The 72,089-nt window shown below is 44.7% G+C and overlaps 1 protein-coding gene across 2 annotated transcripts; it reads left to right on the top strand.

Moving 5' to 3' along the window:
* Positions 1-44,607: 44,607 nt before the first annotated feature.
* On the top strand, positions 44,608-52,095 carry TAC1 (tachykinin precursor 1). 2 transcript variants are annotated; one of them, XM_090046967.1, is made up of 5 exons: positions 44,616-44,982; positions 45,292-45,388; positions 46,336-46,359; positions 47,953-48,006; positions 51,461-52,095. In XM_090046967.1, exons 1-5 carry the CDS (start codon positions 44,860-44,862, stop codon positions 51,508-51,510), a joined length of 348 nt encoding a protein of 115 aa, XP_089903093.1. In that variant the 5' UTR covers positions 44,616-44,859; the 3' UTR covers positions 51,511-52,095. The 2 variants fall into 2 exon arrangements, with proteins under 2 accessions (XP_089903094.1, XP_089903093.1); XM_090046968.1 differs by lacking the exon at positions 47,953-48,006 and having other exon boundaries at positions 44,608-44,982.
* Positions 52,096-72,089: the final 19,994 nt, after the last annotated feature.

Raw genomic sequence — 72,089 nt, 5'->3', positions numbered from 1 at the left:
GCACCCTGGAAATAATTATTCAGACCTACAAGGGAGCGAATAAGTTACAACTGCCCAAGAGCCATGCTAATGAGCATATTTTTTTTTCACTGTTGATTTTCTAGGACTACACATTTTATCTCCCTATGCTTTTCAAAAGTAAAATGCACATCCACCATGCATAAATAAGAGCATGTGAGAATTTATGGGAAAGGAAAAGCTGAATAACTGCAGGAGATAGATCTTCGTATTGGTGTTGCTTAATTTCCATAAAATTATTCTTTCAAGGCAATGTTCTTTCCCACCCTGAAGAATGAGTCTGTAACATAACAGCCATCAGATTTTCCCATTGTCCTTGAATTTCCCAAGGATGACAGAAGGTGAGATGGTGCCCAAGCCCAGAAAAATCAATCGAAGCTGTCGACAGTTTAATTTGCACTGTCTTCATTAGAAGAGAGGAGACTAAACAGACTTGCATTCATTTTATTGTAAGCAGGAAAGATGTGGGCATGTACCTGAATAGCTCAGCTTTCAATCAAGTGATTTTTAAGATAGCAAAAAGTAGCAGTAAATAGGGGGAATTAAGCAATCTGCTGAAAGTTAAAAAGACCGAGTACTGAAATTTTAAATGAGAAGCAAGGAGGAGAAAAGCAATTAAGATATCATGTAGAGATAAACAGGAAAGAAGGTACAAGATAAACCATCCACCAAGTAAATCTCTATATATTAATGAGATACTTCATAACTAAGTTTTACAGGCCACTTTTTCCTACATCATCTGTAATGTGCTCACAGTGAAAGAAGTAATGTGATTGAAAAACATTACCAGCCTGGCTGCTTTTTCTCTGAGCAGAAAAGAGAGTTATGTTGTCTAGTAGTTATTTAGTTTTCTGCTTTCATAGACTGTGGCATGCATTTGAGTAGCCATGGTCCCTGTTCCCAAACATGTATGCACACATGAAACTCGTGGCTAGTCTCTTAGTAAGACAGACATGTCCGCAGTATTTTTATGTCATTCTAGATTGGCACAGTAGGCTGAAAAAGGAACTCAGAACTAACTCTGGGAATTTTGCCAGAATTTCTTCAATGGAATTAGAATCCACATAGTCAAACAGAAAATACTGACCTATGGAAAATCCAGAATGACACAAAATATTTATTTTAAGTGGGTATAAGAAAGCCTAATTTTTTTTAATTGAACCTGGGTTGTGAATGCCACTCACGTAATAGTGACATCTTGAATTTTTCCTTTAACTGTTTATAAGTTTAGAGTCTTAATTGCCATCTCAGTAGTTGCTCATCTAAAGATGTTACCTATAACCATTTTACTTATAATTAAGCTAATTCTTTAAATGCTTATTATATGAGAATTAATCATCAAACCAAAGGACTTTATAGAAACCTATCCGCAAAATCAAATGCATTCTTGGCTTTCAGACTGAAGAACATAAGAGCTTTAGTAAAAGTGAATTGAGTAGTTATATCCTGAAATGTTAAGAATATCCACGTTGTTACCCATTTGGTTCTGTGTTTCATGGATCCTTTTCACTACAAGTGATTCCCTTGACAGAGTATTCTACAGCATAGCGCAACAAGCTTTTGAATAAGACGGGGGAAAAAAACCTGTTCCTAATATACCCTATTTTCTCCTACTCTGTGGGCACACCTACATAAGACACTAACAGGACAGTAGCCTAATAATACCACACAGTAGCATGTCACAGCACAAACAGGCCTAATACGCTACTGCACAGTATTATCAGGCTACAGTGCAGTAGCATCACTTAAAAGGCATTGACCAGCCTACTGTGTAGCAATTCTGATTACATGACATTTATTCAGTAGTTGATTACACAAATACTATATTAATTGTGCAGTAACCACTGCACATTAATGAATGTGTAGAAGTGCCCAGTATTTCTTTCCACACTGGACCCTAGTTATAGAATATCTTCCTCAGCTCCAGTCCTTCGGCCATCTCTATTCCTTTACAAGTGAAATGGACCAGAACTTTAGACCTGCCAGCAGAATCTATACTGCTGACTAAATTTTACAAAGGCAAAAATATTGCCACCATAAAATGCTGAAATCTTAGATAAACAAATTAGGAGAGCATATCTGAGAACATAGTCCTAAAGGCATATGCATCATTTATTACTATGGTACTATAAATATTATAAAGGAATAGTAAAAATCTCACTGTGAAGGCTTTGTATATCTTATTATTAATCTAATAGAGCTAGCTTATATCTAGTTGTGCATTCTTTCTAAACTGGACTGATAGTTTTTTATGTCTGCAATTTCCTCTGTTGAGTAGCTGTCTCAGATGGTAAAGAATTAAATTGGAAGCATATTTTCTAAATAATGTAAGAAGAAAAAAATCTCTCCCCTGAAAATTGAACCAAAAAAAACCACACTGAAGCACAAGAGCAAGACACACAGCTTAGAGTAATAAGTGCTGCACTAAAGTATACCTCTACTCTCCATTTGTTTTATTTTGTCTGTGATTCCTTTATTTTAAAATACTCCAAGATTATGGGCAGTTTCTGCTTTGAGTATATAATGTATGAATCTTTCAGCCAACTGAATGAGGGACGGGAGTGACAAGGATGCTTTATACCAATTTCTCCAGGTCTTTTTCATGGCTGGTAAACCATTTTATGACTACTTTGGATGTTTTCTTCTCTAAATAGGTGATATTTTCAATGACCACAAAGCAGTCTGGATTAACATCTCAAGGAACCAACATCCTGTGTTTTATGTACAGAACAGACATAACACAACCGTCTACCTTGGATTTACTTTAAAAGCTGTGAAAATTAAATTTATTCTCATTGCTCATTCACTCCATTAGGCTCTGTATTGAGACAAATAACAAGGCTTTTGCTTATTGGTGCAAAAAAAATGTTCCAGTGCTTTACTACCCTTCTAATGAGAGTTTTGCCTACTATCTAACCTACACTTCCATTGCTGCAGCTTGAGACCATTTCTCTTTGTTCTGTCATCTGCCACCAGTGAGAACAGCCTAACTCCAGCCTCTTTGGAACCTCCCTTCAGGCAGTTGAAGGCTGTTATTAAATCCCCTCTCAATCTTTTCTCCAGTCTAAATAAGCCCAGTCTCTTCGGAAGTCATATTCCCCAGCCTCCTAATGATTTTTGTTGCCATCCACTGGATTCTCTCCAATTTGTCCACATTCTTTCTGTAGTGGGGGGCCCAAAACTGGACATGCTTCCAGATGAGGCCTCACAAGTCCTGAATAGAGGGGAATAATCACTTCCCTCGATCTACTGGCAACACTCCTGCAAATGCAGCCCAGTATGCTGCTGTTAGTCTTCTTGGCAGCAAGGGCACACTGTTGGCTCATATTCAGCTTATTGTCCACTGTGGGCACATTTACACATGCATTTGATCTGGGAGCAGTTTAATCTCTCATAAACTACTCAAGAGTACATGTTCCCAGGTAGGTGTCTATACATGCAGCGAAGCAGGAGCAGATTTGCTGATGGGAGCCGAATAGTGGGGAATAATCACTTCCCTAGATCTGCTGGATTATTGAATGTGATTGTCAAGCTCCTAGCTGTTTCTAGCAGCAAATCTGCTCCTACTTCCTAGAGCCCTGCAACAGGCTCCTGCTTCCATTCTACATGATTTGGGCCACATTTCCAAACCTCCTGTAGCAGCTCTGCCCATACCTGAAGTGGCAGGATACCACCATGCAGCAGCCCCTTCCTGCAGACACCCAGCTGGCCATTGCCTTGCTCAAGCTGGCCACCTTTTTGGTGTGGACAAGGCCATTGCTGGGGAGGCCTTCCTACAGGTGTGCAGTGCCCTCCAGGACATTCTGGGGCACATGGTACTCTGTATGCACAATCCCCTGGTAGTGGTGGCAGGGTTCCACACCTTGGGATTCCCCCAGTGCACCTTCACCAACACGAGTGACTATTGCTGTACTATAAGAGGCTTTATATTTCAGTAAGCACAGCTGTCGTAAAAAACAATAGCCATGTGTGGATGACCTTGCTAATACTTTAGTTTGAGAACAGTGTTTGCTTTAGCATTTGTTATAGTATTTGACCACAGCATCATTGTCAAAAGACTGTTTTGGTTTTGTGATCAGTATTGCATTTTAAGTTGTTTGGATGACCATAAATCCTTTGGCAATCATGCTGTGGTCAGTGCAGTTATCAGTTCTTAGAGTTAAAACTGTTCAACTCCACATTTTAAGACTTGGCTTTTGGTTGCTTATACTTTACCAATCTTGAACTATTTAAGCTAAAATTGTCCATGGAGGTTCACTGGCTTGGGCTGATTTTCTTCTCTTTTCTTTTCTTTTAACGTTTCAGCAAAAATTGTTCCTATGTTTATAAAAACACCTTACAGAAAAACATGTTGCCTTCCCATATTAAAATTATTTTAGTCATGTTGCAGATCTAGGATTTAAAAATTGTAGTGAGGAGGAATGAGGGCAACCTTATGGTAGTAATGTATACTTTACTAGGCCTGTGGGGAAAAAGGTTGGCTAAGTTATGAGTTTTTTTGGAAAATTACATTTCATTCCACTCCTGATCAGGAGATCCTTTTTAGAATTTAGGAGTTAAAGTCATGAAAGTCTCTATCTGCACTGTGCAAGGCTTCAGAGGTCCTGTCCCCACCCCAGCCCACAATTGCTGTTTTTGCTGCTAGCAATCAAAGTGGCACCAGGAACTGGACATGAGAGTAAAGAGACTATTTTTCCCTTTGTTCTCAATCTTCCACTTGTGAGGACAAAGGCAGCCAACTCCTTATTCAGAGTGGACTCTGGGAAAAGTAGCTTGCAAGTAAAAGTAGGCTGGAATTGAGAGCCAGAAAGTGAGAAGCAGAGGTAAGGAAAAGGATTGAGAGACAGTGAAAGGGAGGACTGAGACTGGACAAGTATCCAAAATCTGTGGGAAGGATTCTGAGAGTGGTTCTGCAAAGACATTATGACTGGGAGCCAGTAAAGAGTGGGAATAAAGAGAAGGCTAAGACTGGTCAAGGAACCAGGAGGGGGTGCTTGGGAAAAGAATCCCAAGGACTTTCGGTTGGTGAGTGCACTCAGATTGGAAGACAGAGATTGAGGGAGGGCGCTACATAGGGAAGACTGGGCCTGGATGGCCAAGTTATCTCAGTGGAAAGTTTTGACCTTAATTTTTCAGTACCTCAGATCCCCATCTGTAAAATGAAGACTTTCACAGATCTTTCATATGTATGAACACAAATGCTATCGTGCTGAGTACCATAGAAAGTGAATGGTTCTGTATTTACAGCAAATTTTGATTGGTGTGTGTGCCTGTCTCCGTTTGATTAGCTGCTCCCATACAGCTATAACATGTGCACCTGGTTTGGGGCATTATAGGACCTCGTACCTTGTACTAGATGGAAGAGCCCCTCAGTCACTTCAGGGAAAACCCCAAAACTCACCTGCCATGACTTCGGATGGAACTTCAGTGGTGAGGACTCCCGTTGAGGGGACTTCCAGAGTTGTCGTGTCTCCCAGTGGATGTACGAGGGGCTCCACCTCCACTACACCCTGTCCATATGCCAGCCCTCAGGACGAGCCTCAAGATCTTCGTGCAGCTTGCTCTCCGGTGATGTCAATTCCAGATCTTCAAGCTCCTTATGCTTTCATTAACCCCATGGGCAGGGTATGGGCAACCCATAGTAAGCCCTTTCAATATCTCTGGGGTACCAGGATTTGGGCTCTCTCTCCTCCCTCCTCCAGGTCTTCTACCCTGTAGAGCAGGCCCCTCCTTACCTCATAGCACAGGGTCCAGGGTGGTCTCAGGGCTGCTCCAGCTGCTCCCTCATGTTCTTTGAGCTGGGATCTCCATAGGTTCTTGAACAAGGGGTCCTGGCATTGTTCTGGGCAGAAATCTCCTTCTTCTATCATCTGATCAATATTCAGGCTTTCTTCTGGGTCTCCAAAGCAAAGGGTCTGGGGCCTCTGTTCGCCTCCCCCTAGCACGTCTGCCATTAGCTGGTGAATGACCTCTTTCAGGTGTGGCCAATCCAGACCCAACAGCATAGGACAGGGTAACATTTTGGCTAGCACCACTGGGATTTCTTCCATTCGCCCTAGCACCGAAAGTTCCACCTTCATGGGTATGTGTAGACCACACCATGCATGCATATCATGGAGACTGGAGTTCCCGTGCTACCTAAATGCAGGGGCAGCAAATTGCTATGCACCATTGATTCTGAACAGCCCGTATCCACACCTGCCGTTATGATCGTGTCACCTATATGAACGTCCACCACGGGCTTGCTCTTCTGGCCTGGACCTCAGTGATGTCCAAAGCTGCAATCCATTTTCTTGTTGTGTGTCTCAGCCACGGGACTGGGGCTGTGGGGCAGCCTAGGGTAAAACCAGGATATATGGCCTTTCTCACCACATTGGTAACAGACCACTTCCCAGTAGCCCCCTGTGTGTCCCTCCCTCCGTGTGGCCTCTCCCCATCTAGGAGGTGCAGTGATGATTTGTCAAAGGACAAGAGTAGAGCCACCAGCTCAGTCCTTCTTGGGCACCTCCTGTTCCCCTTCAGCTGCTGTGTAATCTTCAGCTAAGTGAAGCGCTTCCTCCATTGTCTTTGGTTGGTGACTCATCTCTGGGAGCTACCTATGAGGTCTGTCAGAAATTGTTCCAAGATGATCATATCCACTATCTCTTGAGTGGTGTGTGCTTCTGGCCATAACCATTACTCAGCTAGTTCCCTGAGGGCCTGTGCCAGCAGTCGAGGCCATCCCCCCTTGGGTCCCTTCTTGGCCCGGAATTTGTGCTGGTATGTCTCCGGCAAAATCTCCAGCCGATATAAAATCACTGCCCTCACCTTCTTATAGTCCTGTGCCTCCACCCTACTGAGCGTGCGGTGGGCACCCTGGGCTGGCCCGATAAGGAGAGGCTCCAACTTGGCCACCCAGCTTCCTGAGTCCCATTTTACGGCCGTCGCAGCCCACTCAAATACCTCAAGGTAGGCTTCTACATCATCTTCAACTGACATCCAAGGCAGTCCCGGCCCATCCCCTTCTCTTACCAGAGATATCTATTGCGCTTCGATCTTTTCACAGAGATCTTGTTGGCATGCAAACAGCTGGATCCTTGCTTCCGCCTCTTGGGTCCGCATCCTCACCATCTCTTCCAGCTGAGCCTGCTGGCCCTGGATGAGTCCTAACGTGAGGTTCTGCACTTGCTGCCAGTCCGTGGGCGCCTGTGTATCCATGGCTTCCGTCATGTCCTCCACGTTCCCGGCCAATGAACCAGTTTGTTAGAGTGTCCGTGCACAGTACCGCCTAATCCCTTGGTTCTCTCCTATCATGACTTAGATCTTATTTAAAAAATAGGGAGGGAAGAGATGTTACCATGATTAGTACCCGCGGAAGGACCAAGCTTGGTGTAATTTACAATCCAGGTGCTTTATTACTCTGTGTTTTACAGGAAACCTGGTGGGAGGCAGCAGCTTGTCAGAATTGTTCCTGGGATCACCCCCATGCTCCAAAGAGGATCCCCGCCAACTCAGTTGAAACAGTAAGTGTGGAGGAGCGGCTCGACTCCCCACAGCTAATTACCTTGCTAGTGGCCTGTTATGGGCGACGCCCAGTCTCTCTTGCTGCACTCTGTGCCAGTGTGCAGACCCAGGCATTTGTCCATGGTCCAGTCCACAGATCTCTGTCCCAACTTCCCTCTCCTCTTGAGTTCAGGGTGCTGAGCCCTGTCTCTTCAGGGGCTGGGTGGGGGACCTCCAGCCACTTTGAATCCCGAATTGCTTCACCGCATCCCTGTGCGAGGCCGTGGCTTCTCCCTGTGCAGCGGCTCCATTTTCCCCAGACTCACCGCCGCTGCCATGTGCTCCTGGAAGGTAGCGAATATGGGCTGCTGGTCCTGGATGCCAGAGTCCCTTGGCCTGCATTGGCCGTGCATCATGGATGTTTTTCAGATCCTTCTTAGTGAGGGTCCTTAGCAGCTCCTCTCTTCCCTGGCAGTGCCCAAAGGTGTTCTTCCCCAGACATCCTCCTCTTCATATCCCTAGGTGCCAAGTCCCATTGGCTCCTGGAGAGTGTGGGGCATCTCCTCACCCCACTGGGCCATAATCATTTCCAACTGCAAGATCTCTCAGGTAACAGGGTTTCAGTTGGGGACCCTGTTACAATCTGCTTTTCTCATAGGTGGCCCAGCTGGTGGACCTCATAGTCATACTTTTATAGTTGGTAGAGTCGAAAGGGACCTGAGCAGATCATCAAGTCTGACCCCTTGCCATGGCTGGCAGGAAAGAGTACTGGGGTTAAATGACCCCAGCAAGGTGTTCATCTAGCCTCCTCTTAAAGACCCCCAGGGTAGGAGCCAGCACCACTTCTCTTGGAAGTTGGTTCCAGATCCTAGCCGCCCTGACAGTGAAGTAGCACCTCCTGATGCCAGCTTGTGACCATTATTTCTAGTCAGTCCTGGTAGTGCTCGGGGGAACAGGGACCCCCCCCAACGCCTGCTGGTCCCCTCTGATTAGTTTGTACACAGCCAGTAGATCCCCCCTCAGCCTTCTCTTGTGGAGGCTGAACAGCTTCAGGTCTCATAGCCTCTCCTTGTAGGGCCTGCCCTGCTGCCCCCTGATCATGCAAGTAGCCCTCCTCTGGACCCTCTCCATGGTGTCCACATCCCTCCTGAAGTGCAGCGCCCAGAACTGGATGCAGTACTCCAACTGTGGCCTGCCAGTGTTGCATAGAGGGGGAGGATCACCTCCTTGGACCTGCTTGAGATGCATCTGTGGATGCATGACAAGGTACAGTTGGCCTTCCTGACCTCATCCCCACACTGTCAGCCCATGTTCATTTTGGTATTAATAATAACTCCAAGATCCTTTTTTCCTCTGCACTGATGAGAAGGGAGTTCCCCAGCCTGTAGGTATGGTGCTGGCTCTTCCTCCCTAGGTGCAGTACCTTGCACTTGTCAGTGTTGAAACCCATTCTGTTCTCATCTACCCACCCCTGTAACCTGTCCAGATCCAATTACAGCCTGTCCCTCCCTTCTAGCACGCCCACTTCTCTCCACATTTTAGTGTCATCTATGAATTTGAACAAGGTGCTTTTCACCCCCTCGTCCAATTTGCTGATGAAGATGTTGAACAGTGCGGGCCCGAGGACCGAGCCCTGCGGAACCCCACTGCCCACATCCCTCCAAGCTGAATAGGACCTGTCCACCACCACTCTTTGGGTGCAACCCTGCAGCCAGTTAGTGACCCAATTGACTGTGTAGGTGTCGACGCCAGAGTCCCCTAGTTTTTTAACGAGAATGGGATGAGAGACAGTGTCAAAGGCCTTCCTAAAGTCCAGAATACTATGTCCACTACTGCACCTGCATCCAAGGATTTTGTTACCTGGTCATAGAAGGCCACCAGGTTGGTCTGACAGGACCTGCCTCTAATGAACCCATGTTGGTTTCCCCTAAGCATAATCTTCCTTGCTGGCCCCTTGTGGACATGCACCAGGATAACTCTCTCAAAAAGCTTACCCAGGATCGAGGTAAAACTAACTGGCCTACAGTTTCCTGGGTCCTCCTTCCTCCCTTTTTTTGACAATAAGAACCACATTGGTGCCCTTTTCCAGTCCTCTGACACCACACCAGAGCACCATGAGTGCTCATAAAGCCGTGCCAGGGGTCCCGCAATGACCTCTGCTAATTCCCTCAGCACTCTGATGTGGAGATCGTCCAGACCAGCTGATTTAAATATATCCTTCAGAAGTTCCCCAACTAGATCCTCACTGAGCCTAGGCCTGGGTTCACCTCCCCTGGGGCCTACAGGAGTCCCAGTGGGGGGCTGATCTGGTCCCTGCTCATGAAAACGGAGGCAAAGAAATTGTTAAATAGGTTAGCTTTGTCATCTGGTGTGATGACCAGATTTTCTAGCATGTCTTGCAGGGGCCCCACAATACCCGGTACTTTCTTTTTACCCCCTATGTATTTAAAAACAGATTTCTTGTTGTCCACATGCCCGACCCTGATAGTTACCTCGAATGGTCCCTGCCACTGAGTCAGTAGCTTACTTGTGGATGTGGAAAGAAGCACCAACACCCTCTGTCCAGTTTTGAATTCTCTTTCCTTGGCATGACTGTCATATCTTTCCTTTTGGCGAAATTGTGCCTCCTGTACATTGTGTTTGGCCCGGTCCTGGGCCACTTGGACCCTCTGTTGGAACCCTTGCTGATAAGCTGTCAGTTCTTGTAAATTTCCCGAATCTGGTTCCCAATCTTCCCTTAGGGCTTGGAGGAGACCCCTCGAGTGAATATTTCATCAAATCCTGGGGAGTGTCTCAGATAGGGAACAATATTAGCGGGAGAAGCAAGTCCCACTTTTGCAGATCCTCTTGTATGTACTGAAGTAACATCCGCTTTATAGTCCTGTTAAGATGCTCTACAAGACCATTGGTTTGAGGGTGGTATACTGAGGTGCGGAGGTGTTTTGTTCGGAGAGTACGGCATACCACACATAGTACTTTGGACTTAAAATTCTGTCCTTGATCCATTAGTATGTCCCTTGGTATCCCCATCCTGGCTATCCATTTAACAAGTTCCTCCACTATTTGTGGGGTGGTCACTGCCCAAAGTGGCACCGCCTCAGGGTAATGGGTGGCATAGTCCACAAAGGACCAAGCTTGGTGTAATTTACAATTCAGGTGCTTTATTACTCTGTGTTTTACAGGAAACCCGGCAGGAGGCAGCAGCTTGTCAGAATTGTTCCTGGGATTGCCCCCATGCTCCGAAGAGGATCGCTGCCAACTTGTAGTCCACAAATACCAAGATATATTGGTGCCCTGCACTGCTGCAGGAAAGGAGTCCCACCATGTCCATAGCTATCCTTGAAAAAGGGACGTCAATGAAACGGTAAGTGAGGAGGAGCAGTTCGACTCCCCACAGCTAATTACCTTCTTAGTGGAGTTGTCGCATCTCCCGGCAGATGTACTTGGGGCTCTACCTCCCTTACACCCTGTCTGTAAGCAAGCCCTTGAGATGAGCCTCAAGATCTTTGTGCAGCTTGCCCTCCAGTGATGTCCGTTCTGGATTTTCACACTCCTTACATTTTCATTAGTCCAACCTTCTTATCATCTTAACCCAGGGTTTCTGGATGTCCCGCCTTGCACCAGCCAGGATCTTCCATGGCTCTTCACTGAGTCGCCTTGGGTCTCGTGCTTCCATGCTGCTTGGTGCGTGACATCTTGTCTGATCCTGTCAGTGCTGACACCAGCCTTCACATCAGGTCTTCCTGCTTCTGCTGTTGCTGGATGCATTCAGCATGGGGGATCCTCACCATTCCTCTCGCTCCCAGCATCCCTGCTCACTCCCTCTCAGAGCCAGCTTTTGAATCCACCAGGTGGCATCTCCCACTGACATTACCCAGCTCCAGCTGCAGATAAGCATGGCTAATGAACCACGTGGGTCTTTCTTTTGTCTCCCTGGATCATAGGCATCCTAAAAGGGGTAATTTTTCTTCTTTTATGGAGTTTTTCTTTTGGGGTAGTGTTCCCCTTGTCTCAGGTTCTCCGGCGGGTGGGGCTCCTTGCTTCCTCATGCTTGTACCCCCATGACAGTGTGCAATAGTTAAGGTTTGGGGCCACAAATTGAACAAAGATGACAAATGATATAATCAATAGCTGCTTAAAGAAGGAGATAGAGGTGGTATTTAACATTGAATGCTATCCATCCTATGCACTGAAGTAGATAGGCTGATCCTTGGCAACACACTAAGTGATCATCTAATTTAAAACTATATCGTGATTCACATATGCAAGGAGCCCAGTTAAATTGAACAGACAGCTTAAATTCTGACACTTCCTAACTTACATTTGACTTTGCACCCCCTACTTTTTAATGTAGTTCTGGTGGATATTATTGTCATTCCTTTATGTTACAGCATTTATAAGAGGAGTAAATTCCATGTACAGCAAATGATAAAAGAATAAAGTTCAAACACTGCATGTATATGGGAGTACTGTTGGCCTCTGTCCCGGGGGCTGAGGTAATAAGGGATACTTACCTGAAGCCCAGGACAGGAGAGATGCAGAGCCGGAGGGAGAACCAGCTCAGCTCATTAACCGCATCTTCTTACAGCTGTGGCCAGCAGCTGACGGCAGCGTAAGATGCCAGCCGGGGGATTTAAAAATGGTGGCCACCACTCTGGAGGTGGTGGATAGCCTGGGGATCAAGCGATGTTTAAGGCCAGCAACGGCGCAGGATCCCCGAGATGGGCAATGCCGAGCCAGCGTGCCAGAGGGTGCAGTGACCCAGAAGGGAAGCCCGATGACGGGGACGCCGGCGGGTCAACCCAGAAGCGACGGATCGGGTAAGCGACTGAAGATCGGGATGACCCAGGAGGATTCAGAGGACCCCGAAGTAAGTTCTGAGATGGTGGGTGCTGGCTATGCCGAAGAGGGGCGAAGGACCGAGGGCCACCTGGCTGGAGGGAGATCGGGGTGGGATCGCTGCCAAGACCAGCGGACGTTGGTTAAAGGAACACGAGCGGGGCAGCTAGAGAGCAACTAAGGGGAATCCCTTCCCCCCCCATTCAGGCTAATAGGGATCTGGTGGAGGGTCAGCGAGGTAGTTAGGATGTCAGTAACTCCAAGTGGGGAGTGTCGCACATGGTGAAGGGCTTGTGGCATGGGGTCTATAGAGGGTGCGACTGAGGCACCGGTGCAGGCTACTGTGAAGTGGTCGACATTAAGGTAGGAGTATCCTACAGATTGGGGGATCGAGGATGAAAGCCATGTTAGAAGCCTGCAGAAGCAGCATGGAGCAGGCATGGGGAAGTGGAGCCCATAGGTGGCATGAGGCCGGGGTGTAGGGGTGGCGGAGCCCTGTGTGCAACCGGTGGGCCAAGCCCAGGCCACCGAGGGACCCATGAATTAGCCCCACCCCACTGGGGAAACAACAAGTCATGGCAGGAGAGAGCGGGGTTGGCAACGTGGGAGAACGAACATGCACAGTAACAAACAGGTCCGGACGGGGAGTAGCCACCAACCAGGAGGGCAGAGCTCCCAGGAGTGACACAAGAAGGCCCGTTGGGGACAGCATCATAGATGGTAAAGTGCTAAGTCCCTTGGCGGCCAAATCTCCAAGTTCAAATTGAATTGGGAGACCCATTAATCTCCCCGACTCAAATCAGAACCCTCTGAATCGATTCAGAGAGATTCAATGATTAGGATATAGAAACAGCTTTAAATGTTATTTCTACAAACCTCAAGGTACCAGGTGGCTCATGAACGCTGAGGTGGTGGGGCAAATGGAGTGTTCCACAGGAGCATGGGAGGGTCCCCAGCGCACTTGGCAGTGGACCCAGAGGTGGACCAGAAGCACTTCCAGTCCACTTCTGGGTCCACTGCAAAAGTGCACAGTGGTCCCCCCCATCTCCTCCCTGGCTCAGTGACTGGTGCCTCCTGGGTCTGGGGGGGGCGCACCTGGGGTCCCCTTTTGGCTGATTGGGGCTGTTCCCCATGCTCCTCTGGACTAGAAGTGCTTCTGGGTTTGCCGCTGAGCACATGGGGGGGTGGGCACACTCCTCTGGGATGCTCCGTCCGCCCCAGCATTGCAGTGTTCATGAGCCATGCCTGGTACCGCAAGGTATTTAGAAAAAAACATTTAAAGCTGTGTCTAGGGCTGAATCATTGATTCTCCAAGTCAGCATCAAATCCTCAGATTCAGATTTGGCTGAATCGAATCATTGTCCCATATTCAGGCAGACTCGAAATCTGAATCAAATACGGCCCATTTGGCACATCCCTAGTATCTTCTGTCAGGTTTTTGGGGGTGAGGACAGGATGGGAGATCAAAATAATCAAAAGAGAGCAATTTTTACTTTTTTGTGTGTGGCTGCTGTTTTTTTCCTAAGGATTGATAAATAAAACAAGTTAATAAGATTGGATATTTAGCTTTTAGCTTGTAGGTTTTATATAATAAAATTTAATCTAACCTTTGGGTGTAGGTTCAGGGTGTTTTCAATATATCTGAATAAAATGAAAATGCATACATATATATGATATAATCCTATTTAGGAGAGTTATCTGAAAAAAATTAAAGTAGAAGCTTTTCATATGCATTACATATTTTGGGGGGTGGAGGGGTTGGTGGAGAAAAGAGCAGGGAGTGATCAGTGTATGGGGAGAATGCGTATTTAAATATGAAAGAAAGACCTACAGGAAGAGATGGATTTTGTGGAGAGGTCTGCACTGAGAATGGAGGTTGTATGGCATAAAAGATCAGAAGGGAAAAGAAGAGTGTTATTGTTACAGCCCTGTTACTTCAAATGTCTGATAAGCTCCTTAAGTATATATAACGAGTACTATATACTACTAGTAATTATTGTATACTGTATGCTATGACACAGTAGTAGTCACCTTGTCAAGAGTCAAGAAATCGGAATTCTAAGATAGTCTGGATAAGGATGATCCTGTCTTAGACAAGGAATTGGACTAGATAACTTAAGGAGGTCCCTTCCAGCCCTAATTCTCTATGGTTCTGTGTGTCATTTCTCTCATTTCTATTCATTACTCTCCCTTAAATCTTTTCCTTAGAAAAAAGTTGGATGCAGTTAATTCTATATTCCCAATAGATAAATCTACCTGTATTAGATTGAATCAATTTGTAATTTTTTTGGATTTGTTCAGGTCTTCTTGCCCTTTATCATATCCTCATTTGAATCCTAATATTGTTCATATTTTTCTGTAATAAATGATCATAAAATTGCACTGTTCAGAATCTGAAGGCCTAATTCTCGGTGTTCCATCTTTTCTTTGGGTTTTCTTTTTTGGTTTGGTTTTTGTTCATGTATCAAAAAGGGTCTAACAAAGAAGTAATGACTTTGACTGATGGGCTCCAAATTCATTTAATCAGAGATAATTTATTTTATTCTTGGCTTATCATGTATCAGTACCTACCAGATCCAACAATTTTATACTAACTTCAAAAAAGCAGAGTTTACTTGACTTGTCTTCTGACTGCATAAAGAAGAGTAATTTTAATATGACTGTTCAGCCCAGAATTTCTTAATTAGGCAAAAAAACTTCAATAATTAAACCATGCCTGTACTACTTACATTTTTTTTTAAAAACCCCTCTGGTCCCCTTTGTCTCATTCCATCTTTTCTACAAAAGAAAGACTGCTAAGTAATATGCTGTTTCATTGATGCCAATGGGAAGTCTGTCTTTAACTTGAACAAAATGAGCTATATAACATTGGGTTTTATTTTTAGCAACCCAATAATTACACATCGCCTTAAAAGAAATATTTAGGCCTTCTGGTTTTTTTTGTTTGTTTGTTTGTTTTTAATGTGTCAGTTGCCTTTAAATTTTATTTGTTGCTGCTGGAGCTTCCATCTTGTATTGTTTTCCCAGTGCACAATATAAGTATTCTCAGTCATCCACTTTCTCTCTGCCATGCTTAGTCTGTAGTAACCACCTCCATCCTTTAGCTTCCAGTACTACAGTTATGCTGAATACTCACAAATCCATGTCTCCACACTTGCTGTTTTACTTTGAGATATATTTCCCTGATTAAAACCATACTCTGCAGATGTTAACGTGTTTTACACAGTTTCATTTTTAAGAGTTAAGAAAATACTCTTGGATTTGTTTTCCCTTTATTAGTATTGGACTAATATAGCCATTACAATATAATCTCAATTAATCATTATTTTTATGCAACTCATTCCTGTGGTGCTGGAATTACGTATATGAGAGTAATAAGTAGAATGTATTTTATTTTTCAAATTTTTATAGCCTTATCCAAATGCATGAGAGGTTTTTGCTGTTACAGCCAAAAATAATAACCAACTGGAAAGTGCACTTTCTGTTTGCACTGAGAAATCTTTATCTTAGTTTAACTAGGCTAATTTAATTAAGGGAAGGCCTGACCTAGATAATTCTTGAATCATCTATCTAGATTACTAAAACTTTGTAAGCCAGAGAATATTAATAGCAAACAATCAATACTTTTGTTCATACACAAATGCCCTTCACAAAGAATAATACCCATCCCCAAATATTCCCATAATCAGAAGCCAACTGCCACAGATGCTTGCAACTAGGAAATTAAACAGAGCACAAACATAATCAAACAAATAGCAACTCAGAATGGACTCTAATGGTTTCAAGCACAGTTCTTGTAGCATTCGAGAAGTTCTACTAATTGCTGAAGACTAAGACCTAAATCCTATTTTACCTTCCTGCACTTAATGGCCATGTAACTGCCATTTTTGACACTTATAAACAATTTCGAGTCTATTTGCATTTTGTAGCAGAGCACTAGAGTGCTCGCTACTGGTGATGGTAATAAGGGCCCAGCTGCCAATCTTCAGGGCAGCACAGGTGAGGGTTGCCAGGGCAACCAATTTGGTCAGCTGGCCAGAATGGGGCAGGGCCTGGCCTTTATAAGCAGTCAGGCTGAGGCCAGAAGGCAGTTCCCCTCTGGCAGCCTGAGCAGTGGGAGCTCTGCTGCAGAACAGAGGAGAGCAGGGCAGAGCAGCCTGACTGCCCAAGCATCTGCATGATGGTACAGGGTGGAGAGAACCCTGACAGGGATGTATGAAGGAGAGCCAGGGTGGCGCACAGTTTACGTTATAGCCAGGAGGCTTATTTTGCATTGCAGCCGGTTGGCTCATGGCTTTGTATTTTCTATTCGGTTGTGTGTGTAACACCGGAGGACTGGGAGAGGCTGTAGGGGTTGGAGGAGGCCTCAGGCGAGCTCCACAGTAGTGGTGGAGTTTCCTGGCACCAAAGAGGATGCTGCGTTTTGGGGGGTCGCATAGACCCTGGCCCCAGTGTGGGCGATGTCAGGATGAGCCCAGTGGGGCGTAGACAGAAGCCCGAGTAGGGCATAAGACCCATGAGGAAGGGGTCTGGGACCAGGTAAGGCTGAGGCCGCCTGAGCCCTGAGCACGAGAAGCATGAGCAAGGCCCCAGTGTGGGCGAGCGTGAGGCACGGGCCCCGGTTGGGGGGGGGCGAGAGAGTGAGATAGACCCTGGTGTGGACGGGAGTGCGAGTAGAGCCCTAGGGAGGGGCAAGCAAGCGAGAAGCCCAGTGAGGGTACAACATTCAGGGGGGGACTGCCCCATTCCCACAAAAGGGGTCTTAAGGGCCAAGTAAGGCTGAGGTTGCCTGAGTCCAATTGTGAGAAGCCCGAGTAGGATGTAAGACCCATGAGGAGGGTCAGGGGGCCAGGCACGGCTACGGCCACCTGAGCCCCGACCACGGGAAGCGCGGGAGATGAAGCCCAGTACGGGCATCGCGATCATGGAAGACGAAGCCCAGTGCGGGCAATGTGAGCACAGGGAATACAAGACAGGCCCCTGTGGGGGTGAACGCGTGGGGAGCGTGGGACGGGCCCAATAGGGGCGAGTGCTCTGAGGTGAGCACACTGAGACACCCGGTGAGGGCAAGTATAGAAACCGGGAGCTCAGTGAGGGCAAGCGTATGAATAGATGCCCGGTGAGGGCAAGTACAGGAATTAGGAGCCCGGTGAGGGCGAGCATACGACTAGAGCCCGGTGAGGGCAAGGACAAGATTAGAGATGCCTGGTGAGGGCAAGCGTACAACTAGAGCCCAGTGAGGGCAAGTACAAGATTAGAGACACCCGGTAAGGGCAAGCACAGGTGTAAGGAGCCCGGTGAGGGTGAACATACGAGTAGAGGCCTCGGACAGGGCCACTAAGGAAAGAGCATAGACGAGATAACGTCCGGAACAACTGAGAGGCTTGGGGCGTGGTATTGGGGTGGAAGCAGCCAGGCGATGCCCATAGGGTTGGGGCACCAGAATCCATTTTTGTATAGAGCAGGGACTGGAAGGGTAAGAGCACCGGGTCCAAGGGGTCAGGTTAAGGCAGCCTCCCATTAATACTATAGAACTGTCAAAGTCGTGGTGGGCGAGAACGAGGGTGCTAAATGGACAACTTGACATGGTAGGGGCGCCGGGAGAGATCATGGCCACTCCGGGTCCCCGCCCCGTAACACACTTATATAGCTATAGTTATCCTGTCCTTCCCTTCTGAGTATGTTCAGAAGGCTGCACTGGCTGCATACACTCTGGGTGGAACAGAATTGCCTGGGCATATGCATTACCATGTGTAAGCCCCAACATGTTGGTTGCTGAAAACCAGTAATCTACTCAGGGTACTTCTCAGGGAGCAGAAGACCAAGGTTCAAGGACTCTGTCACCTAGAGCAACTTCTGAACAGTTGGGCAAGGCATATCATGAAAACTGACAAGAGAAGGCATGCGAGGCACACTTTGAAAGCTGAGGGGGAGGGTATCAGACCTTGCGGTAGACCAAGGCAACAATGGGAAGACAACAAAAATCCATCTGGAAGGGACAGGCAAAGATGCAACAAAATGGAAGGAAAGGTGCAAAATAAGCAGAGATGGAAGGTGGTTATAGGCTCTTGAAGCCTGTGAGACCAGAGAGAGAGAGAGAGAGAATTAAGAGAAAAACAGACCAGGGATATTGTATGGGTCAAAAGATCCATAATTAACAATAGAGCTCCATATCTGGAATATTCTCTTATGAACATGTAAATCTTTCATTCCTTGGGTAGAATTTTTTTTGGTTTATATATCAAAGGCTAGTCTTCTAACTAACTTATAAGATAAAATTAATATGATTTTTTACTTCATTCTGATGCTTTGGGTGATTGAATTGCTTAGAAATTATGAATTAAGATAAGCTAATTATAAAATGGAGTGGTTTTGCATACATAATTTTAACATTTCAATGCTGAACCAAGTTAACAAAGACAAGAAACCTCAGTAGCAAATGTAAATATGAAGCAAATCATTCACTAAGAGGAAGAATGTGACTGTTTTGGGAGAGGAAGATCCTTGTGACCTCAATTCTAAATAATTATAAAGTGAAACTGACAATCATCCTTACAAAGGCAAATTTATTCTGCTGTACATCAATATATAGCACATCACGATGACATGATGATAATGTGTATGTTCTCATTTTTTCAACTACTTTTTAATTACTTGGATCTGATAAAATTATTTCCTGACGTCTTTATGTACTCTTTTGTTATGTAGATACTCACTACGCTTATTTTTATTGTAACGCGTCTTCCCAAGAGTTTCTTAGTATTCCAGTGAGAATGAAATGGTCTTTGAAGCACTCTTCTTCACTGTCTCCCAGCTGCAGAAACTGTCCATTGTTCTTGTCTCTCATAGTCATTACTGCCAAGTCCCTCCTGATCCTGGCTGCAAAATGCTCCTACCTACGTTGTCTTGAAAGAATTCCCTTGCAACATGATTTTGTTCTTCTTTACCCTTCACCTTTTTTCAATATGTTGAACAACAAATTAAGTTAGTTGCCACAGAATAATGGCAATGACATCTTCTTGCAAATTGGGCATGACTGATATTGAGAAACAAGCTATGTAATTCCCCGCTGTGTTTGAACAGACAGCTTTGACTCAGTCTCGCATACTGAGTTAGGTTTCTTTTTGGTGTTTGGGAACTTTACAGGGGCTTGTTTATTTGGGAGGTGGAGGGAGGTGTGTGGTTTTTTACAAAGGTGGAATATTTCAGATGGAAAATAAACTTACATTTATTCCTGATTGTGCTTGTCATACCTTGATGGTTCCCCCTTATCACATCACATATGGCAATACACAATGAGATAATATGGCATGATGTATAACATTTTTAAAAAATTCTTATTTTTGGATCAGTTACCCACTCTCAAATCCAATGAAACCTTCTTTCAATGAGAATATTCACAGCCTGGAGTAAACACTATATGAATTAATGATGACATATTTCAGCAATGTGACAGTTATCAGGATGAATCTAAAACATTCCCACAGAGTAATCTAGTATATGTGTGTTTGACATTTGCTGAGCTCAAAGCATTTAGATAACTTTTCTATCATTTTAAGAATATTTCAACAGTATCTGGATTTTGCTTCAAGTGCGCAAAAATACGTTTAGTAAGGGTATCTTGATGTGTCCCAGATCCAAGTCAACATACAAGGGAAATTTTCAACTTAAAAACAGATACTCTGAAACTGATATAAAATAGGAATGGAAAATGTTTATAAAAATGGAGTATCTACTTCCAATAAGTGTTGTAGCAGAAGGTTTGTAAATGAATAGAATTGCCAGGTCCCTATACTCATTCCCCTTTTCTGGTTTTGATTCTGAACTCCTCTCTCCATCCTGAAGCCTCTAATGTAAACCTCAGATTTTACATATTCTGATTTTATAAGATGGTCACATACCAGTGTGATCAGTGCAAATAGACATTCTTAGTTAGCCTCTTTCTAAACTCAAATATATGTTCTTTTTTAAATGGCTGGTATGGCAAATAAATATGATTAAGATGCCTACTGAATGCACAGAGTATTATTCCATGTGAAATATTGGGTAATACAAGACAAGTGGTAAATATAAATCTACCCCTACAGGCAAAATTCCCATTAATTTCCTTGTTTATCAGAGTATGGGATTAATCCAGCTAAGAAGTCATAGTGTATGAATTGTTACCTTATGCCCCAAAACATAAGAACAGTTCTGACTGAGTGGTGGATACAAAATGTTATCACACTGAGAAAGAAGAGGGGAATGGAAGAGTAGCATTGATATTGCTGATAATATCGGCACCCTATGAAAATATGGAAAATGCTTCTAGTCTGTGCATTTATAAAAATATTCACTCTTTTTAAAGAGGTTTGCATTTGCTTTTTATATTACCTTGGGGTTAGGTTTTAAAAATGTTAATTGGTTCCTTGAAATATTTCCATGCAGAGTCAATAAGGCAGTAGTGGGGGGGTTTCCACAAGTCAATAATGCCAACTGTAAAATTATTCATTATGACTTTTTTTTTCCAAAAAGGAGAAAAACCTGATGGGAGCCTGTCAGGATTAATTCAAAAAGGTTGTCATAGCTGCAGTGGAAAGAGAAAAGCTTTTTATTCTTATCTACTTTAAGTTGAACTGAAGTAAGTGAGAAGCATAAGGCTGAAAAGTGCTCCTTTTACAAAAATGTTGTTAGTCAAACTTAAGGATGTGTTGGCACTAAAAAAGGATAATGGGAAATATACACAATCCTCAGCAAAGTGTAGAAGGGAAAGATTCTACAGTGCTAATTCCACAAAATGATTTTTAATTAAAGTTTAGCTAATTACTAGCTATTTTAAAGGATGAATTAGGTAGCGCTGCTAGCCTTCTTCTGAAACGTCATTGAAGGCAGTGGCAGTTACATGCTTGGAATTAAAGAGGATGGAACCATGCAGAACAGCTTGCAAATTTTACACTAAAGGGGCAGACTCTGCTATTTACTCATTCCAATAGTTTCTGTCACCAATACAGAGTGTGTGCTATGTCTGTAACTAGTATTCAGTCCCTCTGTGACTGCCTCCATTTTTATTTTTTTATTTATTTTTTTTTTTTGCAAAGAGCCTTGCACCTCCATGATGCCAAAATTAGGTCTCTTGCTTCCACTATGTTTCCCACTGTGGCTCTTCTAAAGAGTCCAAAATAACTTGAATTCCTGTTAGAGCAGTGAACCTCAAACAATATCTTGAGGCAGTCCGGGGTACTGTGAGATCCTTTTAAGGGTGTTGTGGGGTGTGCAGAAACTTCTACATGATTCACAAGATAAACCCACAGATTTCAATTAGGAATTTATAGTATCAAATACATTCTGAGCTGTTGTGGTCTTTTTGAGTTCTTTACAGTAGAAGAGTTTCTCTGTTATTCTTCCATAGTCAAAAAAAAAAATGAGTGAAAGGAAGAACTGGCATTTTTTAGCCTAAAAGAGGTTGAGAATCACAATGTTAGACATTTGCCCTTCTTGGCAGCCAGAAAACCAGCAGATGTTTTTCAGTGACACAAAACAGCTTCTCCAAAGCACACCAGTATTTGTTAGTCAACTTAAACACAGCATGTTAGGATCATTAGGCTAGAATGGAAAAGCAAAGCTTATAATCATGCCCAAATTGGCAGTATGACTTGCATTTTTATCCCACTGCAGCCAGGATCCCATCTCTCTCTCTTCCTCTCTACTGAAAGTACAGTTCTTTTCCTGTTCTGACACATCCGTTCTTTATTTCAAATTTTATTCTTAAAGCTTTTACACAGTTGAATAGCTAGGGGTGGGTGCCTGGGACACTAGCCCTGGGCACCCACTTAGAAGGGATCCAAGAATGGCAGCTGCTGTTGCTGCTGGCATGGCCACCACAGCCAGTGCCTGCCCCTGCCCCTGCCCCTGCCACTACTGTCACCCAGTGTTCAGAATCTAATTACTTCACCTCTGCTTTTACATGTTCTGCCCACCTTGGCTACCAGTCATTAAATGTTTAATGTGCTTTTATTAGCCTTCCATGACATCTTTAAAGTGACTCCATTCATATAGACTATCCTTGATAATTCCTTTATCCTAACCCAAACATGCCTTGAGCATGCATGACTACTTCTTATACATGGGCCAGAACAGACACTAGCACCTTCTGTCCACGTGGGTAGAGCACCACATGTATTTTTCATAAAAATAATAGAGATTCTCCATCTTTTGCACAAGATGCAAAAGATGTAGGCCTCTGTTGCATCATAAGAATTTAAGCACATGCTTAAGAGCATACAATCTCAGGACAATTTTCAGGACTGCATACTTAATTTTAAGTGTGTTTTTAAATCCCATTAACTTCAATGGGACTGGTGCATATGCTTAAATGTGTATGGGATAGGAATATTTTCCAGAATCACTACCCTACTCCTTTCTCACTGAAATCATTTCTGCCCATAAAAATGAGAAGCAAGAATATTTCTAAGGTAGAAGTAATAATGATAATCATGGAAAGGTTATAATCTAGCCATCAGCTAATTAGTCTATTGCAATAGTAAAATGATTGACTTCTATTTGCTTTATCTATCTGTTTGGTTGGGGTTTTTTGTCTTTAATCTGGGCATAATTCTTCATTTTGTTACCCATAAGAGATTTGGATATATTTTCAAAAAAGTAATGTAATCGGATCACAGACTATCAAAAATTAACCTTTTCTTCTAGACATTAGTGTTTAAAAATATAGAGCACAACTATTGCTTTCAGTAAGTACATGCTTTCATGTTTCAACTTTCTCATGCTCAACATTATTACCTAGGGAAAAGTATAAAAAGTGGAGGAAACAAGTAATATTTAATGAAATACTCCAGAACACAGGAAAAACAGAATATATAATGTGTCCTAAGGTAATCAACGTAAGATCTATGAGTAATACTTACCTCTTTGATATGACAAGATATATCTGACATACTTCTCAGTTGCCGTAAAAAATTTGGTATAAGTTACACAAATCATGAAAAATCGTAATATTCCATTTTAGTACTTCTATGTATTAAACATTAGAATATTAATGAGGAAAAATAGGAACACTTAATAAGTATAAAATGTCTTTCTTCTATGATGGAAAAAGAAATTGCTACCATTTTGGTCACATGTGTGGTATGTTTGTTAAGACACTCCCTTAAGGAAGGTATCTTGGGTCTGATATACATTTGTAATTAACCTGAAATACTAAATAATAGTATAATTAGATGAGAAATTGTACCTTTTATGTTTCATGTAGATATTGCAACAAACTCAAGAGATGTGTGAGATTAAGGTGCAATTTTATCCTCAACCCAAAGAAATTTATACCCTTATAAAGCATGCCTGAACTAGCAAACTATGGGCTATTCTGAGATGGGGTACTCTCCCTGATGCCTGCTAAAATTGGTTTCCACTTTGCAGAGGAGAATTGAGGATTCTTTGAGCCAAAGAAAGAGTCATTCTCTTTGTGGTCTCTCCCTTTGTAGCCTAACTATTCTGGGATTCATATAGGGGAAGGAAGTCCTGGGTTCCAGACACTGCTCCAAGGATTCTTTCAATGCTTTATTCAATAACTTTTTCATATGAAATGCATAAACAGACCTAGGAAGAGAGACTATGATCCTGGACTTCCCCCTGCTCAGATGACTTAGACCACTATGATCCCTCTCTCTTTCTGGCCCAGTGAATTCTTTGCTGAACAGTGGCACAGCTTCAACAAGAAGTGCTCTACACACCCAGAACAGCCTATAGCTTTGCGAGTCAGGCTGGGAAGTGAGGGATGGGAGGTTTCAGTACCTTTGAACTGAGAAGGAATTGAACCTGGGTGTCTCTCTGTGTGGATGAGTGATCTAATCACTAGTCTCTTATTTTAAAAAGTGAGCACCACCATCCACCACAGTCATCTTAAAAGAGATGAATGATCCCATCTCAGTTCTTTGAAAGAGGGGCTGTTGGTGCTTGTACTCAGAGGAGGATTCCAGCTTGGGGTGCCTGAGTGGAAAAAAAACATTTTCCTATAGCTCTGATTCAAACTTCTAAGCTTGGAGAAGAACAAGTCTTTGGCATTTCAAGCCAGCTATGCTTAGGTCATTCTTTGCTAGTTACACCAGTTGCTTCCAAGCCCATTCTGAGGGACATAACTTTCCCTATGTGCTGTATATGGAGCCTATCTATCAAACACAAGGTTCTGGATTCCACTCCACATGTACGTCACTTAGTAGTTAGATATTACAGCCCCCACCCTCTAGGTACCCATGTCCTATTTAGTGTACATCAATAGTTTTCAGCTTTTCATCTGAAATTATTACTTTTTTTTGTGAATGTCACCAAAATAATTCTGGAATTCATTGTTAACATATTCTCTGGAGGCCAAAGATAGCTCTTCAGTAGGCATATCTACACATGCACATTTGCTGCACAGTAACCTAAGTTACTGCACAGTAACTTAAAATTACCATGCAACATCTACACATGCACTCCCCTACTATACAGTAACTATGGCAGTGCATCATACCGGTAGCAAATTTATGCCCGATTAGTTACTGTACAGTAATGCACATGTAGACATGTTACTGTGCAGTAACGTGGGAGCTTGGTTGGGTCTGCCAGAGCCCAGCCACAGGGCTCCTGCCTTGCCCCTTCTTATGCTGTTGGACTGGGCTGTTCTCTGGAAGCCCCTAGCTGCAGGGTATAAAAGCCTGCAGTCATTTTCTGCCTCGGGCACACACTACAGGGAGTTGGCAAGAGCTGATCTCTTCCACGAGGCCAGCAGGCCCCCCCGAACAGCGCATTGGCTGTGTTTGCCTGGTCTGTTCCCCTCCCAAGCTGCTGCCTGGTCACAAGTGAGTGATGCAAAGGGCTGCAGTTTGCTACACCCTTTGCCCAGCCCTGTGATCCTCCCCAGGCTGCTGACCCTGTTAGCCACCAGGGCCAGCACTTATTCTCCACTGCTGCTCACACCCCACCTCTCTATTTTCAGGACTGTGGTGAAGCACCTTGACTATGTGGGTGCAATTTCCTCACCATGCCTCTGTTGGGGGTGCCACTGGCAGCTCTTTAGGGCTGGCATCACAGGGCCAGCCACATGGGGCCCTGTGATGAAAGACATTGTCCTTCTCCCCCATGTCTACCCCTATCCCATCCATATACGCCTGCCTCTGGAGCTCTGAGGGCCCCAGCTGGACCCAGGGGAAGAAGCGATCCTTTGTGGTACTGTGGAATGGGGAGGAAGTTCTGAGGCAGTTTGCTTAGGGCAGGCACTCAAATACCTCCATTTATGAGGTCCTGGCAGCTGGGGTGTGTGCTCAGGGCCACTCCTGGTTGGTGTGGCAGTGTTGCATTAAGGTCAAAGCCCTGTGGGCCCAGTGGCTGACAGTGACTGGTCACAATCATCAGTCCAGTGGGGCCCCCAAGACAATGGCCTTCATACAAGAGCTGACCCATGATCTGGCACCCCAGGATCCTGTGCCCCACCTTGACACCTCTGGTGACGCATCACCAGAGATGGGGACCTTAGGCCTACAGCCCCCTGCCCTGTACCACTCCCCAGCTGCTGTGCCCACTGACAGAACAGGGAGCCCTGGCCAGTGGCTGCTTTGCCTTGGCCCCACCCTACAGCCACCCATGAAGAGTGGCCAGCCATGCCACTACTAAACACCAGCAGCACCAGCTCCTTGCTGGGGGGGAGGCCTGGCTGGGCACTGGCCCCCAGCACACTGAAGGCTATGGATACCGGGTGAAGCTAGATGCCTCCTAGCATGGGAAGCCCCATGTTGAGCCACCAGCCTTGCCAGCCCTGAACCCTTGGTAAGTGCTGCACTGTGGGGCAGGCCCTCCCAGGCCCAGTCTCCACCCCTGTCCCAGCCCTGGCACCAGCCTCCACTCCTTGCCCAGCCTTCCCACACTCACCTGGCTCCAGGTTCTTCCCCTCACTCCCCCCCCCCCCCCACAGCATGCAGCGAGGTTGGACACAGGTCAGATTTTATTGAGAAGCTTATGTCCCTATGGCTGGGTAGCCATGGGCCTCTCATGCACCAAGGAAGGTATCAATCCTGGCAGCGATCTCCTCGGCAGCCAGGGGAAGGAATGTGTAGCATTGCAACAGAGAGCCCTCCAGGCAGTGGTAGAGTTTCTGGGGCAGGCAAGGCTTGTCCACCACACTGTTGTAGCTCAGGGTCCCAGTGCAGGTGTGCCCAGGGCACCACCAGGATCAGCAGCAACGGGGCTTAGTGGCCCAGGCATCCCTCTGCCTGCACAGCCCCTTGCACACTGCCCACAGCATACACAGCAAGGGAGTGTTCAGAGTGCAGCAGTGGCAGGGGCAGAGGTGGGGTCAGTGGAAGCTGGATCTGAGGCAGCAGGTGCTTTCAGCAGCCTGGCCTGGCCTGCCCTGGGAAGAGGCAGGGGAGGCAGGAAGCCTGCAGCCAGCCCCTGGGAAGCAAGTGGGGATGGGGGCTGCGGCAGCACCCACTTGAGCCCAGGCCTGCCCAGCCAGCTTACCATGGTACCTGGGTACCCGCACACAGCTGACCTCCAATCTGAAGCCAGGCAGTGCAGGGCCCCTGGAGCAGAGCATCTTATCTCTCAAATGTTGCAAACTCTCACAAAAACCTTCTGTCTCTTGCCTCTGCAAGGCCAACATCTGAACATGGAGGAAAGGCCACAGGGGCCTACATGACCACTGCTCCAGTCTTGCCACTACCCACTGCTGGAGCCATTCAGAGGCACCAGCTGCACCAGTGGTGCAGCCTCAGTGAGACCCACCTGCTCCAGCAGCTGGTGGTCACAGTGGGGGGCTGGATGGTGGACCAGAGGGTATGGACCAGAGGGTATGGTGGGCAGAGGACCTCACCCAAGAGGCTGTCCAGGAGGAGGTACAGTAGCAAGCCTGCCAGGCTCAGCAGACTGAGCTACTGGCCCTGGAGCAGCAGTGCATGGAGCTGCTGGAGCAGCAGCTGGCCACCCAGGTCCACCCAGCAGAGGCTGTTTGCATGCCTCCCCATGCCTGACTGTGTGCCCTGGCCCTGAAGGGCCCCTGGGTCCCACCTGCAGCAGACCCCCATCAATTCCCTGAAGCAGGTGCTACAGAGCCTGCCAACTGCAGACATCCCCGGCCTTCACAGCAGCCCCCAGACCCATGGTGGAACTGTCTGTGTCCAAGATGATGGCCACCTGCTGCCAGGCTCTCTGCCCTGGGTGGCCCCACCACTTAGGTCCACACAGATGGACTCAGGGATGGGGTTCAACATGTGACATGTCTTTTTAGTTTGGGGAACAGAGTTTTTATTGTCGGTGGGTGGAGGGATAGTGGAGGGGCACTGTGGTGGGGGAAGAGGAGCCTGTGTTCTTTGAGGGGGGAGAGAGGAGGGATGGGGTGAGGTTTGCTATTTTAATAAAGTTTGTACTGTTTGACCTACTTGTGCATCCTGGAGTGGTGCTGGGGGTGGGCAGGGGGGTGGGGCTGTGTGGTCATCGGGGCAGGTGGGCTGGAGTGGAGAGTGCAGGAGAAGGGGGTCGGCCAGAGCCTCCCACAGCTGGTGCCCTGGGCCTGCCTGGCAGGTGCGTGGCTGTCCTGGGTCCTGGGCAGGGGGGGTCTGGTGGGGCCAGCAGGGCCAGCACCATGGGCAGCAGCAGTGCAGGGCACTAGTCATTGTTGGCAGGGGCCAGGCTGGAACAGCGGGACACTGGGTGCTTCTGGCAGGGGCAGGGGCAGGGGCAAGGGTGGTGCAGGGAAGCAAAGTCGGCAGAAAGAGAGCTTCTAATTCTGCCACTGTGCTGGACATGCAGCTCCTGGGCAGGGATCAGGGGACGGGGGCATGCTTTTAAGATGGACACCAAGTGATGGCAGCTGCCTCTGGCCCCAGCATGGTTGCCAAGTTTTGGCAGCCATGTGACCAGAGGCTGGCGCTCCCCCCGGTGGTCACAGGGGCACAGGGCAGGCTGCTCTGACCTGGGACTAAATCTAGTCCCAGATCAACTGCACATGTAGATGCTGTCCATATTCCTGCTTACCATGCAGTAACTTACTGCACAGCAGCGTTAATGTGTAGTAAATGCTTGTGTAGACATGCCCAATATCTTGCAGCATAGAGATAACATATGACAATTCTATGCACTGAAAGTAGTGTTTGTACTTTTGATTTAAATATAATCATGAGTCTCTAACCTGTAGAAAGCTGTCTCTACTCCCTGACTGACTGCACATGCAAAAAGTACAGGAAGAATTTGTAGTGTTGGAGCAATGTTGTTGCCATGATGCACAAATGCATAATTTGTGCTATTGTTCAGGAAAATAGTCAGCCAGACTTTCAAGATGGTTATTTACACATGGACTTGGCACAACTGCATACACAATTATAAAAACCTTTCTTCACTAACTAACTTGTTCTGATAGTGGTGGGAAATAATTTGTCTAAGCTTACCTTAAGGGGACTGTGAGAGACTCAGCAGAATCAACCAAAGAACATTTGAATATGCATGTTGTGCTTGGGTTGGCACAGAGGTGGGGTAGAAACAGCACTTTTTTGGACATTCCTTAATGACTAGTCCAAACACAATTAATTCAACAACAAGCTCAATTAGCAAACTGACTGTGCCTCCTATATACACAGTGACTGGAGAGTGATGCAAAGTTAAATGAGATTTAACACTTGAAACTCATCCAAACGGAAGTGCAGGAAGAATATATCATTCACCCTTCCTCCTCCACATGCATCTGATATATGAGGCCTCTGCTCTGAGCTGGGAAGATAAACAGTTTTAGACTTTGGGATCAAAGAACCATTTGTATATGAGTTTGTAAAGTGCCTAAAACTTGACTTCCTAAGCAAACCTAAGTGTTGACCTAAGCAATGCTTTCTCTAATGATTTACCAGGATTGTATCTCTTTTTCATTCTTCATTTTGCCTTGTAATTGTCAATTAAGCCATCTTTCCTTAAGATGACTTAATCACTGGCAGGGTTAAATGGGTGCAGTGAACTTGTACCCTTGACTCTGCTTCAGCTACAGTTTAAGTGAAGATATTCCAAGATGAACCTGATAATATTCCACACCCCCTAACAAACTGGCTTGAAAAATGTGCAGGAAAATCTTAGAATAAAATCACTGTCATTGGTAGAATGGAAAGGAAGAGAAAGGAAAAAGAACTTCTTCAAGGCTGCAGTGGTCAGGGCAATGAATATTTCAACATCATGATGCAAGGAAATGTTATTTTAGCTAGCTGGAAAGTACTTAATTTCCCTCCAAGCCTCAGCCATTAAGCTCTCTGTGGTGCTTCATTCTCCCACTTTGTAAGCTAGTTTGTGGTTCCCCCTTTCCTTCTGAATGGGGTATTTCAGTGGTTTAGAACAGCTGAATAGAGGGAATAGGCCTCATCCCAAGAACCTAAAGCACTGAAGGGAGATTAACCTTAAGGGGAGATACGTATGTAGGCCAAGATACATCCCTGAACTGCAACCAGTGGCAATTTGAGAGCCGAACTCATCCCCTTTCTTTCCCCCTGGGCCTATGGTCTGTGGACGTAGACAATGACAGCAGTTCTCCTAAACACAAATAACCATTGTGGGGAAAGATTTAGACAAGGTTTTATAACTACTGTGTGAGCAAAGGCCCAACTTTTACAGATTCACAGACATTAGGACTGGAAGGGACCTCTGAAATCATTGAGTCCAGCTGCCCACCTGAAGGGCAGGAAGTCAGCTGGGGTCATAGGATCACAGCAAGATAAGCATCCAATTTACTCCTGAAGGTGTTCAATGTAGGTGCTTGAACCACCTCCGCTGGCAGACTGTTCCAGACCTTGGGGGCTCGGACAGTAAAGAAATTCTTCCTTATGTCCAGCCTGAAACGGTCTTGCAGGAGTTTGTGACCGTTCAACCTAGTCATCCCTTGGGGCGCTCTGATAAACAAATGTTCCCCCAGATCCTGGTGGTCACCCCTGATAAACTTATAGGTGGCCATCAGATCACCCCTGAGCCTACGCTTTTCCAAGCTAAAGAGCCTCATAAATCTCAGCCTGTCATCGTATGGTCTGTTTTTCTGATCTCTGATCATATACATGGCTCTTCTCTGGACTCTCTCACCCTTCTCCACATCCTTTTTGAATTGTGGAGCCCAAAACTGGATGCAGTACTCCATCTGTGGCCTCACCAAGGCCAAATACAAAGGGAGAATGACGTCCCGGGATTTGCTTTTTTATGATTTCATGTCAGCAGCAAGGATGATCACTCCCACAGGTCAAGTAAAGGGTTGTAGATGAGTCCACTGATGGCTAAAAAGACAGATCCCAGAGCCTAAGACTCTCTGGCATTGTTGACCTGTGGGGTCAGGCCAACTCTCAGGATCTCAATATTGCGCTGTTAGACAGGAGGGTGTGACACAATTGCACATATACAAATACACAAATCAATTAGGTGCATACACACACACACACACACACACACACACACACACACACTCAGGCACATACACATCCAAACCAGCCTAGGCACATGCATACCTATCACCAATTCAAGCACATACGCTATACACCCCAAAAGGTAGACAAAAATCAGTTGTCCATACCCACACACTCAGTACACATACACAGATCACTAATTTGTATATCAAACACACAATAACATATATACACACTCACCAGTTCATACACATACTACCCACCTATACATACACACAGGTTAGTTCCTAACTTGGATGTTACAGTATGTATGTGTGTGCTTGGGGTACCTGGGATACTTGGGGGAAGGTTAAGGTGTGAGAGAGAGAGAAGTAAAGTGTAGGGAGTGAAAGTTGCCAGAACCAGGATTAGAGAAAAGCTGGCTGAGGACCTGAGGCTTGGGTTTATTTAAGATCAAGTGGCCCCAGGCTTACCCAAGGTCACTGGTACAAGGAAAAAAAAAGGCTGGTGGCAAGGAGGAGGCATCCAGGAAAGAGAGAGAGACAGAAACCTGGGAGCTTGGGGCTGGAAACTGAGGCAGGCAACTGAGATATTGGGGGTGGGGTAGTTAAGTGGTGGCAAGGAGGAGACAGCCAGGAAAGAAACTGAGTCAAAAACCTGGGAGCTCAGGGGAAAACACAGTGGGGATAAGACAGTGACAAAGAAACGGGGTTTGCAGGCAGAGAGGAGCTCAGGACAGGTATTGGAGGTGGCAGTGAGCCACCCAGGAAAGGGAGAAATGAGACAGAAGTTAGAGGGGTGAGGAGCAGAGATTAGAGCAGGGCTGGAATGTAGTAAAGCAAACCCAGCTCAGGGAACCAAATAACAGGTTTATTAAACAGACAACACACTACACAGCCCCATGAAGTTATTGATTTCATAAATTTCATAGACATCAGGGCTGGAAGGGACCTCGGGAGATCATCGAGTCCAGCCCCCTGCCCAAAGGGCAGGAAGTCAGCTGGGGTCACAGATAGTACACTCACACACACACACACACACACTCACACACTGGCAGCAGGAGAAAGAAACTCAGTGGAAGGGTTGGAGCCCAGGTAGGGAAGACAAACAGAGCCTAAGTCCTTGGTTGAAAGGGGGTGGGAGTGATAGCTGTCTATCCAGGCTAGAAAAGGGTCTTTGTCTAGCAGGTGTGGTCCAGAGGGAGGTCACCAGCAGGGCCTCTGGGTGAATAGGTGGTGCAGCATGGTGCTGGTCCAGATGGAGAGGGTGTTGCAGGAATAACGGTCACAAGCTGGCAGAGGGTAGATTTATGTTAGATATCAGGAGGCGCTACTTCACAGTCAGGGCAGGTAGGATCTGGAACCAGCTTCCAAGAGAAGTGGTGCAGACTCCTACCCTGGGGGTGTTTAAGAAGAGGTTAGATGAACATCTTGCTGGGGTCGTTTGACCCAATACTCTTTCCTGCCATGGCAGGGGGTCAGACTAGATGATCTGCTCAGGTCCCTTCTGACCCTACAAACTATGAAACTATGAGTCAGTCTTCACTACCCCTTTTTATGGGGCAGACTACCTACAATCTCCTATAGGGAGGGCCTGTCCAGGCGAGGTCAGTTCTGTTTCAGAGGGCTCCAGGTGCTCTTACTGAGCATGTGCAGCTTGGCACAATGGTGGGTTGCCTCATATTTTGTTTCTCAAATGTTGAGGGTGGTTCCAAGGGCTGGGTCCCTGATCCAGGTATTGGTGTTGATAGTTCGTTCATTCAGAGGGAGCTATTTTTCTCCCTCATTGTCTCTCATTGTCTCTCAAGCACCCTCATTTGTCCCCATTCATTCAGGAACCAGGTTACATAGCGGGGGCAGTATGAGTCACAGGTTACACAACCAGGCATGGGGATAGGATGGAGGCTTGCCATTACAAGATGGAAACTTGACATCACTTATTCTAACTTACATATATAGGCCTAAAACAGTAATCACACAATATAAAAGCAGTAAAAAAAATCAGTACAAACATTAATTATCACTTATAAAACAGTGGATATCTAAATCAAAATAGCAGGGCACTTATTTGCAGAGGGGAGAGAAATAAAGCTTACTACCTAAAATAAAATGTTAAAGCTTATCCTACATCTTAGCTTACTTATACTTATCTATGGGGAATAGAGAGGGAGAGACAAAGTCAGAAATGATTGGGGAAGGGGAGGGAATGCATTTTAAAAGAAAATCCCCCAAAAACTGGGGGTTTTGCTACAGCATGCCACAGATGGTGGTTAGAGGGAGGGTCAAACCAAGTATTTGTCAATCTTGTTTCCTTTCCTTCTATCCTTTTTCTGCCTCAAGGATGAGGTAGTTTCCCTCAAAGTAAGATGTACCTTCTTTCACAAGGTGTTGCCACATAGCCCTGTCCCAGGCTAGTTTTTCCTAATTTGTGCTGTCAGTTCCACGGAGTGTGGACACTATGTGTGTTGCCAAGCCCTGCTCACACTCCACAGCCATGCTAAGTCCTTCCTTCTTAGCCTATGTAACAACACTTTATGATTTTTCTCCACAAATCCTTCACAAACACTGGTGATCCTTTCATCATATACATCAAAAAGAATTCTAGAAGAAACACATGCAAAATTCTAAACATAAATCTCACCATGTTTAGGACTCTCTATCAAACAGTGGGAGTCCAGGAAGAGAGATGGATTCTCAGATTTCCTCAGGCATCAAGGTGGCCCCTTAAGAATTACTGAAAGTCAGTTCCTCCTCCTCCTCCTCCTCCCACTGATGAAGTCTGGATTCCTAGCCCTTTGAAGATTTTACATCAGAGATGTGACAAGCTTTTAAAATTGCTTGGAAGTCAGCACAGAGAGGGTGGGAAAGAATCACATCAACACAATGAAACAAAATAGACAAAACATCCTTGTAAACAGCCTGTTGAAAATCCTTAGGTTACCATGACACCGATCAGCAACTATGTCTCTAAGTCCCCACTTTCTCTAGGACAGTTTTGAATTCCATTACATGTTTCTCTGCATAGTCACTTATGTGGCTTATCAGAGACCTGTTTACACATTCAGTTTGATATTCTTCCAGCTCAGTGGTTAAAACAGATTTTTTTTTAATCTGACCCATTTAGAAGTAAATTTGCCAGTGTTGTGATTTTAGAAATCAATATATTTTAAATATTTTAAAGATATTTTATTATTCATAAATAGTGCATAAGACAGCTGGTTAGTACAGATTGTTTTTAATATGACTGGTTTAGAAGTGAACTTGCCATTGATGTGATTTTAGAAATCAATGTTTTCTAAATATTTAAAACATATTTTATGATTCATAAATAGTGCATAGGACAGCTATGCATATGCAGATATATTACCAAATTGACTTGCATATGAGATGATATTTTTCCCCAAATTGGCATGGGGGGAAAAAAGCCCCTTGTCTTACATTTGCATACAAGGAAACTACATTAAATACTTTGTCCATCTTTCAACTTCTGCTAAAAGCAGTGTGTGTTCAATAATGGAAACCAACCATGAAGTTGATTAAATGCAGCCAGCACTGAGCATGACTATAAAGTACATGGCCCAAATTGAACAAACATGCTGATGGGAACCTACCATAAAGATAAACTACTGAAACCCATCTGGATAAGCTATACGGTAGTGTCCACTGAGTGCAGTTCCTCTCAATACTGGTTCTTTTCAAGTCATGGAGAGCCACTACACTGCATACATTTCAACTTTTTCTTCACTCCATCAGCTGAGCTTTGCCTTTCTTATCCATTTCCAATTATTCCTGGTTCTTCATCAGCCTTATGGGTGCCTGTACACATGCTGGGAGGCTGCTTCAGTGCACTGTAATTACAGCATGTTGGAGCAGACTTGATTTAATAGATTTTATGGACATTAGAAGCTGGAAGGGACCTCATCAGATCATCAAGTCCAGCCCCCCCCCCCCCCCCCCACCACCACCACCACCACAGGCAGGAAGTCAGATGGGATCAAGTGACCCCAGCAAGAAAAACATCCACATGTTTTTTGAAAGAGTCCAGAGTAGGCACTTGCACCCCATCTGGGGGGAGTCTGTTCTAGAACCTGGACACTCGCACCGTAAAGAACTTATTTTTTCTTATGTCTAGTCTAAATTGACCTTCCTAGAGTTTATGGCTGTTAGACCCTGTTATCCCTTCCAGAGCTCTGGTGAACAGCTGTTCTCCCAGGTCCTGATGTACCCCTCTTATATAACTGTTAGCAGCTACCACGTCCACCCTGAGCCTTCTATTTCCAGACTGAAGAGTCCCAAATCCCTCAGCCTCTCCTTGTATGACCTGCCCTCCAGGCCTTGGATCATACAAGTGGCCCTCCTCTGGACTCTCTCAAGCTTTTCCACATCCCTCCTGAAGTGGGGGGCCCAAAACTGGACGCAGTACTCCAGCTGCAGTCTCACCAAGGCCAAGTAAAGCAGGAGGATAACATCCCTGGTTTTGCTTGAGATACATTGGTGGATACATGCCAGAGTTTGGTTTGCTTTGCCAGCCACAGCATCACATTGGTGGTTCATAGTCATCTTGCGGTCAATCAAGACCCCCAAGTCTCTTTTGGTCATGGTGCTAGCGAGCGTAGCACTGCTGAGCCTGTAAGTATGCTGAAGGTTTTTCCTACCAAGGTGCATCATCTTACACTTCTCTACATTGAAGTCCATCCAGTTTTGGTCAGCCCACCTTGAGAGTGTGTCGAAGTCGGCCTATATTCCCAGCCTGTCCTGCAGTGTGACCGCCCTCCCCCATAATTTGGTGTAAGCTGCAAACTTGGCTAGTTCACATCTGCCTCCTGACTCCAGATCATTAATGAAGATGTTAAAAATACTAGCCCCAGTACCGAGCCCTGAGGGACTCCACTGGTCACCCTATGATTGTTGATTTGCTCCTGTCAACTAGTACTCTTTGAGTCTGACCCCATAGCCAGTTACTGAGCCACTGGACCATAAGATGATCAAGGCCACAGTTCCCCATCTTAACTATGAGGACATCATGGGGAACTAAGTCAAAGACTTTCTTGAAATCCAGATATATGACATCCACATCATCTCCCTTATCCAGGGCACGTGTTACCTGGTCATAGAAGAGGTTGGTCAGGCAAGACCTGCCAGTCACAAAGCCATGTTGGCTGGCGTTCAGACGCTTGCCTTCCATTAGTCTGGTGTTGATGGATCCCTTGACAATTTTCTCCAGGATTTTTCCAGGGATGGACATCAAACTGATTGATCTATAATTCCCCAGGTCATCCCTCCTCTCTTTCTTGAAAATAGGGACCATGTTTGTTCTTTCCCAGTCTTCCAGGACCTCACGCAAGCTCCATTAATTGAGTCTGCTTGAGCATGCTAATTAGCATGCTTCAGCCAGGCTCCACATCTCATTGTATCAGCATCCCCATGCTTCAAAATGGTGGTAGGGGTGCTTTAACTAAAGCTAGTTAGATATGCTTTACATAAAGTGCCCTTGCCACCATTTTGAAACACAGGGTCTTTAATTATAGCTTTCTTGGAGCCGCTGTAATTAAAGTGCCTCCCTCCCACCCCCAAAACACATATAAAAATGCCATAAATGGCTGGCAAACATCAGCCTGACACATATGATTAGTGTGGCCCTGCCCTCAATGAGGTAAAATCAGACCAGGTTGCCCTGTGGCTCATCTGCATATACATTTTTGGAGAACCCCAGGACTCATGACAAAAAAAACCCAGTTTCATTTATGAGTGGGAGACTAATAACCACATGGCTCCTTTTGGGGGAGTATCTGGCGTACACACACATACTGAGCAATGCTAAGCTGTGGAGTCACTATGGCTTTAAAACACTTTGACTCTGCTGGGGCCAGCCCAATGAACTCTATGGAAAATCATGAGCCTTTTGTCTTTGGACTAATATCATGCCTAGTTTGTACTTTATATAAGTAGGTGCTGAAGTACTATTTAAAAGTGTGTTTATGAAGTACCTGTGCTAAAGCCTGCAGCAGTTTCCAAAAAAGGTTAAATGCATCAATTCTGGATGAACAAAGTCTACGTATACTACCATATATGCAAATTGCTACAGTTATGCTTATTTCAAGGTCAGTTTTTTTCAGATTTGCTCCTCACTTTCATTTGGTCAGAGAGAGCAGGGTAAGGGAAATGTAAGGAGTGGGGAAAGAGCCTGCAGGGGAAAGAACTAAGGGGAGCAGAGGGCAGAGGGGCTACCTGACCCCCCAGGTTTCATTGGGAGGGGGACAAATTCAAGACAAATCTCCAATACTTAGGTTCTATACCTGGAAAATTATATTAAATCTATACATTTGCCATATATAGAATTTAATTATTGGAGGCACCATCTTATAATCAGGGTCATCTTCTATTTAAGTAAATACCCTACTTTATGTAATTATCAGAGATGTCTGGAAAATTATTCTAGAAACTTTTCTCCCTCCCCTTTTCTTTTTTTGCTTACTCCAAGTCTCTATCTTTCTCACTTATTTTCTCTTCTATCAGTTTTATCTTTAATAGCTGTTTTTTTTCTCTCACATACAAAATGCTAAGTTCATGGCTAAGCTCAATGTTAACAGCATGCATTCTAACTCACTTTTGCCTTAAAGAAGGCTTCAGCTTTGGGTCAAGGACTTGGAAGCCTTGAAAATAATTGTGAAGTTGAGCAAATAAGAGTTGTAAACAAGATCATAAAAAACTTCAAGCATGTTTGAACACAACCTCATAACAATGATCTATTGAAAATGTATGAAGATGGAAGGAGAAAGAGAGAAAGATCAGGAAAACAAAGAAGGAAATGTACTTGGATTTTTAAATAATAGTTATCGCCTGTTTAGATAAAACATCAGAAAAAACAGTTGAATTAATTTGCTGTATTAAGGTCAAGATTCAGTTAAATAGGGTTGAAACTTCATTTCTGCATCCTGCAGAATTCTGAATCCATGACCCAATCAGTTTGTGGTGATAAGCAATATTTAAATAACAGACAGTAATTATAGACCCATCAATTGACAAGTGTCAGATAAAGGATTATCTACAAAAAGGCTGCCATTTGTGTATTTCATAATTATGAAATGTCAAGGAAATTTTTAATTTAAGACTTTCAGCATACAAAAAGACAAGCGTGTAGAGCACAGAGGTGAAGAACTGACCATCTAGACCTAACATATTAGATACAAAGTATTTTAAACCGAGTAAGTTAAGGTGTTTGTATTCATTGTAGATTGTACTATATATTAATTCTGTGATGCTAAGCCTCTGACTCATGGGCCAGATCCAGGCTGTGAGGCCATGGCATCTGGCTTGTGGGTCTCCCCTGCCCTCCTGGTTCTAGAAATTTGATGGCAGGAGAATGGTGGTAGCATTAATTGCCACTCTCCTACTGTCAAATATCCAGACCCAATGGGAGCCCTGAAGGCTGGATCACATGGCCCCGTGTACTGGGTCCAGCACATACAGTCATGTCAGCATACAGGGTCTGGTCAGGACACAGCTGGATCTGGCATGTGGGGTCAGGCCAACATGTGGCTAGATTTGGCATGCAGATCTGGCATGTGTGTGGGAGCAGATCAGGACACAGCTGATTCTGCTGAGCTGGGTTGAGCTAGTGTACTAGATTACATCCATAGGCTGGCCCTGTGCACCAACCTCACACTGGATCAGACCCATGGATTGACCCTTCACATCGGATAGGGCCTGCTGGCTCGCCTCATACCACTCATCCAGCTGCAGGGCCAGAAAGGTTGAACACCACTGCATTAATGGAAAGCAAGGAAGAATTAAGAAGGGATGTGGTGAGAACCCTCATGGCTCTACTTTACAAGACGAATTGGGGAGAATGGGGTGATGTGGCAGAGACAAAGAAGGCCTAACATAGCTGTGAAATGGAGCTCTGCTATAATCTATTCCGTAGGAGCGCGGAGGGAAGAGGTGTAGTAGATCGACCAAAGGATCTATTAGTATTTGGCTCTAAAAAGAAGAAAGAAACTAATTATTTACCTAAAAATTATCATCCATAAACTATCAGCAGATTCATTCCAAGTGTGAACAGTTTGGATAGTTTGAGTGTCTGTTGTTGATACTAGTCCCTTCCCCTGTGAGGAGAATGCATGCTACCCTGTCTTCCTCTGGTTACACCCAGGCTCACTGAAGTACTAAAACTGTCAGGCATGTGTTGTACCACACAGAGCTGGTCTTAGGGGAAATGTCACCCTGACCTAACTTGTATTTAGGACCTCCCCCACCCCCCCAAGCACCATTACAACACTGCATCCCCCAGGTGCTCTTTCTGCTCCCACCAAGTCACTGGTACTGCTGCTCTGCCCACAGAGGGGCTCCATTCAACAGGTTGGGGAGCTGGCCAGGGTGTCTGCCTATAGCAAAGACTGCCAGCTGCAGCCCTATGGAGCCCAAGCAAAGGGCTCAGGAGCCTGTGATAAGTGGCCAGCGAGCATAAGCAACGGGTAGGGGGTTCACAGGGGTGCACATGCCCCCCCTGAAGGAGCCAGTGCCCTGCATGACAGCCGACACTGATGCTGTCAGTAGGACCGGTGTCCACCCTGACAGGGCCACCACCGTCAGAGGCTTCTGCGGGTGTTCCCCCAGATTCAAGAGGCATCAGTCACTCGTGCCAGCGAGTGCTGGCACTGGGGCTCTGGTGCCCTGCGGCCACCATGGGTCTCCTCCAGGGCCCAACATGCAACAGGCTACATGCAGATGAGACTTGGTTGGAGCTCTCCTCTGCTCCCCTTGAGCCACTGGTCCCAGCTTGTGGTTTCCTGAATGCACCACCTTGCCCCACCCTGCCCTGCCTGAGCAAGAGCAGGTGCCACTACCACTGCCGTCCTCACATGTCTAATCCTGGACAGCCCCCTCCCGCGCCCCAGGGTTACACAGGGCCACAAGCAGTGCCCCAGGCTGGCACTGCTACCTACTGTGTTTGGCACCCCCCTGACCATGGCACCCTGGGCAGTCACTCACATTGCCCACCCCTAAGGCCAGCTCCAGTACTACTTACTGTAGTTTAGCTCTTTGTTCTCCTCCCACCTGCCTCTATGCTGATTAAGGCTTGTGGGAAAGACTTAGATTTACCATTTACAGAGATGGCCAGCCACATCAAGGGAGCACATCCTTTAATAATTTCTGTTAAAATATATACTGTCAGTCCATCCCTGAAGAAATCATCACTTGATATTATTTTTTTGGCCAATGAGGATCTGGTGTCTCATCTTGCATTTTTTATCAACATTGTTAAACAGGTTATGACAAGACAATCCTGAGTACCTAGATGACTCAGATCTTCTGAACTCTTATCATATATGACAAACCATAGTGGCTTTGGTAGAGGATCAACTCCTAAGCATAGACAAAGATTTGTACGCGTTGGTGTTGTCAGGCTTATCAGTCATTTTCCATACTGCTGATCACAAGGTTTTATTAACTTGCCTGCAGGCCCTACCAGAAAGAGTGAGCCTGCTTTGGGTAGCTTTACTATTTTCTCTCAAAGATTTCAGGGGTAATTATGGAAAATTACTTTTCTGCCCTGAGGACTCACTCATATAGTTCTCATTATTTGTCTCTTATTCTTTGTGTACATGGTGCCATTAGGTTACTCAAGTTCAGAATCAGGAGATACTCTTGACTCTCCAGCTGCTGTTTGATGATCATAAAAATGGCAGGATCAGATTTTTCCCTTCCAAGAAAGAGCATTTATTTGGGATATAGACATTGCTATTGTGATTTTTGCCTCTCTGGGTAGCCCAGTACTGTTGCATGTATGATTGTAATTTTTTGCTTGTAAAATCAGGTATTAGTCTCTCTGTGTACAGTTACACTATGTCACACTATGGTGAAATTTAGAAATGTATCTACTTTGGTAATATGGCTTTTAATTATAAAAGCAATTTGCTCTTTGAGTTCTGCTAATTGTCCATGTCTTGTAAGTGTAGTGCAAATGGGATACTTCACCCACTAATGATCTTGAAATGTCAAAATCAATCACCATGTTACCAAGACTCTTCATCTGTAATGAATATCATTCTATTTTCCCTCTATTAGAAATCTTAAGTGGCCATTGTGTGACAACTTATTTGATAAATAGATATACATTCTGACTAGAACATTTCTAGAGTTCCTGCAAAGATGAACATCAGAAATGAAGTCTCATTTATTTCCATATTTGTTCATTGTATTGGATGTATAAGCCATCCTTTTCCAACAAGACTCAGGGTAGCTTATAAAAGAAAACAGAATGGCTTACAAAACAGAAGAATAAACAAAAGGAGAAAACAACTTAAAAGAGAAACTAGAGTATCCATCTAAAACAGAAGCTACCTAAGCAATATCCCAACCTAGCTTTGTTTGCTAAACACTTGCACGTCTAATTTTTGAAGCCACCTGGAGTGATTAGTACAGTTCTGAGTCTCATATACACTTAAGCTCCTTTGTCAGAGAAGGAAAGTGATATTTACGTAAATGAGAAGCATTTAACTGTATGCTACCAATTAATTTCATAGAAGAATGCTAAAATACCAATTTCATGTTGCCGTATTCAGATTCCTGAAATATTACATATCTGAACAATGTAGTTTTGCATTCAACTGAAAATCTACCTTGACCATACTTAATTTGTTCTCTTCCCTTTTAATGTATTAGCCATTTATTGATATTACAAAAGCTGTTTGATAATGGTGTAGCAGCCAGTCTGTCATGTCACTAAACTATTGGACTTTTTACTGGAAACCAATACACCATCATAAAATGCAAAGGAATGTTTCAAAGGCATAATCATGCAGGCTGCATCATTTTAAACTCATTGGGAAAACGTTCTCAGAGGTTTTCTTGAAATGCAATGCTTTCCAGATCATTTTCTATTAGAGCTGGGATTCGTGCCATGACAGCCCCCTTAATCCAGTTCTTGCATCTGAGTTGGGAAATGCCTGAAATAGCCTTGAAGACTTGTCTCCTTATTATAATTTCTCCAGGAAATGTTGAGTTCATTTTCAGGACCTTTGTTCTTATTTCTTGATAGATGAACCCAAATATTTCTATTGTTTGAAATGGGTGCTTAAACATGTGCTCCAGCCTGGGGAAGGCAGTGTATTAATTTAACATGTGTATAGGTACCTCTAGGGACTAGTTGTGTGTCTAACAGATAGTGTTGATAGGAAATTTACTAAGACCTGGTAACTGTATTTACTTTTACCTTTGATACCACAGTTGCATAAACAAACACTGCTCTTATTTAACTGCTATTTTTTTATTGGTATTGGCCAGTGGTGTTGATATCTAAAGTATCATAAAAAAATCTGGTAACCAGGCTGTTCTCCAAAAAATTCAACAAGAGTACATTTTAATAGACAGATCACATGATCTGATAACAAGGCTAATACTTTGCATTGTTATCTTGTCCTCAAGAAACGAATTCCCCTGTTTTACAGATGAGAGAACTGGAGCAATGCACCAGCAGTTCAATTCTATCCAGAGCACAAGAACAGGACTGCAATGCTGATATGCACCACTCTTTCTTGTGTTAACATTGAGTATTGAAAGTCTCCTGGAGTCCAGGTTTTGTTAATTAGCCCAGAAAGCAACTTCTCACTTTCTGAAAAGTGCACAAAGCATTTTTGTGTGTTCCATTTGAAAGGACATAGAAAAATTAATCAATTAACTCACTGAAGAGACCAAGATAGAAAAAAGAGAGCTTGCCCAATATAGTCATTTTGACTCTCACCCAGAATATTTCATAGCATCTGATGAAGTAGACTATTACCTACAGAAGCTTATACCTCTCCAAACAAGTTAGTTTCTAAGGTGCCATCCTACCCTGTGTTCTGCTAAAATATTGGATGCAATTGTAACAAAGTGCTTGAAGTTGTTTATACTAATGGAAGAGAGGAATGACTGAGCCATGCACCTTTTAATTTTGCATCTAGCTCTTTTCCCTTCCCTCTACTCACACTTTCTTTTTGAAAAATCTTTCCTCAAAGATCCTAGAGTGAACTTTGATTGTGGCCATTTGATAGAAATAGTAGATTATAAAATTAGGACTCGTCAATTTCAGTGTTCCTCATAACTAAAGTGTTGAAACCTGGGTGTCTAGAAACTGATCTCAGTGCAAGCTGTGGGCACATGGCATCCCTGCAAATCAGGCTCTTGATTTGGGTACCTAAAGATTAGTCTAAGTGTCTAATTTAGTAGACTCATACTTGAACATTTTGTCCCACAGGCATCTATTATCATTACTGTTTGCTGATATGGGATAATCAAAGCAACACAGCAAAACAAGGAAAGACTTCTCAAAGATCACATATAGGGAGGGAAACTGTATAAAAGCTACATAAGGAAATACTTTGGCTGGGTGCCCCAAGCAAGGGCATAATGAATCTGAAGGTGGTTCTTGCTATGACAGTTCTTTTTGGAAGTAATAAGGTGATTTATCGCTTTTTGTTCAACCTTGCCTTTCCTAATGTAGCCTGAAATCAGTAACGCCTTTGCCTAGCAAGTGGCTATCCCTCCTGCTGGTTTACAATGTCAAAGGATTGTCCTTGGCTTGTATTGGAAGGACCTTATCATTAGTAGCATTCTGAAATAACAGGAATAATGAAGTCAGGCAACTGGTCCCCATTTCCTGGGGAACATCTTCCTATTATAAAAAATTATAAGAACTGTTGTCAACCCTTGAATTAAGTGATTTACCTAGAGGGTAACTACTGTATATCCTGGCAATGCAATGGAAAGCTTAGGTTAAATGAGCATCATCAAGCTTAAGTAACCCTCAGACAGAACAAGTATGTAAATTGCAAGGGAAAATGTTAGCCATGTGGAGTGCCATAGGTAACACAAAACTGTCCCTATGGGAAAAGGATAAAGGTCCAAGCTCCCTGCTGAAATAAACTGGCTCCACTCCACTCAAGTCATTTATACCATCAGGAAGTTTGACCCCAAATCGTTCTCATTCTTCCATTAAAATAGAAAGTGGTGGGCTTCGTGCCAGTTTCCAAATGTATAATGAGTAAACCCTTACTGCAATGATAGTTATAAATGAAGAGATGGATGGCTATGAAAAACTGCTTCTGAGTTTAATGTAATTAAATTTCAGACCTCATTTCTGTTTGTCTAATAAAGTGCAGAGAATTAGGACAGGACCCTCTAAAGAAATGAGTATGGGGGTGGATCTGATTTAGATATAGAAGTAAAATGGCACGTACAAAAATAAAGAGAAAGAAAGAGAGAGAGAGATGGCAAGATCTGTAGTGCAAGTTCCCTGAAGTAACTGTATTTTTTTCCCCATGGGGATTTCCGGTTCTCTTTCTGCAGTTTTATGGCTGCTGAAATCATCTCTTATTGCTAATCACTCCCTACACCACGAAGTGCAAGCTGCTGTGCAGTCTTCCTGTTGTAGATCCAGCAGCAGAGCAGCAATCTGCGGTGTAGGAACCAGCCAGCCTCCCACCCCCACCCTTCCACCTGCCAGCACGATCGGACGGGGGAGGGGGGTAAATACAATCGCCACCCCAGGCTCTAAAGGCAGGCGAAAATTATTTTTCCAGGAGTGTATTAAAGAAACCTACAGCTATACCTCGGCCCCGTGGAAAATGTTCTTGGAGCTCGTCCAAGTCTCGCTGTAGTCAACAGGTTTCGGAGCACTTCGGCCATTCAGCCAAGTCCCCCCACCCCCACCCTCCCCTTCATCTGGTCTCCCCCGTTGCTCCAGGGTGCAGATGAAGACGGGGGGGCGCCCCCTGCTCGGGCACTGCCGGCTGGACGCACTTTTGGATCTTCCCTCTTACAGCCCGAACCTGAGGGCGCGAGCGGCTCGGGACTCAGGCCGGGAGCGGGGCTCCGAGCGGGTTGTCGCCGGGGGGGGAGCGCGTATCGATCGTGGAGCTGGGGGGGGGGGGGTCACGTGGCCCACATCATAAATACGCGGCGGTAATTAGAGGGGCAAAGCGAGCGCGCCCGGCGCCACGTATATAAGGGGGCGCTGTGCCGCGCCCGCCACCCGCACCGACTGCGGTAAGTGTGCGTGTGCGGACGGTCCGTGGAGGCGGCCCCGCGCTCACCCCGTGTCCCCCGGGCAGCCCCGGCTCCCGGCCCCACGGCTGTACGGGCAGAGAGAGGCGACGATGAGGACCGCGGTGGCCCTGGCGGTGCTGCTCCTGGTGTCGGCGCAGGCGCTGGCGGACGACGCGGGCGCCAACGAGGATGTGAATTACTGGTCGGACTGGTCCGACAGCGACCAGGTCAAGGTGAGGGGCCCCGGGCCGGGCCCAGGGCCGGGGGGAGGCGGGTCCCGCCACGTCCGCCCGGCGGCAGCTCTCCCAGGGCAGCGGCGTCCGTTCCTCAGCCGGGCAGGGAGCGGGCTGGTCCCGCCGCGCCGACGCGGGCGGGCGCCGCTGGTGCTAGACGGCCGCCAGGGCTGCCCCGACGGCGCCTCCGCGGGCGGCCGCATCGCCCCCTCCCCGGGCGAAGATGTCCTTCCCCGACAGCCGCCGCCCCCTGCTCTCGGGCCGGCTTGGCTGGGGGCCCCGGCGCTGACAGAGCCGCTGTGTCCCCAGGAGGAGCTGCCGCTGCCTTTCGAGCACTTTCTGCAGAGGATCGCCCGGAGACCCCGGCCGCAGCAGTTCTTCGGCTTGATGGGCAAGCGGGACGCGGGTGAGGCTGCGAGTGTCCGCGCTCTAGGGCTGCCCCCCGGGCTCGGCTTAGCCCTCTTCCCCCCTGGCCTTTGGCTTTAGCCCACGTTTCTCTCTTCCCTGGCCCTGCCCAGGCCTCTTGCCACCCCCTGGGGAGGAGGCAATGGGGTTGGTGGCAGTCTTCTTTGCCATGTTTGCCCCCTGGCACATCCACGGAAATGGGCCCGACCTGCTTCAGTGGGTGAAGCAAATACAAAGTGGTAGAAACACTGTTGGGGTTGTCCCTCCCGCTCACCTCCACGGGACATCCGCAAATGTTTAATGTCCAGTTCTGTGTCTGGATTACTTCTAGGAGCACTTCACAGGTAGACTAGTGCAGCTCTCCTTTCCTCCTAGACATCCCTGGTTTTGTGGTATTTAGTCCCAGGTATCCATGCTTGTACAGTATGTATAATTTGATGCTAAAATACAAAGTCTATTCCAGCCATTGAAGTGCCTCCTCCTTAATATAAGATCACTACATGGTTTGGACAACCAGTGGGTTTTCGTGTTAAATTCTTAGAAGCTTACAATAGTTTGCAACCTCCCAAAAGAAAATATGATACCATGCTGTATGGGCTGGTCCCTGTGCTTTTAACTAAATGAATGAAATATAGAAATGAGGTGGACATATAATTATTGGCATGTTTTCTAATTGAGAGCCTTTACTAGGTTAAAGGGTGAAAATAATTTGGTTAGGGCTCTAAATAGTTAACTAATTGTATCTTTCATTAAGAAGAAACACTTTATTGATTAAGATGATATACTGTATATCCCAAGAAAAAATTATGGCCATAAATAATTGCATTAATTTTTCGTAAGTGTAAGCTAAGTGATAAGGGAGTTTCCTTCCTGAAAAAGAATCACAATGGGAGAGATCGCATTCTGTATTCCATCACTATTAAAATTTAATCTTTTTTCCCCCACTAGGCTATGGCCAAATCTCTCATAAAAGTAAGTTGAAAACCTTTTTCTAAACAATTATCAAGAACCAGTACTAGGAGATGAGCTAACTGAAATTGTTGTAATGTAGCATTTGATCTCACCATAACTTACAGTGTTTATGTTTCTTGAAAACAGGAGTAGAGGAGAAATCTTTCTAGCCCTGGGTGTATTCGTACTTACAGATAGGTCTCAGTCCATTTACGTACTCTGAATCTCCATAAAATCTGAGATCAATTCAGATCCAAATGCAATCTTTTCAGCTCTATCCTATTTTTCCAGGACTGGAGTCTAACAGGTTTACTCACAGCCAGCATGGGCTGACTGTGAGAGTTAAAATGAAGGGATTAAGGTGGGAAAAACTAGCAAATCAGAATATTAAAACCCCAAATCCCTGAAGTTCCAAACAGCTCCAAACATGATGTGAGATATTATTAAATCAATATTCAACGTAAAGGGTGATTGACTCACAGATATTTTCACATAAGCGAATGCACCTTGCGGCATGAAAAAACGTGGCTTGCTTTATTTTTCAAAATACCAGCAAGGACAATTTATATCAACAATAAAATGTTACATTTTCATTGGATACTTTTTTCCCCCTCTAAAACTCCTTGAAATCCAAAAGCTTTGATTTTCGAAAGTAAAGATTAACCTTTTTATATTTTGTGAGACCTCTGCTGTCCAAAAACAGTCCATAAGTATCCAAGCATTCTGCACTAATGGCTATATTTATCACTACGATTACCTTTCTGAATAACAGTTTAGAAAGAGTCTCATCCAAAACTCATGCCAGATTAACGAGATGTAGCTGCTGGCTGAAGCCAGAATTATAGCCTTCTTTACACGTCTCATCTCTGAAGATCAGTAACTCAGCACAGAGAGCTGACTTGTGAGAGATTTTAGGATCATTTATCTTTCTTGTTGTAAAGTCATTTGCCTTTTTTTGAAGAAGATTTTGCACATTTTTGTTCAAGTCACAAATTAAATTAATTTTAATTTTAATTAATTTTAATTTTAAAATATCCTGACCTAATACAAGATAGTAGAGTCCTGTTGTAATTGATCATAGGAGCAGTCCAAGTGGTTCCAGTAGGACTATGTACAGGAGTTAACATTAAGTAGCATTAGTAAGAACTTCAGGATCTGGTCCAATGAAGAAGGATCTATTCTATATAAGAGAAGAAAACAGCTATATGAAAGAATTATTTAATAAAATATATGAATTTAACAAACCTACAATACTGAAAAGAGAAACATGTCAAGATATGGAGCCTGGTCATGCCTTTACTAAAATGAAAAGGAATCGTACCATTGACTGCCGTGGTAGCACAGCTGGGATCAGTTAACAAGCAGTTCTGTTTAACCACAGCAGAAATAGGAGACTGGCAGAAAGGCTTTCTCTGGCCAGACTGGGCTTTGGATCAGACTCTATAAGTATAGAAAAGGATAATGGTTTTCCATAATACTAAAATTTAGAGTGCCATATCACTTAGTAATCGGGAAGAAACCTGTGTCTTCCATGTCTTCCTCATGAAATCACATTATCTCCAAAAAACTGCATATTTTAAATGTATTAAAACACCCCCAAATATATTTTTCCAGGGCATAAAACAGACTCCTTTGTTGGACTTATGGGCAAAAGATCTTTAAATTCTGGTATGTATGAACTATGGCTAAAACTAAAACTGTAACCTCTTAATTCTATTGCCTCTCTTCTCTCCCAGTGAATGGGAAAGAGTCTTTACATGGGACAAGTCATAAAAAGATAGGCAAGTTTGTCTGAAATCAGGGGTTTTTTAAATCAAATTTTTCTGAGCTGTGGACCATGTTAATGCATGTGAAAATAAGAAATGGCCAGGAAAGGCTGGTTCCAAGGACAGTGTAAGCAATTGCCAAATAAGCTTTCCTAAACAATTGTGTTTATACTCCTAATCCTGACCTGTATCAGGTCAGGATCAGGAGTAGTTTTTTATTGTGTCTGCTGCTGACTCCAAGAACTTAGTCTTTCCATTGTAAGTGTTTCCCTTGCAGGTCAAGAAGTCAATGATGTATTTCTTCAACATTTATAATGTTTTTCAATCATTAATTTTACATCTCTAAAAATATTCTAAAATGTAAAATATGCAGCAGACCAAAAAACCCAGTAAAATGTTGGGCATCATTAAGTAAGGAATTGAAAACAGAGAACATCATCATGCCATTATACAAATCCATGGTGAACCCAGATCTTGAGGTCCCCACATCAAAAAAGGATGTAGGAGAATTAGAAAAGGTACAGAGAAGGGCAACCCAAGTGATCAGGGGCCTGGAGCAGTTGCCATACAAAGAGAAACTAAAAAGGCTAGGACTCTTCAGTTTGGAAAGGAGAAGGCTGAGGAGGGGGATATGACAGAGGTCTATAAAATCATGAAGGTTATGGACCATGTGAATAGGGAACTATTGTTCAACAAGTCCCAGAATACTAGCACTGGGGGGACACTCACAAGAAAGAGCATTTTTGTACACAACACTGTAGTTAACTTGTGGAATTTATTGCCACAGGCAGTAGAGGAGGCAGACAACACAGCTAAGGACTGGATAAATTCATGGATGATAGATCTATTAATGGCTATTGGACAGAATGGTTGGAGATGTTTCTTCTGGCATCTCTAAACCAATAATATTCGATGCTAGGGAGAGTACTGAATAGGGGATAGATTACTCTAGAGGTATGCAGTTCAATGCTCTCCCTGTATAGCATCCACTTCTGCCACTTTCCGAGGCAAGACACTCGGCTAGATGAACCATTAGTCTGACCCAGTATGGCACTTCTTAAATTTTTTTTCTTTATCTATTCCAGTTTAAGAACATAAAACCTTAAACATTAAACTGATATCATGACCTTCCCTTCCATTTACCCCAAACACCTACACATAACAGAAGCCCACTCCTTCTTGTGAATCTCTCCCAAAAAACTGCAGCCTACCATTATCCATAATCTACTAGCTTTATGCACTACTTGAGAAACTTATGGCTACTTGGTTAAACAACCAAATGATATTTAACTATCCAGAAGAGGCACCTTTTATTTAATGTGATCTAGTGCTTGTTTAAAGCTGCTGAAATAATTCTTCTTCTGTTATCAAATAGATCATAAATTCCAATGTTGCATTTTTTTGTATTGGACAGTATAAATTGTTTTTCCCCCTAAGGTTATGAATGGCTTTATTTTCAATTAAGTTGTATTCACAGTAGTAATATAGTTCTATCTTACCTTATTTTGAAAACTGCTCTGAATCATGAGCAATTTAGAATAATTTTATCTGTGAAGGTAATAACCATTAAATGCACATAAACTTGTAAATATACAACTGATATTATAGTAGTAAATAGTATCTTAGTGATTGGTCGCATTCATGGGGATTAAGCTACTTGGGTACCAAAATAGATGCAGCAACTGTCAAAACTGATTGCCGTAATTTCTTTTTAAAATTGTTGGAACATTTAGAATACACTTACGTATAAAAATAACAAAGATGAATAACAAACCCCTACTGTCTGATAGTAACATAATGGCCTAATAAGTAAACCACAGGTTTTTAGATCACTGCTTTTCTGTCTGATGGAGGAGGTGGGGGGTGGGAGTTTTGATGGAAGGTATGGTCCAAACCATCTGGTCTGGCTGAAGATAATGAAAGTTCTAAGGGTTCAGGAGTGAATGGTAGGATGAATATTATCTGCAATTAATACTCTCCACCAAAAAAGAAAAGAAAAGCATGCAGCAACAAAAAATCCAACATTGTTTGATGGGAAAGGTGGGGAAAGGTTACTTGAAAAGATTCTCTTTGTTTAGGAGTCAAGTAATCTAAAAATGTACTTGTTTTCTTTCTTGATGGCTAATATCACTTGTCTGGAAAACGTCTAAGTCTAGTAATTGGGTGAGAGTTTTCATCAGAATAATGCATCTTCTAGTGGATGTTGAAACTAGAGATCCTATGATAATCTAAGGAACTATAATTCTGGTGTGACAGCCAAAGTTCTGTGATTTACCAAAGAATTTCTGCCATCTAATGCTCTGGTCTTGCAGTGAGTTCATGCAGGCAGACCTCCACACCCACTGAAATCGGGTATCTAGAAAAAAACATAAATATGGTAAAAATATCATAGTACTCAATAGTGACAATCTGCATATAGCCCTGACTACCTGTTCAGCTAATTTAACAGTAGGGTGTTTATTTTCTGATAAAAGTAAAAGAACTTTTCTACTACGTATTCTTCTAGGGTTTGAAAATATATTTTCCAAAATTCTGTTTATTTCTAATTTGGCCTCTTGATTGGTGAAACTTGATATTCTTTTTACCTTAAACCTATGGAGCGGAATCATAATCCAAGACCTCCAAGATCTGCAGCAGTGGGTCCCACAAAATTAGTTGTGTGTTTGTATGTGATAGCCATTTACCTGCATGCTCTACTAAGCACGGCCAGGCATGTGCCTGATTTCAGTTTATATAGGAAGGCGTCTCCCATGTCCATGAGGCAAGCTTTCTAACTTGGAGGTAGAACAACACAGAGACCATTTTCCTGTAAAAGAAAAAAATATATGATTCTTCCTGAAGTAAACTGATGCTAAATGTATCCGTGTAGAAGGGGACTATTTAAGCACCATCTGGTTTGTAGACAGTTCCATGTCAATTGACTCCTTCATTGCAGATTTTAATGAAAGATACACAAATAGTCTGAAGACAGTGGGAAGTTTGAAACCAGTGGAGAGTTGATTGTACAGGGGCATGGTGAAAATGATTTTGTATTTTGATTACAAGCCACTGTATGCGTTCAGAAGAATCTGCAATACTTTCAGAGGATACAGAGGTTTAGGGTTAATGGTTGTTTGAAAGATTCTGCTAGACTGCATATCGGAGACCTGCCAACTTTTGTGGGGCACTGAGCGCAGGCAATAAAACCAACGGCAACTGTGCTCATTAGAAAAAGCAAGGGGAACCACCAGGCAAGATCAGGATCTTTCCATAGGCAGATCTGTCACCTTAATGTGGAAGAGAGGTCAGCCATTTCAGTGTTTTGTGTTTCCTTGAGTTTATTACAGTTACACAAGCCTTTACTTCTTCTTTTTCAGGATCCTCTGAAAGGAACACAGCACAGAATTACGAACGAAGGCGTAAATAAGACATTCCTGTGTATTATTTATTAAACTTCATTTGTTTAAATGGCCACTGCAGTGTAATATAAATTATCCACTGTAAGGAATAATTATTTATTTAATAATAATTGTTGTTTTTTGAGTTGTAAATTCAATAAAATGATTATTTTTCATATTGTGGCAGCGATACATGTGTAAGTGTGTTGTGGTTCCAAAATAACAGCTCCTTATGGAACAGAAATTGATGATGTTGCACAGCAAAGCACATTATTTGACCTGTAAAATTGTGTTCACCAAACAAACAAACAAAATTATTTTGTTAATTTAAAGCAATCATATCAGCTTCACTACCAATGCAGAGCAGAACTGGTGTACAGTCTAGTGCCTCAATTTGTTTCCATGGTTTAAAATGTACTGTAATTTCCATATAAAAATATATTTGTAACATTGCAGCATGTTTTATGTTTTGTGGCTACATATATGTATATTTTAAAAGAAGATTTGAATGTGAATTCAAGGTCTTCATTTCATAGTCTGGAATTTTACGCTCGTAACATTTTAAATAAAAACTACTTTTAAGATTTTGCAACATACTTTCCTTGGGTAGAGTGATGGAATTTATTTCAAACAAATAAGTGTTCTGAAATAAGACCTGGATTAAAGCCATAGCTTTGGGTCCTACGAGCAAAAAGCAAGATATTTATAATTACCTCATTTTGCAAGACAACATATTCACCTTTTGCTGTTTGGGCAGGATAAGGGGAAATTAAAACTCTGGAGCTTCTTTGTGTATTCTGTCATTACTGATAAGGACTTCTGGCAGCTGGAGGTAAACCTTTGTGGAACCAGTCATAGACAGTATTGAGAATCTACACATGAAATTAACATGTACATTGATTTACAACACACATGTAAATCAGAGAGATCAGTACATATGGCCAGACTCCCATGTGTTCTGCAACTCTGGGAGAAGCAAAGGATTTGCTATAGAATCCACCTCCTGCTGCAGGTTTGTGCTAGAAGTTTTCTATTGTTTTTAAATGTGTCTGGACCATATGATCACAATTAAAACAAGCACAAAGTGTATCTAATGCAATGCTGTTTTCCTTAGTTTGAAGACAACCTGAAATTCATCTTTAAAAGGTGTGAACTGCCACTTTCATTTATCCCCATAACATAACAACTTTGAAACTAACAATGAGAACTTAATTAAAACATTCACTCTTGTGATTGTGTACTATTCCCTGTCCAGCTACCAAAAATATTGAAGTTTTTCCCTAGCCACTTCTTGATACCTTCAACCCTTACAAAATTCTGTTGCCTGTCAAAAATTAAAATTTGTGTGCAACATTATGGACAAAGCGCCAAGTAGGGGGTATGGGGTGCTCAGCTCAGCTGAGCCAAAGGCAGTTGAGAGCAGGCTGCTCAGTGAGCAGATGGGCCACACCTGGGGCTGGTCAGGTGCATGTGACTAGAAGGGGTGGAGCACAAGGAGATAGCCCAGTTCTGGAGCCAGAGCAGGCAGTCTAACAGTGCTAGGGGAAAGAGCTGCAGGCAAAGACCTGAAAGATGGTAGGAACCATGAGTAGACTCAGGAGGGCCAGAGCTGCAGAATAGGAGCCTGGAGAGAGGCATCCTGCTGCAACTGAGAATGGTTGAGGTTCTGACTATTGTAGGCTGTTAAAGACTGAAGAACCAGGTTGTGGCTAGAGGCTATGGGTGGGATGCCTGTGAGGCACTTCCCACTATCAGGGGCTGAGGTCAGGGTAAAACCCTGCAAGGGTCAGGGAACCTGTGGGCTCCAGAGCCAGAGCCAGAAAGGACAGGGCCAGGGACCCCAGTGTAAAACAGACAGGGCTGAGGAGACCAAGCAGGCTGAAGCTCACAGAGGGCCTGAGTGACTAGAAATTGGTTCACTGGACCTGCTGGTCCTATAGGAGGACTGAGTGAGATCTGCGAGGCACAGATAGGGCCAGTAGGGCCACAAGTATATTCTGCAGGGTAGGACAAGTGCTAGCAGGGCACAAATTGGTTGTGATATTAAACTTTGGGTCCAGAGAGAGATAAACAGGACCATGCATCCAGCTCAGTCAGGTTCCAGCAGGATCATTCCAGGACTCAGAAGCAGACTCTCAGTTTAGATACATTGAAGCGAGGAAGGAAAAACAGAGTACACTGGGGAGCTAGACATATTCTTTCCTTTCATATAAATATGCAATTCACATTAATATTAAATTAATGGAGTCTGTACATTCACACCTGAGAGCAGAATGTTGTCCTATGGGACTGATTTAAACTGACAAACAACAGGAAATTCAGATGTAAACTAGGAACTTGGTCAGAAATGGCAACAATTTTAATTTTGCCTTAAAATCCCTAATTCACTTATGCCCATCATCTTTTATGAGGTAGGTTAGAGCTATGAGCTATATTTTACAGATGGGGAAACTGGCCCAGAGCAGCTACAGAAAATTCCAGGTATAACACTGACACATTTGTTCCAGGACCAGTTGTACCTGTATTTGTTCTGGAACAAAAAAGGCATGGGATTGACAAGTATATAACCCTTGCAGTCAGAGTTTAGCAAATACCTGAATGCATGGCTTCTTTAGTGCAATTGATCCAATAATGCAATCCAGTAATAACTATTCAGACACAATTTGCTACATCCACAGACAAACTGCTAGCACTTCTCATCCCATGAACCTTATGGGGGTGGTTTTTGGTTTTTACCTAAAAATTGTTCAATTAATCATAATTAAAATATTCTGCAAGAACATGTACATTTTGACAGATTTGAAGTTTTTATTTGAAAAAATTTAAAGAAGACTCTTGATTTTTTTTGTTTTGTTTCATAATACTGGTGCCTCCATGTTGAAATGTTTTAAATTTAGTTTAATTTCTATATTTTTCATTCTCAGATTTTCAGCTTATTTCACATAATTCTCTACAAAAATAACTACAAAGAAAAACAATAAAATAAAAATATAATTCATAGAATATTGAAAGTTAATGTCAACACTGAAACTAAATTTTGAATTTTATCAATACAACATTAATAGTGCAAAAAAAATTAAAATTCCATATAATGGGAAATTTAAAGCAAGGGATATCCTGCAAAATGCAAATCCCAGTTCCCAACTAGCTTTATCACATTCTGAAAGAGCTGGTTAAGCATTGTTGTTCCTCCTTTACATACAGCCCAAGCACACAGCACATTCTTGGCAGGTCGGGGGCCTCTTGATTCTCCAACTGGTATACATTTCTTCAGACCAACATGTTTTCATTGCATTACCCAGAATCTGGTGTCTTGATGTTCCATTCAAATATACAAGTGCTAATATGAACCAGAAGTTTTTAATACTTTCATTTTTGCACAACCTACCCCCAGTAATATCAGCATTGCCTTTTTTTCTCCCTGACTATAAATTAAATAATCTGGGTTTATACATAATCAATTTAACTCACAGAGTAAGAGAACAAGTTTTAAACTGCACACTAGATTAAGATGGATTATTGTCTATGTTGTCCCTTGCTGTGTAGCTTTTCTTTTTTGCTTTTAAACATGATTGGGCATTGGACAGCACCACCTATGGCATGTCAGTCAGAGCCACTGTCATATATCAGTCAGTCAGAGCCATTGTATAGCTGCACCTGTATCACAGTGTGTCTCACTTCAATTTCCTGCCTTCTTCAGACAGATTGTAATATCTGTAAAACCAAACAGTTGTTTTGGTGGTAACAGGCTGAGATCAAACTGGCAGAAAAAGACAGTCAATAGAGCTGCAGCACAGGTGGCACTCAATAAAACACAAGCACCCTAAAGAAAACTGAAAAAAGATATGAGCAGGAGGCTGGCACTAAAGACCCTGAGTGGCAACCGAAGTCATCTCCAATTTTTATTCTCTTTACTTTTAACTCTAGACAGCACTATACTAATGTATGGATAAACTAATACTGGAACAAGAAACAGAAATGGAGACCTCTTTGTAGCAGCTGAAGTTAATACAGATGTACACATAGAGATGTATGCACACACCACATGCATGCTCACATACAATCCAACATTTTGGATGCTGAAGAGAAACCCAGAGTGTGAGAGAGATCTCTGGCCCTTGAATGGATAGTTAGGAGAACAGTAAGGAACACAAGCATTCTTCTTCTCACCTGGAACAACCATAATTACTGAAATTGGAGCACTGCAGGGACTGATCTGCCTTTGAACTCTTAAGACAAGCATCATCTATATGTGTGACAGCCAAAAAGTAATGCAAAAAGTAGTGCATCTTCTTCCAGGGAACTCAGAAAGGGATTATACTTTCTGGTAGAATTTCTCTCTGCGGGAAATTTATTTCTACAGTACCCTCTACCTCAGGCTGTGGCTAATTGCCCAAATTGAAATTACAATTATTACATTGAGAAGTTTGTATTTTTCATGTTATGGCAAACAAAGGAGAAAAATGTCATGGGCATGTGTTTATAGGTTGAGGTAATTTTTCGTGCTTCATATGCCCTCCAGAACCATTGGGGTTTGGAGTATATGATTTCAACCATTTTGAAGTAATGATTAGAGTGATTAACTGAATTCTGTTTTATTTAGTAGAAACTTGTCATGGCTCCGTCTGAGTTATATAAATGCAGACCCTGCTTAGGTCCTTTCAAAGATATTTATTTATACACTTGATACAGCACACAGACATTTTGCAGATCCCTGTACAAACCCTCTTTATGACACAATTTCATCTTGGTAGGCTTCAGTGATTTCCTCAGCAGCAATATTGAACATAGTGTTAATTTAATGAACCCTGGGATCAATAAGAAAATTATTGACAATAGCAGTTCTTTCATAAAGTTGTTTTGTTCTGTCACATCTGCAAATATTTTGAATGCACTGCCAGAATAAAGCAAGCCAGCTGACCATAAATGGGATTAAGTGCCCCTTTCAGCATCTAAAAATTAATCACTCTTACGCTCATTTATATAAAACAAGTACTGCTGGAATGTAGTATCTCAGGGTAGTATCTTTTCAGTGACACCAGCAGTGCTGATGTCCTTGAACCAGCCTACACTCTTCTAGCAGTGTTATGATCTCTTCAAACAGGTCCCTGAATGGTATTTTAAAAGACAATGAATGGGGGGCGGGGGGGTGCCAAAAGCTTGCAATTGGCCCTATAGAATTCACCATAACATGGAATAAAATATTTATGAAAAATGTGTATTTGAAGCTGTGCTGTTGTATTTCTGGGATCCAAGCTACGTATAATGCACATAAGATGCTAATGTTGATATAGAAATACAGCCAATAAAACCATGTTAAGGGTCCCCTCTTGTCATTTATGTGCAGCTCCAGTTAATGGTGATATCAGTTATTGCAGGTCAAAATATTAAAGTGTAAATCTATCAATAAAAGATCAGGAGCCTGGTCCTATTCTATCCATATCAAGGCTAAAATGGCCATTAACTTTTGTTGAAATAGAGAAGAAATTGAATTGTGACATTTTATGGGTTGCTAATCAGTCATGGTCTTTGATAAACTTCTAATGATCAGTTGATTTGGTTACATAGACAAAATTGAGTGGGTTTTGAGACTTCCCTGAAGCTCTTAGATCTCCAAGCCCAGGGTGAAAATCTAAAATAGTCTTCCACAGTGTATTGGGGGAAGTTACCTTCCTGCCCTACGTGGCGACCAGCAGAGCCCAGAAGCATGGAAAATACCCACAGTACAACATAGGCATAGCTGCGCTTTGATCATCCCTGACCAGTGTCTGCCACCTCTAGTGACGGAGAATCCAGAACTTCCCTAGGAAGTTTATTTTACTGCCTCACTGTTCTAACAGTGAATAAGTTTTCCCTGAAATCCAATCTAAATCTAGTTTACTGCAACTTCAAGCCATTGGTCCACATCCTATTCTCCACAGTGAGAGAAAAGGTGTTTTCCCTCTTCTTTATGGCAACCCTTCAACCTTCAAGGCTACTTAAGTAGCCTCAGGGAAGCCACATAATTTTCTATGGCTCACTTTCTTTATCTTTAAATGGCATAGTCAATTAGTCATACATGCATAACTTGCTTCATTAATTCAGATCTGTAAAATTCTGGAGATCATAGAATTTGTATTAAGATACACATGGAGGCCACATTACACTAGGCACTGTACACCCACTAGGTACATCTACATGAGACATTAATTGCACATTAGACTAATTAGCTGAGCAGTAACATTGTATGTCTATACATGCACCTCTGTTAGGCTGGAGTAAACTAATTTACTCCACATCAGGATAGGACTTGTAAATACAAGCACTATCCTGCTGTGTAGTTTTTTACTCTGCAGCAGCACACATGTAGATACTACCCCGGCTGGCTGAGACAAAATGATGCTTCGTGCAGAGGTTGTCTGTCAGCTAGCCCTGTACTACAGCACCCTCATGTCCCAGCCAGCCACTCCACAGCATGTTGAGACAGGAGAAGCAGCCGCAGGCTGGCAGGCTGACCCCTGAGGCCTCCTGCCAGCTGGTGCTGTTCCACCCCAACTCAAAATGCTGTAGTTCTGGGCACACACACAAACAGCATACCTGAAGCAATAAGTTCTGTATCAGTAAGCACCAGAGTATATTGCTTTGCACTAATATGCATGTGTAGACACACCCACTGGGCATGCCTACATGTGTGCATTAGCTTGATTTAAGGCGCATTAAGGGCACGTGTTTACACGTGAATGCTCTTAATGTGCCTTAAAAATGGTGATTTAAGCCTATTCAAGCCCAAAGTTGATAAAGCACGTATCAAATTTATGTGAGAATAGGTATCAACAGGAGGTAACAGCTTTATTTGTGCAGGGGTCGAATAGTTAAATCACATTAGGGTGCGAATAGTTAAATCACATTAGTGAATGTGTAGTCATGCTAATGCACATTAGCGTAGTGTGCGTCCATTGACATGAGACTAACTTTAATCCCAAGTCCGTCTGCACACCCGCCTTAACATGCATTATTGCATGTTACGTCCATACATGCACTTAAATCACCTTAATGTGCATTAAGATAATGCACATTAAGTTTAGGCACGCATAAAAGTATGTGCAGACATGCCCACTGAGTATGACACTGATCCTACCAAAACCAGCTTTCATTCTTAATAGATATCTTAATACATCAGAGAGGTACCAGAAGCCCAGAGAGATTAACATTATACAGTAGATCAGTAACAGAGTTGGGAATGGAACATACGTTTCCAAATTCAAAGCCTTACCTGACTTTCCTGGAGGGTGCTAGGTAAGTGCAGGTAATCCTATTAAGTATATTAAAGGTTAAGCCTGAGGTTTTAGAAAGTTTAGTGGGTGAAGGGGAGCAAGATTTTGCTGTTTATCCAAACCATTAAACCTTCTGTGACAAACTGCTGTCACATCAGGGTGACCCTAGAGCCCCAAACTTCTCTACACTGTTCTGTTGTGTGTCTTCAGGGATGAGACTAGATTTCACTGTTGGGGCAACTACTCATCCTAGTACACCTCATTTTTCTCAACCCCTGACCAAACCTTTCACCTTAAGTAGAGGAAGCCTGCAAACTTATGAGATCTTCACCCACAGTGTGCAAAATATTAGGGACTTGCTGTTTCCACACAAGCAGTGTGCCTATAACTGACAACAGCTCTAAAAACCCTTCTCACCCTGAGACAATCAGTAAGTTATGAAATGAAACAGGTTGCTTATATAAGACAGATGAACGTGTAAGAAAAAGAATCTGTAGTATTTGAAAGATACCAGGAAATAAAATAATAAATTACCTGTAGCTACCTCCTGATCTGGAACACTGTCCTGGTATTCTCGGCAGTCCACTTTACAGCTCATACTTGCTGCTATTCACAGGTGATTCCCCCAACGTGCCTAGCTGGTATCCCTTCTCTTCTCCAACGTGGAGACTCCTGTCTGACTTTATGTTCTATCGATTACTCTGAAAATCACTCTCCCTGCAGGCATTTAGTAGGGTATATAAAATAGGGGAAAAAATTATTACACAAGGAAGATATATCATATGAATGAACTAACTATTAGGTTTGGAAGGCGGACCACAAATGAAATGAAACCAAAGGAAAATCTCACCCTGTTTTTCTAATCTAGAATCAGTGTCTCAGAAGTTTCTTCAAATGGTTTCCCCAGCCAGCTTTCATCAAATCATCCCAGCCCTCCTTAGCTGATGGATGGGACTAGGAAATTGTCCTGTAGGTGTCAGGATTCCCTAAACACCATGGTTTTTACACCTCAGTCCTCTCACTGAAAGTTTTATCCATAGAAGTTTTATCCAGTAAAATAGGGGTCAGCAACATTTTGGGACAGAGTGACAAAAACACCCACAACCTCAACTTGTAAAATGTTGGCATGCTAGGAGTAAACCAGCTCCCCCCAGTGGGGGAGCCATGAAAGGCCTGCTCCTAGTGCAGCCCCAGCCACTTCCCCATCAACTGCCCCGAGGTGTGTATGCACCTGCCATTAGCAACGAGTTGGGCCAGGGCTCTGCAGACCCCAGTGCAGCTGCTTGCAGCATCCCAGCTGCCTGCCACAGCCTGCCTGGCCTCTGTGAAGGCCCCTTCCACCCACCACAGAGCCTGGGCTGCTCACAGTCAGTGGCAGGGAGGTTGCAAGCAACTGCTCTGGAGTCCATAGAGTCCTGGCTTGGCTCGTTGCTGGCAGTGGATGCATGTGCACCTTGGCTCGTTTCTAGCTGAGACTGTACTGCCACAAGATAGATTGCAAACATCATAACTCTCCCACCATCCACCTTGAGGTACACATGCCAAGCAAACTGCCTTTGCATGCCACACTCAGGCACTTGTGCCAGAAGTTGCCAACCCCTGCAGTCCTTTTTTTTATTTTATAATTCAGTAGAGAGTTCTATCCACCACAAGCTGGACTGGACAGAAAACTACTAACATGGCAATAGAGGAGCATTTTTATTAGAAAACTGTATTATATAATCACCTTTGGAATAACAAATCACAAAGTGTATTCTTTTCCTTTTCCTTCCTGTGCTTGGAAGAAGGGCATTAAGAGAGAAGAGGCATATTAAGAGACCATGGAAATGGCTGGAGGACGTCTCAATATCAGAGCCACTGCCACTGTCTCTGCTTGCACCACAGGTTTCTGTTCAGGCAGGACTGCTCACCATCAAGGCTTCCACCCAGGTATGGGCTTGGCACTTTGGGAACTGTGGCTTACAGGTACCTTCCAGTGACAGCCAGGTGGGGAAGTGCCTGTGGTGTGAGTGGTGCATCCTGGTGGTGTCTCTCAGGGAACACGGAAGAGAACTACAGGAGGAGGTGGTCAGACTCTGAAGCACCCTCTGCCATGAATTCATTGATTCAATGCTGGAGGAGAGCTCCAGGACCATGGAGAAACAAGTGCCAGAGGCTGCGCTAGAGCAAAGAAAGGATATGAACTGCCAGGAGGGTGGAAGCTGGAGGCTTGTGACTTTTTGGCAGCAAGCAGAAATCTTCACTTCCACTTGCAGCAGTTCATTTGGAGAACAGATATGCAGCCCTAGCAACACAGAAGGAGGAGCACGTTTCATTGGTGGAGGAGGAGGACAGGTCAGGCCTCTGCAAAGTGGCAAGGATGAGACAACCACCACCACCAAGAAGTGACAGGAGGTGGTAGTTGGAGACTCCCTTCTGCAGGAGACAGAGGGAGCCATCGGCTGACTTGACCTGCTGTCTTGGGAAGTTTACTACTTGCCTGGAGTCCAGATTCAAGATACCATGGAGGGATTCCTGAGACTCATCCAGCCCTCTGACTGCTACCCCATGCTACTCATCCATGTGGGCACCAATGATGCTGCCAGGAGAGGCCCTGAGTGTATCAAAAGTGACAACAGGGCTCTGGGTGCAAGGGTAAAGGGGTCTGGGACTCAGGTTGTGTTCTCTTAGATCCTTCCGGTCAAAGGAAAGGGCCAGGGCAGGAATAGGTGCATCCTGCAGATCAACACCTAGCTACAAAAGTGGTGTTACCAGCAGGGCTTTCACTTCTTTGACCATGGGATGATGTTCCAAGAGAAAGGATTTGTGGGAAGAGATGGGATCCACCTGATGAAGAGAGGAAAGAGCATCTTCACAAACAGGCTCATTAACTTAGTGAGGAGTGCTTTAAACTAGGTTTGCCAGGGGCTGGAGACCTAAGCTCTGAGGTCAGTGGGTAAGTCAGTGAACTGAAGGAACAGCAAGCAGGAGGGGGGCCACAGGGGAGGTGTTCTCATACTTCCTGAGAAATCAGAGCAATTGAGTAATTACCCTAGGTGCCTGTACATGAATGCATGGAACCTGGGCAACAAGCAGGAAGAACTGGAAGTCCTTGTACAGTCGTGGATCTATGACATGACTGGAATAACAGAGACTTGGTAGGAAAGCTCGCATGACTAGAGCACTGTCATAAATTGTTCAGGAAGGACAGGCAGGGCAGAAGAGAAGGAGGAGTTGCACTCCATGTAAAACAGCCATATGATTGCTCAGAGCTCCATTATGAAGCTGGAGATAGGACTGTTGAAAATCTCTAGGTTAAGGTTAGAGGGGAGACCAACAAGGGCGATGTACTGGGATTTTGCTATAGACCACCAGACCAGGAGAAAGCAGTAGACGGGGCTTTCTTCAGATAGCTAGCAGAACTTTCCTCACAAGCCCTGGTTCTCATGGGGGACTTCAATCACTCTGACATCTGCTTGGAAGGCAATACAGCAGTGCACCAGGCAATCCAGGAAGGTTTTTAGAGAGTGTTGGAGACAACTTTCTCTATGGATTCATCAAGGGCCAGTCATGCCTGACCAACCTGATTGCCTTCTATGATGAGATGACTGGCTCTGTGGATGCAGGGAGACTGATGGATGTGGTTGATTTTAGCAAGGCTTTTGATATGGTCTCCCACTACATTCTTGCAGGCAACCTAAGGAAGTACAGGCTGGATGAATGGACTGTAAGGTAGATAGAAAACTGGATGGAGCATTGGGCTCAGAGGGTAATATTCAATTGTTTCATGTCTAGTTGACAACTGGTATCAAGTGGAGTGCCCCAGGGGTTGGTCCTGGGGATGATTTTGTTCAATCTCTTCATCAATGTCCTGGAAGATGGCATAGAGTGCACCCTTGGCAAGTTTGCAGATGACACCAAGCTGCAGGGAGCAGTAGATATGTTAGAGGATAGGGCTAGGATTCACCGTGACCTAGACAAATTGGAAGATTAGGCCAAAAGAAATCTCATGGGGTTCAACAAGGACAAGTGCAAAGTCCTGCACTTAGGACAGAGGGCAACAAAAATGTTGAGGGGGCTGGAGCACATGCCTTCTGAGGAAAGGCTGAGAGAACTAGGCTTATTTAGTTTAGAAAAGAGAAGACTGGGAAGGGAATGTAATACCAGCCTTCAACTATCTGAAGGGAGGTTCAAAAGAGAATGAAACTAGACTGTTCCCAGTGGTGGCAGATTTTCATAGACATAGATTTCATAGACATGAGGGCTGGAAGGGACCTTGGGAGATCATCGAGTCCAGCCCCCTGCCCAAAGGGCAGGAAGTCAGCTGGGGTCATAGGATCCCAGCAAGATAAGCATCCAATTTACTCTTGAAGGTGTTCAATGTAGGTGCTTGAACCACCTCCGCTGGCAGACTGTTCCAGACCTTGGGGGCTCGGACAGTAAAGAAATTCTTCCTTATGTCCAGCCTGAAATGGTCTTGCAGGAGTCTGTGACCGTTCGACCTCATCATCCCTTGGGGCGCTCTGGTGAACAAACGTTCCCCCAGATCCTGGTGGTCACCCCTGACAAACTTATAAGTGGCCATCAGATCACCCCTGAGCCTGCGCTTTTCCAGGCTAAAGAGTCCCATGTCTCTCAGCCTATCATCGTAAGATCTGTTTTCCTGACCTCTGATCATGCACATGGCTCTCCTCTGGACGCTGTCAAGCTTCTCCACATCCTTTTTGAATTGTGGAGCCCAAAACTGGATGCAGTACTCCAGCTGCGGCCTCACCAAGGCCGAGTACAAGGGGAGAATGACGTCCCGGGATTTGCTCGAGAAGCATCTATGGATGCAAACCAGCGTTTTGGTCACATTGATTAGCTGCAGCATCGCATTGGAGGCTCATGTTCATCTTGTGGTCAATGATGACCCCCAAGTCTCTTTCTTCTGTAGTGCTAACCAACGTAGCACTGCCGAGCCTATAAGGATGCTGCAGATTTTTCCTCCCAAGGTGGAGAACCTTGCATTTTTTGGTGTTAAACACCATAAGGTTCTCATCTGCCCATTTGCTGAGCTTGTCCAGGTCAGCCTGGATCACCCGCCTATTTTCTGGTGTGGATGCTTTGCCCTAAAGTTTGGTGTCATCGGCGAACTTGGCCAGTCCACTCCTGACTCCAATGTCCACATCATTAATAAAGATGTTGAACAGTATGGGTCCAAGGACAGAGCCTTGAGGGACCCCACTGGTCACAGGGCACCAGGATGAGTGACTGCCAACAATTACAACCCTCTGGGTCCGACCACGGAGCCAATTTCCCAGCCAGCGGATCGTGGTGGAGCCAAGGCTACAACTGGCCAGTTTGGCCAAGAGGTGATCATGGGCTACCAGATCAAAGGCTTTTTTGAAGTCAAGATATATGACATCAATCTCTTCTCCCTTGTCCAGGTGATAGGTCACCTGGTCATAGAAGGAAATGAGATTGGTCAAACAAGACCTACCCGCAACAAACCCATGCTGGCTATCCCTTAGAATGTTAGCCTGGGCCAGTCCATCAAGGATGGCCTCCTTAATAAACTTTTCTAAGATATTACCCAGGATAGAAGTCAGGCTAATGGGCCTGTAGTTACCCGGATCCACTCTCCTCCCTTTCTTGAAGATCGGCACCACATTGGCCTTCTTCCAGTCTTCGGGCACTACACCAGAGCACCAGGAGTTTTCAAAGATCCGTGCCAGGGGCTGGGCTATGACGCTCACCAGCTCCTTGAGTACCCTGGGGTGCAGATTATCAGGGCCGGCTGACTTGAAGGTATCCAGCTTCTCAAGGTGTTCCTTCACGAGGTCAGCATTGATGGAGGGTAGGGGATCCCCATCACCCGGATCTCCCTGTCCCATAGCAGGCATGGGCGTCCCATGGGACTGATGAAAGACTGACGCAAAGTACCTATTTAGTAGGTTGGCTTTTTCCTGGGCGTCAGTTGTCCCATCTGGTTTAGCAGGGGTCCAACGTTGCCCTTGCTTTTCCTCCGGCTCCCCACATATATGAAAAAGGACTTTTTGTTGTCCTTGATGCTTGAAGGTAGTTGGAGTTCAGTTGCAGCCTTGGCTTTCCTGGTTTGCTCCCTGCAGGACCGGACCAGTGCAGAATAATCCTCCTTGGAGGTGAATCCCGTCTTCCATCCTTTGTAGGCTTTCCTTTTTAGCCGCAGGAGGTCTGCTAGGTCCCTGGAGAGCCAGGAGGGCTGCTGTGCCTTCTTGCTGCCTTTCCTCCGTGTTGGAATAGATTTAGCTTGTGCATTGAGGATCGCTTCCTTGAGAAGCAACTACTCTTCTTGAGCTCCCTTTTCCTTGGGGTCATGGTCCCTGAGGGCCTGACCGACAAGCCTCCCGAGCTTGTCAAAGTCAGCTTTTCTGAAGTCAAGGACCTCTGTGTTGCTGACTGACTTGCCAGCTTTACGGCAGATGGTGAAGGTGATCAGCTCGTGGTCGCTGTCACCCAGCTTCCCATCGATCACTAGGTCGCCGATTAGGTTGTCCCCCTTAGCCAGTACTTTGCTTCTCGTTGGCCCATAGACTTCTTGAGTCAGGTAGAGGTCATCCATGCACGAGAGAAAGCTTTGATGATGGACAAGGAGCAACAGTCTCAAGTTCCAGCAACAGAAGTTTAGGTTAGATTTTAGGAAGAATTTTCTCACTAGGAGGGTAGCAAAGCACTGGAACAGGTTACCCAGAGAGGTGGTGGAATCTTCATTCTTGGAGGTTTTTAAGACCCAGCTAGATGAAGCCTTGGCTGGGATGATCTGGTTGAGGATGGTCCTGCTTTGAGGAGGAGGTTGAACTAGATGATCTCAGGACCTCCCAACCCTAATTTTCTATTATTCTATACGGAAGCTGGACATTCACAAGTCCATGGGCCCAGATGGATGCACCCAAGGCAGAAAACAATTAGTTCATTAGTGTGCACTATAGCAAAGAAGTAAAAACAAGTTAAAATATTCTAGAAGCAAATCTTGCCTTGAAAAGATGCCAATCAAGCACTGAAGTGTGGCTGAAGTAATTACCTGAAGTCCATGTATGTGTTTTTTAAATGAAAATTTCCATGGGAGGAAATTAAATAATTTTGAATAATTTCCTCTCAATCTCAAAAAATATTTTTTAAATATCTCCACTCAGACTTGAGAAACTGAGATTGGTGTGAGAAATTTTCCTATGTGCTTATCTTTTCAAACAGTTTCACTTGAGAAGTTCATTTTTATATCAGTTTGCATTCATATTCCCAAGGCAGAAAATTGTTTCAGCTAGAGAAGAAGCAATTAGCTTGGCTGAAAATGGACAGGGACCATGTCCAAATGAACACACATGTGCAGGGGCACACATTTCCCATGGCTCATATTTGTGCCACAGCTTTTTGTCACAGGGCATACCCCTGCACATAGATTCATAGATTCATAGATGCTAGGGTCGGAAGGGACCTCAATAGATCATCGAGTCCGACCCCCTGCATAAGCAGGAAAGAGTGCTGGGCCTACATTACCCCAGCTAGATACACATCTAGCCTTCGCTTGAAGGGTAGGGGAGAGCACCACCTCCCTTGGGAGCCTGTTCCAGACCTTGGCCACTCGAACTGTGAAGAAGTTCCTCCTAATATCCAATCTAAATCTGCTCTCTTCTAGCTTGTGGCCATTATTTCTTGTAAACCCCGGGGGGGGCCTTGGTGAATAAATACTCACCAATTCCCTTCTGTGCCCCCCTGACGAACTTATAGGCAGCCACCAGGTCGCCTCTCAACCTTCTCTTGCGGAGGCTGAAAAGGTCCAGTTTCTCTAGTCTCTCCTCGTAGGGCTTGGCCTGCATGCCCTTAACCATACGAGTGGCCCTTCTCTGGACCCTCTCCAGATTATCTGCATCCTTCTTGAAGTGCGGCGCCCAGAATTGCACGCAGTACTCCAGCTGCGGTCTGACCAGCGCCCGATAGAGGGGAAGTGTCACCTCCTTGGACCTATTTGTCATGCATCTGCTAATGCACGATAAAGTGCCATTGACTTTTCTGATGGTTTCGTCACACTGCCGACTCATGTTCATCTTGGAGTCCACTAGGACTCCAAGATCCCTTTCCACTTCCGTGTCACCCAGCAGGTCATTTCCTAGGCTGTAGGTGTGCTGGACATTTTTCCTCCCTAGATGCAGCACTTTGCATTTCTCCTTGTTGAACTGCATTCTGTTGTTTTCTGCCCACTTGTCTAACCTGTCCAGGTCTGCTTGCAGCTGCTCCCTGCCCTCCGGCGTGTCCACTTCGCCCCATAGCTTAGTGTCATCTGCAAACTTGGATAGAGTACATTTCACTCCCTCATCCAAGTCGCTGATGAAGACATTAAAGAGTATCGGTCCAAGGACCGAGCCCTGCGGGACCCCACTGCCCACACCCTTCCAGGCTGAAACCGACCCATCCACCACGACTCTCTGGGTGCGACCCTCCAGCCAATTCTCCACCCACCGGACTGTGCAGTCATCCAAGTCACAGCCCCTTAACTTGTTCACCAGTATGGGGTGGGATACTGTATCAAAGGCCTTCCTGAAGTCCAAGTATACGACATCCACCCCTCCTCCTGCGTCGAGGCGTTTTGTAACCTGGTCATAAAAAGAAACTAGATTGGTCAGGCACGATCTGCCTGCCATGAACCCATGCTGGTTTCCCCTCAGCATAACTTGCCCTGCCGGGCTCTCACAAATGTGTCCTCCAGCACATGGTGGTGTAGGAAAGACTGGTGCTAGCACCTGTCCTGGCCTCAGCAGCCTTATCTGGAATCCTGGGGGCCTGCTGTAGCAGCAGCGGTATAGATCCAGCCACTTGGAGCCTGGTCAGCAGCCAGAGCATGGTTCTGGCCAGCCAGGAACCATTTCTGGCAGCTCATCCTGCTGCTAAGTGCACCACACTGCTTTTTCAGTGGCTTTTTTTTTTACTAGGATCTCCTAGTGTCAAATTTTGCCACCATGATGCAAATAAGCAGCATGGTGAACAGGTGCACATGCCATGTGTGTGGCTTGTGGCTCCACAAACAGCTTTGAGGCACCACAGACTGCACATGCATGCTTGTCTGAACGTGCCCACAGGCTTCTACATTTCCAGTAGGAGAATAAGTTTGGACAGAAGAACTTTTCAGCTCAAACAACTAACATTTGGTAGTCCTATGACTACAGGGCTCTGGGAACTGGGCTTAAGGGTCTGGGAGCACAGAAGGTTTTCTCGTCAGTCCTCCCTGTTGCAGGACATGGGCTCAGGAAGGATAGGACCATCAGCAAGGTGAATAGAAGAGTCCAGCAATGGTGGCATTGCAATGGGCTTGGCTTCCTCAACCACGGTCCACACTTCAGAGAGAGTGGACTGTTTCATAGTTTCATAGTTGGTAGAGTCGGAAGGGACCTGAGCAGATCATCAAGGCTGACCCCCTGCCCTGGCAGGAAAGAATGCTGGGGTCAAACAATTGCTTGATTCAACATTTCGGCTGGTTGTGGTCATTGTGAGAGGCGTTATAAGCTCTATCCCCTATTCCCAGATCATTGCTAAAAAGAGGAAGTATTTTGACTTGAATACCTATGATACTAACCTGTGCTTTGCAGGCAGTCTATTGGCTGTTACAAAACATTGAGGGGCCAGAGATACCCAACTGCTAGAATGATAGAATCATAGAATCAATGAGTCGGAAGGGACCTAAACAGATCATCTAATCTGACCCCCTGCCATGGGCAGAAGGAGCACTGGGGGTGGCAGGGGTCATAAGACCCCAGCCAGGTGCCTATTCAGTCTCCTCTTGAAGATTTCCAGGGAAGTTGAAAGCACCACCTCTCTAAGAAGCCTATTCAAGGCTCTGGCCACCCTTACAGTGAAGTAGTTCTTCCTAATATCTAATCTAAACCTATCCTCCCTCAGCTTGTGGCCATTGTTCCTGGTGACTCCAAGGGGGGCCCTGGTGAACAGACTTTCCCCAAGTCCCTGCTGGTGGCCCCTGATAAAGTTGTAGGCAGCCACAAGATTCCCCCTCAGTCTCCTCTTGTGGAGACTGAAGAGATTCAGGTGCCTCAGCCTCTCCCCATAGGCCTGGCCGCAGAGGCCCTCAACCATATGAGTGGCCCTCCTCTGGACCCTCTCCAGGTTCTCCATGTCCTTCTTGAAGTGCAGCGCCCAGAACTGGACACAGTACTCCAGCTGTGGCCTGACCAGCACCGCATAGAGGGGCGCTAGATGGTGCCAAAGAACTGCACAGGAAATTAGGCATGTCTATATATCAAAAGGTTATGCTTCATCAAGTACCTTTGTTTCAAGACCTTGAACAGGTTAACATTCACACAGTGATGCATAAGGAAGACAATGGGTGGAGTCTATGTGACACACGGAATACACCCAGATACCCTGACACCTGTTTTCTTCTGCTGTATGATGAACATTATTTGGAAGGGATGGCCTCCACATCACCTGGAAAGGGAAGAAGCTCTTCTCAGCCAGAATAGCTGACTTTCTTGACAGGGCTTTAAACTGAGACTGCTGTGGGATGGGTGGTCTACTAACAGTTCTAGCCCAGGTCAATTTAGCCACACTACCAATAACTTGGGTAGCCTAAGAGAACCAACCTGCTCTGGTGACAGCCCAAGGGAAGGTCCCACTTAACCCCTCAAGGAAGCACTGGGCTTCTCTTGGCAGACTTAACTGCCTGTACACAAATGCCAGGAGCTTGGGAAAAAGCTTGAGGAACTGGGCCTTCTCCTATGTGATAATGACTATGACCTTGTAGGAATTACAGAGACCAGGTGGGACTCCACCTATGATTGGTTAATGGCAGTAGAGGGTTATACCTTGTATAGGAGAGACTGGGTGGGGAAGAAGAGTAGGGGTGTTGCTCTCTATGTCATGGATCAGCTCACCTCCCTGCAGATTGAATTTCCAAACCAGGAAGGGTGTCTTGAGACCCTCTGGGTCAAGATATGAGGAGAACATGGGGAGGGTGACTTACTTGTAGGAATCTACTGTAAACCCCCCTGCCCAAGAGGAAAACCTAGATTGGGAATTAAATAGGGAAATGGTCAAAACCATGCGCTCCTGATGCATGATTGTCATGGGGGACTTCAACTTCCCTGACATCTCTTGGGATGAGCTCACGGCCAAATCTGACAGGTTGCCTAACTTTCTCACATGCTCTACCTAACCCAGGAGGTCTATGGGCCAACCAGGAAAGAGGCACTGCTTGATCTGGTCCTGGCCAAAGGGGAGGACTTGGTGAGTGATATGTAAATCGAGGCGAAGCTTAGTGACAGCGATCATGAATTGATCAACTTCTTAGTTCACCGAAGAGCAAGCAAACCCCTTGGTAAAACAGAAGTCCTTAACTTTGGGAAGGCTGACTTCTGCAAACTGAGAGAATTGGTCAGTCAGACAATCACAGGCCATACCCCTCTGGAAAAGGGAGCACACGAGGAATTGTCATTGCTCAAAAACATAATTCTTGAAGCACAGAGCAAAACCATCCCATCTCGCAAGAAATGCAGTCAACAGGCAAGGAAGCCCCCATGGCTGAATAAGGAACTCTTGGACCTCATTAAGCTCAAAAGAGTAGCCTACACCAGCTGGAAAACAGGAAGCATTACCAAAAAGAATTACTCTGCACTCACCCACACCTGCAGAGAGTGGTCAAGAAAAGCCAAGGCACAAACTGAACTTAAGCTAACTACAGGGATCAAGGACAACAAAAAGTCCTTCTTCAGAAACGTGGGAAGTAGAAAAAAGAACAAGGATAGCATTGGACCCCTGAGAGATGCAACAGGGCAACTGACATCAAATGCCCAAGAAAGGGCCAATCTCCTAAATGACTCTTTTGCTTCAGTTTTTCACCCTCCCAGGAGGATCACACTGCCAGGAATGGCACAAACCAATTCAAGAGTGGGCAACAGGCCCAAAATCGATGTGGATCAGGTGAGGGAACACCTTGAGAAGCTGGACATTCACAAGTCCATGGGCCCAGATGGATGCACCCAAGGTTGAAAGAGCTGTCAGACAATATTGTATCCCCCCTTGCCAGGGATATTTGAAAAATCATGGTGCTTGGGCAAGGTCCCGGATGACTGGAAAAGAGCCAATGTGATCCCTATCTACAAGAAAGGGAGGAGGGATGACTCAGAGGACTATAAACCAATCAATCTGACATCCGTCCCTGGAAAAATCCTGGAGAAAATTGTCAAGGGATCCATCAAGGCTAGACTAATGGAAGGCAAGCGTCTGAATGCCAGCCAGCATGGCTTTGTGACTGGCAGGTCTTTCCTGACCAGACATATCTCCTTCTATGACCAAGTAACATGTGCCCTGGACAAGGAAGATAATGTGGAAGTCATATATCTGGACTTTGACCTAGTTCCCCATAATGTCCTCATGGTTTAGCTGGGGAACTGTGGTCTTGATCATCATATGTCTGGTGGCTAGGCAACTGGCTATAGGGTCAGACCCAAAAAGTACTAGTTGAAGGGAGCAAATCAATGTGGTGCAGGGTAACCAGTGGAGTCCCTCAGGGCTTGGTACTTGGGCCAATACTCTTTAACATTTTCATCAATGATCTGGATTCGGGAGTCAGATGTGAACTGGCCAAGTTCACAGGTAATACCAAATTATGGGGGAGGGTGATCATGCCACAGGACAGACATGCTGGGGATCCAGGCAGACTTAGACACACTCTCAAGGTGAGCTGACCAAAACCTGCTGGCCTTCAATGCAGAGAAGTGCAAGGTGCTGCACCTAAGTAGGAAGAACTCCTAGCATACTTACAAGCTCAGCAGTGCTACACTCACTAGCACCACAACTCAAAGGGACTTCGAGGTCTTGACAGACCACAAGATGAATATGAGCCACCAATGTGATGCTGGGGCTGGCAAAGCTAACCAAACTCTGGTGTGCAACTCAAGCAAAACCAGGGAAGTCATACTCCCACTTTACTCAACCCTGGTGAGACTGCAGCTGGAGTACTGCATCCAGTATTCCCGCCCCCACTCTTTCAGGAAGGATGTGGAGAAGCTTGAGAGAGTCCAGAGGACAGCCACTCATATGATCCAAGGTCTGGAGGGAAGGCCATACGAGGAGAGGCTGAGGGATTTGACCTAGTCCCCCATGATGTCCTCATGGTTAAGATGGGGAACTGTGGCCTTGATCATCTTATGGTCTAATGGCTCAGTAACTGGCTATGGTGTTGGACCCAAAGGGTATTAATTGATGGGAGCAAATCAACAATCATAGGGTGACCAGTGAAGTCCCTCAAGGCTTGGTACTGGGGCTGGTACTCTTTAACATCTTCAATAACAATCTGGAGTTGGGAGGCAGATGTGAACTGGGCAAATTTGCAGATGACACGAAATTATGGG

The sequence above is a fragment of the Crocodylus siamensis genome, chromosome 5, assembly GCF_052110815.1.
Source record: "Crocodylus siamensis isolate JL-2025a chromosome 5, ASM5211081v1, whole genome shotgun sequence".
NCBI classification, from domain to species: Eukaryota; Metazoa; Chordata; order Crocodylia; family Crocodylidae; genus Crocodylus; species Crocodylus siamensis.
This window is presented reverse-complemented; position numbering and strand designations above follow the sequence as displayed.

Coding starts and splice junctions, on each gene's coding strand:
- TAC1 (XM_090046967.1), top strand. CDS start 44,860: ATGAGGACCGCGGTGGCCCTGGCGGTGCTGCTCCTGGTGTCGGCGCAG. Junction 44,983..45,291: donor CCGACAGCGACCAGGTCAAG/GTGAGGGGCCCC, acceptor CTGTGTCCCCAG/GAGGAGCTGCCGCTGCCTTT. Junction 48,007..51,460: donor CAAAAGATCTTTAAATTCTG/GTATGTATGAAC, acceptor CTTCTTTTTCAG/GATCCTCTGAAAGGAACACA.